Source organism: Triticum urartu, chromosome 6 (assembly GCF_003073215.2).
Source record: "Triticum urartu cultivar G1812 chromosome 6, Tu2.1, whole genome shotgun sequence".
In the NCBI taxonomy this organism is placed as follows: Eukaryota; Viridiplantae; Streptophyta; class Magnoliopsida; order Poales; family Poaceae; genus Triticum; species Triticum urartu.
Genome location: NC_053027.1, coordinates 556,394,164 through 556,466,252, shown reverse-complemented (window position 1 = coordinate 556,466,252; position 72,089 = coordinate 556,394,164). Strand labels below are relative to the sequence as shown.

At 45.2% G+C, this 72,089-nt stretch overlaps 2 protein-coding genes and 2 pseudogenes across 2 annotated transcripts; 3 read left to right on the top strand and 1 right to left on the bottom strand.

Annotated features, from left to right (window-relative positions):
• The first annotated feature begins 20,993 nt into the window (after positions 1-20,993).
• LOC125517010 lies at positions 20,994-23,930 on the top strand (annotated as a pseudogene).
• A 12,885-nt stretch (positions 23,931-36,815) lies between these two features.
• On the top strand, positions 36,816-41,964 carry LOC125515330 (phosphate transporter PHO1-2-like). The gene is made up of 15 exons (XM_048680784.1): positions 36,816-37,254; positions 37,339-37,392; positions 37,480-37,759; positions 37,978-38,347; positions 38,496-38,544; positions 39,376-39,450; positions 39,547-39,676; positions 39,767-39,887; positions 40,027-40,270; positions 40,375-40,479; positions 40,571-40,615; positions 40,702-40,854; positions 40,943-41,221; positions 41,309-41,445; positions 41,533-41,964. Exons 1-15 carry the CDS (start codon positions 36,985-36,987, stop codon positions 41,618-41,620), a joined length of 2,400 nt encoding a protein of 799 aa, XP_048536741.1. The 5' UTR covers positions 36,816-36,984; the 3' UTR covers positions 41,621-41,964.
• A 128-nt stretch (positions 41,965-42,092) lies between these two features.
• On the bottom strand, positions 42,093-45,894 carry LOC125515329 (KIN14B-interacting protein At4g14310). Its single transcript, XM_048680783.1, has 3 exons — positions 43,795-45,894; positions 43,070-43,692; positions 42,093-42,795 (listed from the first exon to the last, which is right to left on the bottom strand). Exons 1-3 carry the CDS (start codon positions 45,814-45,816, stop codon positions 42,261-42,263), a joined length of 3,180 nt encoding a protein of 1,059 aa, XP_048536740.1. The 5' UTR covers positions 45,817-45,894; the 3' UTR covers positions 42,093-42,260.
• Positions 45,895-50,146: 4,252 nt separating this feature from the next.
• LOC125516038 lies at positions 50,147-60,864 on the top strand (annotated as a pseudogene).
• Positions 60,865-72,089: the final 11,225 nt, after the last annotated feature.

The following is a 72,089-nucleotide window of genomic DNA, read 5'->3' as shown; positions in this document are numbered from 1 at the left end:
GCGGCGCCCCCTTCCTTCCTTCTCCTCCACTCCTTCCCCCTCAAGTCCTAATCCAACTAGGAAAGGGGGGGAGTCCTACTCCCAGTGGGAGTAGGACTCCTCCTGGCATGCCCTCTCCCTTGGCCGGCCACACCCCCCTTGCTCCTTTATATACGGGGGGCAGGGGGCACCCTAGAAACACAACAATTGATCATTGATCTCTTAGCCGTGTGCGGTGCCCCCCTCCACCATAGTCCACCTCGATAATACTGTAGCAGTGATTAGGCGAAGCCCTGCGTCGGTAGAACGTCAACATTGTTACCACGCCGTCGTGCTGACGAAACTCTCCCTCAACACTCGGCTGGATCAGAGTTCGAGGGACATCATCGGGCTGAACGTGTGCTGAACTCGGAGGTGCCGTACGTTCGGTACTTGATCGGTCGGATCGTGAAGACGTACGACTACATCAACCGCGTTGTGCTAACGCTTCCGCTTTCGGTCTATGAGGGTATGTGGACAACACTCTCCCCTCTCGTTGCTATGCATCACCATGATCTTGCGTGTGCGTAGGAAATTTTTGAAATTACTACGTTCCCCAACAGTATCTCGGTGACATTAGGGTTTTGGTTGATTTGTGTCTTAAGGTGTTATTCTAGTACGAACTCTAGGGCTGTTTGTGACACTTATAGGAATAGCCCAACGGATTGATTGGAAAGAATAACTTTGAGGTGGTTTCGTACCCTACCATAATCTCTTCGTTCGTTCTCCGCTATTAGTGACTTTGGAGTGACTCTTTGTTGCATGTTGAGGGATAGTTATGTGATCCAACTATGATATTATTGTTGAGGGAACTTACACTAGCGAAAGTATGAACCCTAGGCCTTGTTTCAACGCATTGCAATACCGTTTACGCTCTCTTTTATCATTCGTTACCTTGCTGTTTTTATATTTTCAGATTACAAAAACCTTTATCTACCATCCATATACCACTTGTATCACCATCTCTTCGCCAAACTAGTGCACCTATACAATTTACCATTGTATTGGGTGTGTTGGGGACACAAGAGACTCTTTGTTATTTGGTTGCAGGGTTGCTTGAGAGAGACTATCTTCATCCTACGCCTCCTACGGATTGATAAACCTTAGGTCATCCACTCTAGGGAAATTTTCCACTATCTTACAAACCTCTGCACTTGGAGGCCCAACAACGTCTACAATAAGAAGGTTGTGTAGTAGACATCAAGCTCTTTTCTGGCGCCATTGCCGGGGAGGTTAGCGCTTGAAGGTATATCTTTAGATCTTGCAATCGAGTCTTTTAGTTTCTTGTTTTATCACCAGTTTAGTTTATAAAAGAAAATTACAAAAAAATGGAATTGAGTCTGTCTCATACGCTTCATCTTTTTAATATCTTTCGTGAGTATGATGGAAAGGAAAATTGTGCTCAAGTGCTAGAAGAAGAAATCTATAAAATGTTCGGCACTAAATATTTGAATGATGAGCATGATTGCAATGTTGTTAGTATGAATTCCTTGAATATCCATGATGCTAATGATATGCAAAGCCACAAGCTTGGGAAAGCTATGTTTGATGAAGATGATATTTTTGTCCCCCAAGTTTTGATGAGCAAATTTATTATGATGAAAGCATGCCTCCTATCTATGATGATTATTGTGATGACACGTATGCTTTAAAGAACTAGATGATACCCCGCACGTTGCTGCGGGATCTCTTTGTTGGCATTAAAATAACTTAAACTTTTTATATAACTGCAAATCAGCATTATAAATTCCAAGGTGAACAATGTGACAAAAGAGAACAGTTTCTCCACGGATAGTAGACTGGGTCTTGTCGATGTACGGCCAAATGATTAGATATCAATGTCTAATCATTGTATGACCAATGCTTCAGTGTGAATAGGATTTCTATGAATTGCACTATAGTGCATCAGAATATCAAAGTGTGGAACACTGCCTTGATACTAAGAAAGGCTTATTCTATTTTTTTCCTTTGTATTATGGGAGTAGATCTTCAATTCCCATTGATTAAGAATAACAACCTGTTTGGCATCACTACTTCTCACAGTATAAATTCAAGCAAAAGTGGAATGTGTCTGAATCAATTAGCAAAACATGGACCAATAAGTAGCGAGCTAATAAATAGAAGACTGGGATTAAACGTGCTCACAAACATAACCTCTATGGAGACGAAAAGATTAATAAGGTGAGTGACTTATACAATTATGAAGATATTTGACAAAAGCAAACAGGAAATCACATCTATTGGATGCCTCCTGTGTCCTGTAGTTTCGAATTCTTGCAAAAATAAATAAATCAATTGAAATTGTAGACAATTAGGTGTACAGGGAAAACTGGCCACTTCTTCCGATGGCTAAGAGTGATGTATACACATCCCTAGCCTTGATAGCTCCTCCTTCTCACAATTTAGAGAGATGAATGAACCTGAAGCTGAAATGATGGACCTGTAGAGCAGTTTCAGCAGTGTTTTAATAGTGGTGGAGAACTGTTTTCAAGCAAGGTAGGACCGTAGGAGGGAGACGAAGGGGAAAGATATGTAACCTGTTAAGTATATCTGAACGCCCTTTTCACTGTACTGCGTGACACCGTAAGCACCTGGTTCTCAAATTCTGAATTGAACCTGAACATGCAAAGGTTTAGAACATTAGGAACCTGAACATGGCACACCTAAGGAAAAACAGAGAAGAACTGTCATGCAGCACGCCACCATCTAGGATCCCATCTTTATGAGTGATTGTAAGCACCAAAAATCATAGACATCACAAATGACAACACCAAATGAAGGCAATCGCGTTAAGGGGAAGAGAAGCTAACCGTCTTCTTGAAGCTGGGCTTGCGGGCATTGATATCCACGGAAAGGAGGCAGGGGGAGGCCGGCGAGCTTCTCCTCTGCGGCAGGGAGGGTCTCATCCGGTGCGTGCGTCCCAGGCCGTCGGCGTGAGGAGAAACCGCAGAGGAGACATGGCATGCACAGAGAATAAATCGGCTGCGAGGTGATGGCTTGCCGGCCATGGCGGTGGTGAGGAGTGGCCGGCAACGAGGCGTGGGGATACTGGTGACCTGCTCCTTCCCGAGGCCACCTTGATGGATCCCACACAAACCAGGGCCGCAAGTCGCGTCCGCCGCGTCTGGTGCGTCCGATGCCGTCGCCGCGAGGAGGACCCGGAGCGGAGGAACAACCGGAGGGACGGGTCTGAACATCGGCGTGGGGAGGCCGGCAGTAGAAGGAGGACCCGAAGTGGGTGGAAAAGATTGGTAAAGGTTGTTTAGGGTTTCACGGACACCGTCTTGACCACGCAGTCGCCACATCCACAAGGGCAACGTATTTGTAGCCCCGGTGAGGATGGAAGCGCAAGAGTGAGGAAAGTGGAGGGCAGAGGAAGCGGAGAATGAGAAGCGGCCAGGGAGGAGAAGCGGAAAAGGCCAACCTCCTCGGTTCGTGGCTCATTGAATCGGATAGGTAATGCATGGCTTGAATTTGGGGGGGGGGGGGAAGGTCGGTTCACACCCGAGGATGTGGGCTTGCGCCTTGCGGTGGGAATGCATGGTTGTGACGTGGCTACTTTGCTGATGTGTACATGTTGCATGTCAAGATAAATCACTTAGTGGGGATGAACTTGTTAAGTATATAGGATAATGATAACCATGAAACTTGTCATCTTTATCTTAATTTTCAATCACATAATAGTTATTTTGTTGAGTTTGCTCCCACTATTATTCATGAGAAGAATTTTGCTTATGTGGAGAGTAGTAAATTTTCTATGCTTGTAGATCATGAAAAGAATGCTTTAGGTGCTGATTATATTGTTGAATTCATTCATGATGCTACTGAAAATTATTATGAGGGAGGAATATATGCTTGTAGGAGTTGCAGTAATATCAAGTTTCCTCTCTATGTGCTTAAAGTTTTGAAGTTATGCTTGTTTTGCCCTCCTATGCTAGTTGATTATTGTTCCCACAAGTTGTTTGATCACAAAATCCCTATGCATACGAAGTGGGTTAGACTTAAAGGTGCTAGTAATATTCTTCATGATGCTTTCTTTATGTTACAATTCTTATCTTTTATGTGAGCATCGTTGAAATCATCATGCCTAGCTAGGGGCGTTAAACGATAGCGCTTGTTGGGAGGCAACCCAATTTTATTTTAGTTCCTTGCTTTTTGTTCCTGTTTAGTAATAAATAATTCATCTAACCTCTGTTTAGAGGTGGTTTTATGCTTTTAATTAGTGTTTGTGCCAAGTAAAACCTTTGGGAAGACTTGGGAAAAGTCTTGTTGATCATGCTGTAAAAAACAGAAACTTTGGCGCTCACGAGAATTGCTGCCATTTTTATTTGGGAAGTGATATTTAGTTAATTGTTTTTGCAGATGATTAATAGATAAATTCCTCAGGTCCATAAATTTATTTGAGAATTTTACAAGTTCCATAAGTATACGTTTGATCCAGATTACTACAGACTGCTCTGTTTTCGACAGATTCTGTTTTTCATGTGTTGTTTACTTATTTTGATGAATCTATGGCTAGTAAAATAGTTTATAAACCATAGAGAAGTTGGAATACATTAGGTTTAACACCAATATAAATAAATAATGAATTCATTACAGTACCTTGAAGTGGTGATTTATTTTCTTATACTAACGGAGCTTACGAGTTTTTTGTTAAGTTTTGTGTTGTGAAGTTTCCAAGTTTTGGGTAAGGGTTCGATGGACTATGGAATAAGGAGTGGCAAGAGCCTAAGCTTGGGGATTCTCAAGTCACCCCAAGGTAATATTCAAGGATAGCCAAGAGCCTAAGCTTGGGGATGCCCCGGAAGGCATCCCCTCTTTTGTCTTCGTTCATCGGTAACTTTACTTGGAGCTATATTTTTATTTACCACATGATATGTGTTTTTGCTTGGAGCGTCATTTTATTTTCTTTAATTTTGCTTGTTGTTTGAATAAAATACAAAGATCTGAAATTCTTAAATGTTAGAGAGTCTTCACATAGTTGCATAATTATTCAACTACTCATTGATCCTCACTTATATCTTTCGGAGTAGTTTGTCGATGCTCTAGTGCTTCACTTAGATTATTAATGAGAGTCTTAAATAGCATGGTAATTTTCTTAAAATCCTAATATGCTAGGTATTCGAGATTAGTAAAATTTTCTTATGAGTGTTTTGAATACTAAGAGAAGTTTGATGCTTGATGATTGTTTCGAGATATGGAGGTAATAATATCAAAGTCGTGCTAGTTGAGTAGTTGTGAAATTGAAAAATACTTGTGTTGGAGTTTGCAAGTCCCGTAGCATGCACATATGGTAAACGTTATGCAACAAATTTGAAACATGAGATGTTATTTGATTGTCTTCCTTATGAGTGGCGGCTGGGGACAAGCGATGGTCTTTTCCTACCAATCTATCCCCCTAGGAGCATGTGCGTAGTGCCGAGGTTTTTGATGACTTGTAGATTTTTTCAATAAGTATGTGAGTTCTTTATGAATAATGTTGAGTCCATGGATTATACGCACTCTCACCCTTCCATCCTTGCTAGCCTCTTCGGTACCGTGCATTGCCCTTTCTCACATTGAGAGTTGGTGCAAACTTCGCCGGTGCATCCAAACCCCGTGATATGATACGCTCTTTCACACATAAACTTCCTTATATCTTCCTCAAAACAGCCACCATACCTACCTATTATGGCATTTCCATAGCCATTCCGAGATATATTGCCATGCAACTTTCCATCATTCCGTTCATCATGACACATTCATCATTGTCATATTGCTTAGCATGATCATGTAGTTGACATAGTATTTGTGGCAAAGCCACCGTTCATAATTCTTTCATACATGTCACTCTTGGTTCATTGCATATCCCGGTACACCGCCGGAGGCATTCATATAGAGTCATCTTTGTTCTAGTATCGAGCTGTAATCATTGAGTTGTAAATAAATAGAAGTATGATGATCATCATTTTCTAGAGCATTGTCCCAAGTGAGGAATAAAAAAATAAAAAAGAGAAGGCCCAAAAAAAGAGAAGGCCCAAAAAATGAAAAAGAGAGAAAAAGAGAGAAGGGACAATGTTACTATCCTTTTACCACACTTGTGCTTCAAAGTCGCACCATGATCTTCATAGTAGAGAGTCTCTTGTTTTGTCACTTTCGTATACTAGTGGGAATTTTTCATTATAGAACTTGGCTTGTATATTCCAACAATGGGCCTCCTCAAGTGCCCTAGGTCTTCGTGAGCAAGCAAGTTGGATGCACACCCACTTAGTTTCTTTTGTTGAGCTTTCATACATTTATAGCTCTAGTGCATCCGTTGCATGGCAATCCCTACTCCTTGCATTAACATCAATCGGTGGGCATCTCCATAGCCCATTGATTAGCCTCGTTGATGTGAGACTTTCTCCTTTTTTGTCTTCTCCATATAACCCCCCTCATTATATTCTATTCCACCCATAGTGCTATATCCATGGCTCGCGCTCATGTATTGCGTGAAAGTTTATGAGTTTGAGATTACTAAAGTATGAAACAATTGCTTGGCTTGTCATCGGGGTTGTGCATGATGAGAGCATTCTTGTGTGATGAAAATGAAACATGACTAAACTATATGATTTTGTAGGGATGAACTTTCTTTGGCCATGTTATTTTGAGAAGACATAATTGCTTAGTTAGTATGCTTGAAGTATTATCATTTTTATGTCAATATGAACTTTTGTCTTGAATCTTTCGGATCTGAATATTCATACCACAATTAAGAAGAAACATTGAAATTATGCCAAGTAGCACTCCGCATCAAAAAAATCTGTTTTTATCATTTACCTACTCGAGGACAAGCAGGAATTAAGCTTGGGTATGCTTGATACGTCTCCAACGTATCTATAATTTTTTATTGCTCCATGCTATGTTATCTACTGTTTTGGGAAATATTGGGCTTTATTATCCACTTTTATATTATTTTTGGGACTAATCTATTAACCGGAGGCCCAGCCCAGAATTGCTGTTTTTTGCCTATTTCAGTGTTTCGAAGAAAAGGAATATCAAACGGAGTCGAAACGGAACGAAATCAACTAGAGAAGTTATTTTTGGAAGGAAAGCTACCGGATGGACTTGGACCCCACGTCAAGAGCCAAGGGAGGTGCTCACGAGGGTGGGGGGTGCCCCCCCAAGGGCGCGCCCCCTGCCTCGTGGGGCCCCCGGAGCTCCACCGACGTACTTCCTACACCCATATATACCTACGTATCCTAAAACTTCCAGAACATACAATAGACCGGGAGTTCCGCCGCCAGAAGCCTCCGTAGCCACCGAAAACCAATCTAGATCCGTTCCGGCACCCTGCCGGAGGGGGAATCCTTCTCCGGGGGTCATCTTCATCATCCCGGTGCTCTCCATGATGAGGAGGGAGTAGTTCTCCCTCGGGGCTGAGGGTATGTACCAGTAGCTATGTGTTTGATCTGATGTATCGCGAGCTTTGCTATTATATTTGGATCCTATGATGTTTTCTCCCCCTCTACTCTCTTGTAATGAATTGAGTTTCCCCTTTGAAGTTATCTTATCGGATTGAGTCTTTAAAGATTTGAGAACACTTGATGTATGTCTTGCCGTGGATATCTGTGGTGACAATGGGATATCACGTGATTCACTTGATGTATGTTTTGGTGATCAACTTGCGGGTTCTGCCCATGAACCTATGCATAGGGGTTGGCACACGTTTTCATCGTGATTCTCCGGTAGAACTTTGGGGCACTCTTTGAGGTCCTTTGTGTTGGTTGAATAGATGAATCTGAGATTGTGTGATGCATATCGTATAATCATACCCACGGATACTTGAGGTGACATTGGAGTATCTAGGTGACATTAGGGTTTTGGTTGATTTGTGTATTAAGGTGTTATTCTAGTATGAACTCTAAGGCTGTTTGTGACACTTATAGGAATAGCCCAACGGATTGATTGGAAAGAATAATTTTGAGGTGGTTTCATACCCTACCATAATCTCTTCATTCGTTCTCCGCTATTAGTGACTTTGGAGTGACTCTTTGTTGCATGTTGAGGGATAGTTATGTGATCCAACTATGATATTATTGTTGAGAGAACTTACACTAGCGAAAGTATGAACCCTAGGCCTTGTTTCAACGCATTGCAATACCGTTTACGCTCTCTTTTATCATTCGTTACCTTGCTGTTTTTATATTTTCAGATTACAAAAACCTTTATCTACCATCCATATACCACTTGTATCACCATCTCTTCGCCGAACTAGTGCACCTATACAATTTACCATTGTATTGGGTGTGTTGGGGACACAAGAGACTCTTTGTTATTGTTGGAAATATGCCCTAGAGGCAATAATAAATTGATTATTATTATATTTCCTTGTTCATGATAATCGTTTATTATCCATGCTAGAATTGTATTGATAGGAAACTCGGATACATGTGTGGATACATAGACAACATCATGTCCCTAGTAAGCCTCTAGTTGACTAGCTCGTTGATCAACATATGGTTACGGTTTCCTGACCATGGACATTGGATGTCGTTGATAACGGGATCACATCATTAGGAGAATGATGTGATGGACAAGACCCAATCCTAAGCATAGCACTAGATCGTGTAGTTCGTATGCTAAAGCTTTTCTAATGTCAAGTATCATTTCCTTAGACCATGAGATTGTGCAACTCCCAGATACCGTAGGAGTGCTTTGGGTGTGCCAAACGTCACAACGTAAGTGGGTGGCTATAAAGGTACACTACAGGTATCTCCGAAAGTGTCTGTTGGGTTGGCACGAATCGAGACTGGGATTTGTCACTTCGTGTGAACGAAGAGGTATCTCTGGGCCCACTCGGTAGGACATCATCATAATGTGCACAATGTGATCAAGGAGTTGATCACGGGATGATGTGTTACGAAACGAGTAAAGAGACTTGCCGGTAACGAGATTGAACAAGGTATCGGGATACCGACGATCGAATCTCGGGCAAGTATCGTACCGCTAGACAAAGGGAATTGTATACGGGATTGATTAAGTCCTTGACATCGTGGTTCATCCGATGAGATCATCGTGGAACATGTGGGAGCCAACATGGGTATCCAGATCCCGCTGTTGGATATTGACCGGAGAACGTCTCGGTCATGTCTGCATGTCTCCCGAACCCGTAGGGTCTACACACTTAAGGTTCGATGACGCTAGGGTTATAAAGGAAGTTTGTATGTGGTTACCGAATGTTGTTCGGAGTCCCGGATGAGATCCCGGACGTCACGAGGAGTTCCGGAATGGTCCGGAGGTAAAGATTTATATATAGGAAGTCCTATTTCGGCCATCGGGACAAGTTTCGGGGTCATCGGTATTGTACCGGGACCACCGGAAGGGTCACGGGGGTCCACCGGGTGGGGCCACCTATCCCGGAGGGTCCCATGGGCTGAAGTGGGAAGGGATCCAGCCCAAAGTGGGCTGGGGCGCCACTTTCCCCAAGGGCCCATGCGCCTAGTGTGGGGAAACCCTAAAGGAAGAGTCCTAGGAGGGGAAGGCACCTCCTAGGTGCCTTGGGGGGGAGGGAATCCTCCCTTGGCCGCCACCCCAAGACCCATCTAGGGCTGCCGCCCCTCTAGGGGTGGGAACCCTAGAGGGGGCGCACCCTCCTCCCTCTCCCCTATATATAGTGAGGCCTGGGGCTGCCCATAACACGCGATCTGATCTCTGCCTGTTGGTGCAGCCCTCCCTCTCTTTCTCCTCATATCCTGTGGTGCTTGGCGAAGCCCTGCAGGATTTCCACGCTCCTCCATCACCACCACGCCGTTGTGCTGCTGCTGGATGGAGTCTTCCTCAACCTCTCCCTCTCTCCTTGCTGGATCAAGGCATGGGAGACGTCACCGGGCTGTACGTGTGTTGAACACGGAGGTGCCGTCCGTTCGGCACTAGGATCATCGGTGATTTGGATCACGACGAGTACGACTCCATCAACCCCGTTCTCTTGAACGCTTCCGCGCGCGATCTACAAGGGTATGTAGATCCACTCCTCCCTCGTTGCTAGATGACTCCATAGATTGATCTTGGTGACACGTAGGAAAATTTTGAATTTATGCTACGTTCCCCATCAGTTATTTGGTTGCGGGGTTGCTTGAGAGAGACCATCTTCATCCTACGCCTCCTATGAATTGATAAACCTTAGGTCATCCACTCGAGGAAAATTTGCTACTGTCCTACAAACCTCTGCACTTGGAGGCCCAACAACGTCTACAAGAAGAAGGTTGTGTAGTAGACATCAGGTTCCGCTATTGGTTATTGACCGGAGACGTGTCTCGGTCATGTCTACATAGTTCTCGAACCCGTATGGTCCGCACGCTTAACGTTTCGATGACAATTACATTATGAGTTTATATGTTTTGATGTACCGAAGGTTGTTCGGAGTCCCGGATGTGATCACAGACATGACGAGGAGTCTCGAAATGTTCGATACATGAAGATTGATATATTGGAAGCCTATGTTTGGATATCGAAAGTGTTCCGGGTGAAATCGCGATTTTACCAGAGTACCGGGAGGTTACCGGAACCTCCCAGGAGGTTAATGGGCCTTAGTGGGCCTTTACGGAGAAGAGGAGAGGCGGCCAGGGCTGGGCCGCGCGCCCCTCCCCCCTAGTCCGAATAGGACAAGGAGAGGGGTGCGGTGAAGGAAATATGCCCTAGAGGCAATAATAAAGTTATTATTTATTTCCTTATATCATGATAAATGCTTATTATTCATGCTAGAATTGTATTAACCGAAAACATAATACATGTGTGAATACATAGACAAACAGAGTGTCACTAGTATGCCTCTACTTGACTAGCTCGTTAATCAAAGATGGTTATGTTTCCTAACCATGGACAAAGAGTTGTCATTTGATTAACGGGATCACATCATTAGTTGAATGATCTGATTAACATGACCCATTCCATTAGCTTAGCACCCGATCGTTTAGTATGTTGCTATTGCTTTCTTCGTGACTTATACATGTTCCTATGACTATGAGATTATGCAACTCCCGTTTGCCGGAGGAACACTTTGTGTGCTACCAAACGTCACAACGTAACTGGGTGATTATAAAGGAGCTCTACAGGTGTCTCCAAAGGTACATGTTGGGTTGGCGTATTTCGAGATTAGGGTTTGTCCCTCCGATTGTCGGAGAGGTATCTCTGGGCCCTCTCGGTAATGCACATCACTGAAGCCTTGCAAGCATTGCAACTAATGAGTTAGTTGCGGGATGATGTATTACGGAACGAGTAAAGAGACTTGCCGGTAACGAGATTGAACTAGGCATGGGATACCGACGATCAAATTTCGGGCAAGTAACATACCGATGACAAAGGGAACAACGTATGTTATGCGGTCTAACCGATAAAAGATCTTCGTAGAATATGTAGGAGCCAATATGAGCATCCAGGTTCCGCTATTAGTTATTGACCGGAGACGTGTCTCGGTCATGTCTGCATTGTTCTCGAACCCGTAGGGTCCGCACGCTTAAGGTTTCGATGACAGTTATATTATGAGTTTATGCGTTTTGATGTACTGAAGGTTGTTCGGAGTCCCAGATGTGATCACGGACATGACGAGGAGTCTCGAAATGGTCGAGACATAAAGATTGATATATTGGAAGCCTATGTTTGGATATCGGGAGTGCTCCGGGTGAAATCGGGATTTTACCGGATTACTGGGAGGTTACCGGAACCCCCCGGGAGGTATATGGGCCTTAGTGGGCCTTAGTGGAATAGAGGAGAGGTGGCCATAGATGGGCCGCGCGCCCCTCCCCCCCCTTTTGTCCGAATAGGACAAGGACAAGGAGAGGGGGCCGGCCCCCCTTCCTCCTCTCTCTCCTCTTTCCCCCCTCCGCGAATCCTATTCCAACTAGGAAAGGGGGGAGTCCTACTCCCGGAGGGAGTAGGACTCCTCCTGGCGCGCCTCTCCTGGCGCGCCGCCCCCCCTTGAGCCTTTATATACGGAGGCAGGGGCACCCCTAGAGACGAGACACAAGTTGATCCACGTGATCATATTCTTAGCCGTGTGCGGTGCCCCCTTCCACCATAGTCCTTGATAATATTGTAGCGGTGCTTAGGCGAAGCCCTGCGACAGTAGTACATCAAGATCGTCACCAGACCGTCGTGCTGACAGAACTCTTCCCCGACACTTTGCTGGATCGGAGTCCGGGGATCGTCATCGAGTTGAACGTGTGCTAGAACTCGGAGGTGCCGTAGTTTCGGTGCTTGATCGGTCGGGCCGTGAAGACGTACGACTACATCAACCAAGTTAACGCTTCCGTTGTCGATCTACAAGGGTACGTAGATCACACTCTCCCCCTCTCATTGCTATGCATCACCATGATCTTGCGTGTGCGTAGGAATTTTTTTGAAATTACTACGAAACCCAACAGTGGCATCCGAGCCAGGTTTTATATGTTGATGTTATATGCACGAGTAGAACACAAGTGAGTTGTGGGCGATATAAGTCATACTGCTTACCAGCATGTCATACTTTGGTTTGGCGGTATTGTTGGACGAAGCGGCCCGGACCGACATTACGCGTACGCTTACGCGAGACCGGTTCTCCCGACGTGCTTTGCACATAGGTGGCTTGCGGGTGACAGTTTCTCCAACTTTAGTGTAACCGAGTGTGGCTACGCCCGGTCCTTGCGAAGGTTAAAACAGCACCAACTTGACAAACTATCGTTGTGGTTTTGATGCGTAGGTAAGATTGGTTCTTGCTTAAGCCCGTAGCAGCCACGTAAAACATGCAACAACAAAGTAGAGGACTTCTAACTTGTTTTTGCAGGGCATGTTGTGATGTGATATGGTCAAGACATGATACTAAATTTTATTGTATGACATGATCATGTTTTGTAACCAAGTTATCGGCAACTGGCAGGAGCCATATGGTTGTCGCTTTATTGTATGCAATGTAATCGCGCTGTAAGGCTTTACTTTATCACTAAGCGGTAGCGATAGTCGTGGAAGCATAAGATTGGCGAGACGACAACGATACTACGATGGAGATCAAGGTGTCGCGTTAGTGACGATGGTGATCATGACGGTGCTTCGGAGATGGAGATCACAAGCACAAGATGATGATGGCCATATCATATCACTTATATTGATTGCATGTGATGTTTATATTTTATGCATCTTATCTTGCTTTGATTGACGGTAGCATTATAAGATGATCTCTCACTAATTATCAAGAAGTGTTCTCCCTGAGTATGGACCGTTGCGAAAGTTCTTCATGCTGAGACACCACGTGATGATCGGGTGTGATAGGCTCTACATTCAAATACAACGGGTGCAAAACAGTTGCACACGCGGAATGCTCAGGTTATACTTGACGAGCCAAGCACATACAGATATGGCCTCGGAACATGGAGACCGAAAGGTCGAGCGTGAATCATATAGTAGATATGATCAACATAGTGATGTTCACCAATGAAACTACTCCATCTCACGTGATGATCGGACATGGTTTAGTTGATTTGGATCACGTAATCACTTAAGAGGATTAGAGGGATGTCTATCTAAGTGGGAGTTCTTTAAGTAATATGATTAATTGAACCTAAAATTTATCATGAACTTAGTACCTCATAGTATCTTGCTTTTTTATGTATGATTGTAGATAAATGGCCCGTGTTGTTGTTCCGTTGAATTTTAATGCGTTCCTTGAGAAAGCAAAGTTGAAAGATGATGGTAGCAATTACACGGACTGGGTCCGTAACTTGAGGATTATCCTCATTGCTGCACAGAAGAATTACGTCCTGGAAGCACCGCTGGGTGCCAGGCCTGCTGCTGGAGCAACACCAGATGTTGTGAACGTCAGGCAGAGCAAAGCTGATGACTACTCGATAGTTCAATGTGCCATGCTTTACGGCTTAGAACCGGGACTTCAACAACGTTTTGAACGTCATGGGGCATATGAGATGTTCCAGGAGTTGAAGTTAATATTTCAAGCAAATGCCCGGATTGAGAGATATGAAGTCTCCAATAAGTTCTATAGCTACAAGATGGAGGAGAACAGTTCTGTCAGTGAGCATATACTCAAAATGTCTGGGTATAATAATCACTTGATTCAAATGGGAGTTAATCTTCCAGATGATTGCGTCATTAACAGAATTCTCCAATCACTGCCACCAAGCTACAAGAGCTTCGTGATGAACTATAATATGCAAGGGATGAATAAGACTATTCCCGAGCTCTTCGCAATGCTGAAAGCTGCGGAGGTAGAAATCAAAAAAGAGCATCAAGTGTTGATGGTCAACAAGACCACTAGTTTCAAGAAAAAAGGGTAAAGGGAAGAAGAAGGGGAACTTCAAGAAGAACAGCAAGCAAGTTGCTGCTCAAGAGAAGAAACCCAAGTCTGGACCTAAGCCTGAAACTGAGTGCTTCTACTGCAAGCAGACTGGTCACTGGAAGCGGAACTGCCCCAAGTATTTGGCGGATAAGAAGGATGGCAAGGTGAACAAAGGTATATGTGATATACATGTTATTGATGTGTACCTTACTAATGCTCGCAGTAGCACCTGGGTATTTGATACTGGTTCTTTTGCTAATATTTGCAACTCAAAACAGGGACTACGGATTAAGCGGAGATTGGCTAAGGACGAGGTGACGATGCGCGTGGGAAACGGTTCCAAAGTCGATGTGATCGCAGTCGGCGCGCTACCTCTACATCTACCTTCGGGATTAATATTAGACCTAAATAATTGTTATTTGGTGCCAGCATTAAGCATGAACATTATATCTGGATCTTGTTTGATGCGAGACGGTTATTCATTTAAATCAGAGAATAATGGTTGTTCTATTTATATGAGTAATATCTTTTATGGTCATGCACCCTTGAAGAATGGTCTATTCTTATTGAATCTCGATTGTAGTGACACACATATTCATAATGTTGAAGCCAAAAGATGCAGAGTTGATAATGATAGTGCAACTTATTTGTGGCACTGCCATTTAGGTCATATCGGTGTAAAGCGCATGAAGAAACTCCATACTGATGGACTTTTGGAACCACTTGATTATGAATCACTTGGTACTTGCGAACCGTGCCTCATGGGCAAGATGACTAAAACGCCGTTCTCCGGTACTATGGAGAGAGCAACAGATTTGTTGGAAATCATACATACAGATGTATGTGGTCTGATGAATATTGAGGCTCGTGGCGGATATCATTATTTTCTCACCTTCACAGATGACTTAAGCAGATATGGGTATATCTACTTAATGAAACATAAGTCTAATGTTTGAAAAGTTCAAAGAATTTCAGAGTGAAGTTGAAAATCATCGTAACAAGAAAATAAAGTTTCTATGATCTGATTATGGAGGAGAATATTTGAGTTACGAGTTTGGTGTACATTTGAAACAATGCGGAATAGTTTCACAACTCACGCCACCCGGAACACCACGGCGTAATGGTGTGTCCGAACGTCGTAATCGCACTTTACTAGATATGGTGCGATCTATGATGTCTCTTACTGATTTACCGCTATCGTTTTGGGGTTATGCTTTGGAGACAGCCGCATTCACGTTAAATAGGGCACCATCAAAATCCGTTGAGACGACGCCTTATGAACTATGGTTTGGCAAGAAACCAAAGTTGTCGTTTCTGAAAGTTTCGGGCTGCGATGCTTATGTGAAAAAGCTTCAACCTAATAAGCTCGAACCCAAATCGGAGAAATGTGTCTTCATAGGATATCCAAAGGAGACTATTGGATACACCTTCTATCACAGATCCGAAGGCAAGACTTTTGTTGCTAAGTTCGGAAACTTTCTGGAGAAGGAGTTTCTCTCGAAAGAAGTGAGTGGGAGGAAAGTAGAACTTGACGAGGTAACTGTACCTGCTCCCTTATTGGAAAGTAGTGCATCACAGAAAACTGTTTCTGTGACACCGACACCAATTAGTGAGGAAGCTAATGATAATGATCATAAAACTTCAGAACAAGATACTACTGAACCTTGTAGATCAACCAGAGTGAGATCCGCGCCAGAGTGGTACGGTAATCCAGTTCTGGAAATCATGCTACTAGATCATGATGAACCTACGAACTATGAAGAAGCGATGGTGAGCCCAGATTCCGCAAAATGGCTTGAAGCCATGAAATCTGAGATGGGATCCATGTATGAGAACAAAGTGTGGACTTTGGTTGACTTGCCCAATGATCGGCAAGCAATTGAGAATAAATGGATCTTCAAGAAGAAGACTGACGCCGACGGTAATATTACTGTCTACAAAGCTCGACTTGCGCAAAAGGGTTTCGGCAAGTTCAAGGGGTTGACTACGATGAGACCTTCTCACCCATAGCGATGCTTAAGTCTGTCCGAATCATGTTAGCAATTGCCGCATTTTATGATTATGAAATTTGGCAGATGGATGTCAAAACTGCATTCCTAAATGGATTTCTGGAAGAAGAATTGTATATGATGCAACCGGAAGGTTTTGTCGATCCAAAGGGAGCTAACAAAGTGTGCAAGCTCCAGCGATCCATTTATGGACTGGTGCAAGCCTCTCGGAGTTGGAATAAACGCTTTGATAGTGTGATCAAAGCATTTGGTTTTATACAGACTTTTGGAGAAGCCTGTATTTACAAAAAGGTGAGTGGGAGCTCTGTAGCATTTCTGATATTATATGTGGATGACATATTACTGATTGGAAATGATATAGAATTTCTGGATAGCATAAAGGGATACTTGAATAAGAGTTTTTCAATGAAAGACCTCGGTGAAGCTGCTTACATATTAGGCATAAAGATCTATAGAGATAGATCAAGACGTTTAATTGGACTTTCACAAAGCGCATACCTTGACAAGATTTTGAAGAAATTCAAAATGGATCAATCAAAGAAAGGGTTCTTGCCTGTGTTACAAGGTGTGAATTTGAGTCAGACTCAATGCCCGACCACTGCAGAAGATAGAGAGAAAATGAAAGATGTTCCTTATGCTTCAGCCATAGGCTCTATCATGTATGCAATGCTGTGTACCAGACCTGATGTGTGCCTTGCTATAAGTCTAGCAGGGAGGTACCAAAGTAATCCAGGAGTGGATCACTGGACAGCGGTCAAGAACATCCTGAAGTACCTGAAAAGGACTAAGGATATGTTTCTCGTATATGGAGGTGACAAAGAGCTCATCGTAAACGGTTACGTTGATGCAAGCTTTGACACTGATCCGAACGATTCTAAATCGCAAACCGGATACGTGTTTACATTAAACAGTGGAGCTGTCAGCTGGTGCAGTTCTAAACAGAGCGTCGTGGCGGGATCTACGTGTGAAGCGGAATACATAGCTGCTTCGGAAGCAGCGAATGAAGGAGTCTGGATGAAGGAGTTCATATCCGATCTAGGTGTCATACCTAGTGCATCGGGTCCAATGAAATTTTTTTTGTGATAATACTGGTGCAATTGCCTTGGCGAAGGAATCCAGATTTCACAAGAGAACCAAGCACATCAAGAGACGCTTCAATTCCATCCGGGATCTAGTCCAGCTGGGAGACATAAAGATTTGCAAGATACATACGGATTTGAATGTAGCAGACCCGTTGACTAAGCCTCTTCCACGAGCAAAACATGATCAACACCAAGGCTCCATGGGTGTTAGAATCATTACTGTGTAATCTAGATTATTGACTCTAGTGCAAGTGGGAGACTGAAGGAAATATGCCCTAGAGGCAATAATAAAGTTATTATTTATTTCCTTATATCATGATAAATGTTTATTATTCATGCCAAAATTGTATTAACCGGAAACATAATACATGTGTGAATACATAGACAAACAATATGTCACTAGTATGCCTCTACTTGACTAGCTCGTTAATCAAAGATGGTTATGTTTCCTAACCATGGACAAAGAGTTGTCATTTGATTAACGGGATCACATCATTAGTTGAATGATCTGATTGACATGAACCATTCCATTAGCTTAGCACCCGATCGTTTAGTATGTTGCTATTGCTTTCTTCATGACTTATACATGTTCCTATGGCTATGAGATTATGCAACTCCCGTTTGCCGGAGGAACACTTTGTGTGCTACCAAACGTCACAATGTAACTGGGTGATTATAAAGGAGCTCTACAGGTGTCTCCAAAGGTACATGTTGGGTTGGCGTATTTCGAGATTAGGATTTGTCACTCCGATTGTCGGAGAGGTATCTCTGGGCCCTCTCGGTAATGCACATCATTGAAGCCTTGCAAGCATTGCAACTAATGAGTTAGTTGCGGGATGATGTATTACGGAACGAGTAAAGAGACTTGCCGGTAACGAGATTGAACTAGGTATGGGATACCGACGATCGAATTTCGGGCAAGTAACATACCGATGACAAAGGGAACAACGTATGTTGTTATGCGGTCTGGCCGATAAAAGATCTTCGTAGAATATGTAGGAGCCAATATGAGCATCCAGGTTCCGCTATTAGTTATTGACCGGAGACGTGTCTCGGTCATGTCTGCATTGTTCTCGAACCCGTAGGGTCCGCACGCTTAAGGTTTCGATGACAGTTATATTATGAGTTTATGCGTTTTGATGTACCGAAGGTTGTTCGGAGTCCCGGATGTGATCACGGACATGACGAGGAGTCTCGAAATGGTCGAGACATAAATATTGATATATTGGAAGCCTATGTTTGGATATCGGAAGTGTTCCGGGTGAAATCGGGATTTTACCGGATTACCGGGAGGTTACCGGAACCCCCCGGGAGGTATATGGGCCTTAGTGGGCCTTAGTGAAAGAGAGGAGAGGTGGCCATAGATGGGCCGCGTGCCCCTCCCCCCTTTTGTCCGAATAGGACAAGGAGAGGGGGCCGGCCCCCCCTTCCCCTTCTCTCTCCTCTTTTCCCCCCTCCACGAATCCTATTCCAACTAGGAAAGGGGGGGAGTCCTACTCGGACTCCTCCTGGCGCGCCTCTCCTGGCCGGCCGCACTCCCCCCCTTGAGCCTTTATATACGGAGGCAGGGGCACCCCCTAGAGACACAAGTTGATCCACGTGATCATATTCTTAGCCGTGTGCGGTGCCCCCTTCCACCATAGTCCTCGATAATATTGTAGCGGTGCTTAGGCGAAGCCCTGCGACAGTAGTACATCAAGATCGTCACCACGCCGTCGTGCTGACGGAACTCTTCCCCGACACTTTGCTGGATCGGAGTCCGGAGATCGTCATCGAGCTGAACGTGTGCTAGAACTCGGAGGTGTCGTAGTTTCGGTGCTTGATCGGTCGGGCCGTGAAGACGTACGACTACATCAACCAAGTTAACGCTTCCGTTGTCGATCTACAAGGGTACGTAGATCACACTCTCCCCCTCTCGTTGCTATGCATCACCATGATCTTGCGTGTGCGTAGGAATTTTTTTGAAATTACTACGAAACCCAACATGCGGCGCCCCCCTTCCTTCCTCTCTCCCTCCTCTTTCCCCCTCCCAAGTCCTAATCCAACTAGGAAAGGGGGGTCCTACTCCCAGTGGGAGTAGGACTCCTCCTGGCGCGCCCTCTCTCCTGGCTGGCCGCACCCTCCCCCTTGCTCCTTTATATACGGGGGCAAGGGGGCACCCTAGAGACACAACAATTGATCGTTTGATGTTTTAGCCGTGTGCAGTGTCCCCCTCCACCATAGTCCACCTCGATAATACTGTAGCGGTGCTTAGGCGAAGCCCTGCGTCGGTAGAACATCATCATCGTCACCACGCCGTCGTGCTGACGAAACTCTCCCTCAACACTCGGCTGGATCGGAGTTCGAGGGACGTCATCGGGCTGAACGTGTGCTGAACTCGGAGGTGTCGTGCGTTCGGTACTTGAACGGTCGGATCGTGAAGACGTACGACTACATCAACCGCGTTGTGCTAACGCTTCCGCTTTCGGTCTACCAGGGTATGTGGACAACACTCTCCCCTCTCGTTGATGTGCATCACCATGATCTTGCGTGTGCGTAGGATTTTTTTTTGAAATTACTACGTTCCCCAACACTAGCAGGGAAACTACACATCATGAGGTACGAGAGAAAGTTGCAAATCATGGTTAGACAGTTGGCCGTGGCAGTATACGAAGTTGCACATCCACTGTTAGTTTTGTTGGCCGATGTAGCAAACAGTGAAGCACATCCACGGGCAGGGAAAAGTTGCAGATCAACTACTATGTTGTTGGCCTGGGCAACAGACGAAGTTGCACATTTCATTGGAAGGAGGTATTTTGGCACCATCATTAAAAACTACGCGTTTACGGTATAGGAGAAAAGTTGCACATCCCTTTCAGGTAGTTGCACACCGACGGCTAGGCAGTTGCACAAACACAAAGAGAAAATTGCACAAAAATAAATTCGTTAAAACATAGCCATGCGGGATCTAGTTTCGAAGAGCACGCCACAAAGGTTTCAAAAGTGAAAACGGATCTTAATTTCGATACGCGGTTTGGAAGTTATGGTTTTTAAAAAAAATTAAAACGCGAAGTGTGTTCACATTTTACGTGGGTGCTTTGCAATTAATTTTTATTTATATCATGTTCACACCTGTTTACTTTTCCTAATATGAATTAGGAGAACAAAATATTTCCTTTTTCGACCGGCCACTACGGAGCGCTAGCGGGCCAACGGCCACCCGCTAGACGCATCCTAAAAAGAAAACATCGACTGCTTGGATAATTATGTTTTTTTATATAACGAAAAACATCAATAATGTAGAGGGGAATGAGATGCCAACGATAGGTATATGCTCTTTTTCTAGATTATTATTTTCATTTTAAAAAAACGGATCCGTGTGGAGAAATGTTTTTTTAGAAGAACGTGTGGAGAAATTAATAAGAGATTATTTTATTGGGCCTTGGGCTACTTCGTGGGCTGGATCATAGTGGACCAGAATAGGGTGGCATAAAAGAAACACACCGCTGCCTCTTCGTTCCCGTCAAAGAGAGAGAGAGAAAAATACACCCAACACTTCCTCCGTCACCGCTGCCACCAGTTCTTTCTTATCCATCGCCTTTGCGAGCTCCTTTCTATCCATCCATGACCTCTTGGAGGATGCCTGCGCCACCGCCGAGCAGAATAGGTGGCCGGCCGGAGACGGGGGAGGGCTCGCCGGAGACCGGAGAGGGCGAGGGAGATGGAGGCGATGCGCGGGAATTAGACATCCTAGATCCACGCGGCGGAGACGAACGTGGGGCGGAGCATCGGAAGACGCCGCCGGCCGTGCACTCCGAGATTGGCCGCTGTACTGCAATCGGGGCGTATTGCCTGTAAGATGCTACTGTACACTGCAATGATAAGGATCGTTCTTGAAAATAGGATAGTTCATACTGTATGTGTTATCTGGCTGGTTGCATACAGGATTTCTGTCACACACATACGCTTCTGTAATTACCATCAATAGTTGTGAATGACGAGATTTCTTATTCAGTACAGGAGGATGTATTTGTTTTTTTTTTATGATAGCGTAGTAACCGTGGTGATGATTACCTTCTGCAAGGCGAACCAAGGTCTTGTTTCGGGTAATGGATTCCATCAGCAACTGTGATTTGTCTTCCATTTTTTGGTGCTTGCAATGCATTTGTTTCGTTCCTCTTAAATTATCCAGATTACGCCCTTTGCAACGTTGAGACATGCGTTGCAAGTTGCTGATGCAAGAGTTACCCTCTGCCTGCTGTTCCACAGAAATGCCATGTTAAGAACAAGGATGCCAGATAGTTACTGGATGAGCTCTGTTTTATTGGATGGGCTCTGTTTTCTTGCATACCTAGTAGCAAAAAAACTGCCATGGGGGTGCTGTCCAGAAGCGATGTTTTTGTCTGCGGTGTCTTCAGGTTGGAACTTTGAGTTTTCTAAGACAGAATTTCGTACCAGGTCAATTAGAATGTGTAACGGAAATGGAGTTTATGCCATCTTATCCTCATAGCATTGTTACCGTGAGAGTATCTTCCCCTGAAAAAAGGTGGCCGCATGTAGTTTTGGTTGACTCTAACAAATCTACCGGTAGTTTATTATTCTGGTAATTTGCTATGCCTGCCTGCCAGCTGCCCAAATTTGGGATTGCTTCAGGAGTTATATCGAGCGACATATGTGTAGATGGCGCTTTTGCAAAGTAACGTGTCATGCAGTAGTCCCCTGTGTAACACCAACTAGTTCTTACTAAGGGGTTCCTCCCTTATTCGGATTTGCCTTTCCATTTTGAAGTCTACTTGGTACGAAATTCATAGAACCAATTAGTTTGGACAACAGTGTTCTGCTTCCCTATGTTTATGTTGTGCCTTGTGGTCCCATGTGATCTAATTTGCAGCTGCACTGGTTTGATCCAAGCTGTGCTCCCTCTATGTATGCCTTGCTATTCCAAACAGCATTGGTTATTTTCTTTAGTTCTATATTTACATGATCGGCTATCACTGTTTATGATGTTTACTACGGTAGCACCAAAAAATGATGTTCCGGATATATGTGCAGACTACTGAATGTGTCCAGGCTTTCTGCATTTGGTTTGCAGGTGGCAAAGTTGGTTCTTGAAAATGTTTAGAACGATCTTGATCCACTGGAGGTTCTGCGGCCAAAGCTGCCATCTAATTTAATTGTTCTGAGTTCTGCCTTTTCAGATTAGGTAACCAGAAGAGTCACAGTTGCAGGACAATATTGTCAGAAGGACGGAATCTGACATCGAACGTCTTGTGTGGTCAGAGCATGAACCATATGCACCCAAACCTCTTCTCAGTATGCATGTAAGGATGGGGGACAAGGCATGTGAAATGGCAGTGGCTGTGTGCCTCTGCCGACGGAGTCTCACCAACATCTGTCTCTCTACTCAAATGCAGGCAAGTTTAGCTCCCAATTCCTCCATTTGGTGCTATTGCAATATATCCTGCTTTTTATTGCATTTCTGCAGTTAGTCTGAACTCTGAAGTCTGAACCTCAGCTCTCATAATGTTTGAAACGCAGGAAGTTATTGGCAGAGCTGAATGAACTCTATCCCAATTGGAATTTCTACTTCACAAACATGACGGCAACTTGACCACGGAGATGTACGAAACCAGTCTTGGCTGCAAGACCGGCACAAACAACCCCCTCATCAACTTCATGGTGAGCAGATTCCTTCATCCGAGTGCTGGGATCGATGGGGTGCTACCTTGTCGATGGAATGATGAACGCCAGAGGAAAGGTCGTGTCCGAATATCTACCGGTGAACAGGGATAGATTCTGGTAAGTAAGCAACCTGAAAGCAGCAATGCCTTGTCGACCGTCTCGTCGCGCCCACAAATATAAGATATTATGTCATAGTTTGCTTGCTTGTCTGTAGAGCAATATAGGTGCTAGCCTTTAGCCCATGACGAAACTTATGAACCAAGTAGGAGAGCATGCTGTACTTGTGGTATCAAATCAGGCCCATGTCTTTTGATCTGGTATCCACTGAAGGCCATACACATATATTATCTTGGAGGACCAACATATTGTGGAAAAGAGGATGCACTTACTCGATTTTCAGTGGCACGCATAATGCGGATGAGTGGTACACGAGAGATCCAATTACACAACTTCTCTATAGTAGTATGACAGTAACGGCTGCCCCATGGAAAAGAGATTGACAGGCACACGTTTCCTGCATCCTGGAATAACCTGAACCTTTTTCCTCTTTAATTGTCAACCATTTGATTTCCTCAAGATCTTACCAGAAAATCTCTACCCACCAACTTTAGGTAGTGAATAATAACTAATGGGTCATCTCTAGGTTGAGAAAGTACTCACTCATCTTTACTTAAATTAACTTTGAGTGGTCATTTGCGCCAACATTCAGTTGGTATGAAACCTATGTATAGCATGTCAAATGTGCTATATTTCCGAATGTGAAACCTATGTCGCAAGTGATACGAAAAGAATGTCAAATGTGCTATTTCTGAATAGAGAAAGGAATGGTATAGCATGCATGTATGCACTCAGATTTTTATCCAAACTTTTCCATGTCAATATGCAGATCCTTGCCAAGGGTGACGCACCTGGTCCCTGCTCAACCATCCATTCACCCACTGCTTCGGGAGATAGATGGATGGACCCTGAAATAGACACTGTAACAGCGCCCTCAAGGAAAAGATGGCACAACGTAGTACCGGGTGAGTGCAACACATCACTGGATCTGAATCAGGGTGCTAGTGGCCATGAGCTCACTGCGTTTCGGTTTGTTCCCCACTTGAGGTGGGATGGTGAGGCTCCTTTCGGGTCCAAGTCGGCAATGGGTCGATCGGTCGACTGTGTGCGAGGCGCAAGCGCGTCATTGGCGCCTCGGTGGATCCATTGGCCTGGTGATTCAGCTTGGATGAGGGGCAATGCAGCAGTGGGTTCAGTCAGCAAATGGTTTCTGTTTGTGGGTGAAACTGTGTGAAATGGATTGGCATGAAATGAAATTCAGAAAGCAGTAGAAGTGCACTGCATTTTTCTCTTTCTGAAGAAAGTGTGTGCACTGCTGCATGGTTAATTATTGGGATGGCCTCAATGGCAATGTTAGGTATCAGATAGTGGTATATTCTCATGAGAGTACCAGATGGATGCCATCCTTATCTGACAGGTGGAGATTCTACATAGCAGCCTATCAGTGCATGGAAAAACTGGTATGTTGATGGAACTCAAGGTTGCTCTGAAGAAACTAAAGCAAACAACAGAGATCAAGAGAGTGCAATCTTCTCCTTTTCTTTTGCTGAGTGGAATGCATCTTTTCATCTGGACTGTAGGCTACAATCAACTCAATTTTGTTTTCTCCAAATGAAAAGATGGAAAAGAAAGGGTCTACCGCTACAAAGCAGGTGATCCTTTTTTTCCTCCTTGGAAAACAAATACCCAAATGCTGCCAAAATATGAGATATGGATATGTGATATGTCACTCATGGTGATAAGAGGTTGCATTACATGCTGGTGACAAAGCATGCAGACCACCAACAGTTTCAGTCGCCTAGGACAAGACCCCAAGGTCAGCTCGCTGCAACTGGCCAAAGCATTTCCGGCAAAATTTTGGCCTCTATCTCGAGGCCATAAACTGACTGAACAACTTCGCTGGACAGATACGTCGCAAATCCGGTCGAGTCGGTCGGCGTCGCATTCACGATTAATTTTCCACAAAAATAGAAATAAAAAGGGAAAAAATGCAGAAAAGGAGAACAGGAAAAAGATGAGCCGTTTCTCTTTACAGCTGAAAACCGCTATATCGGGCGCCTTTTGCCGTGTATCATCAGATCAGCCGGAATTGTGAGGAGCAGAGGCGAGCGGCACTTGGGTTGGGAGACGTCAGCCTCCACCCAACCAACACCTGCACCGGGTAGGCTCATCCTGCCCACTGGTTTAAGGTAGCTATTTAAGTGCAGTCCCTGTCTGAAGCTCACCACAGCAGCTGCAAGTTTCTCGGCAGTGCAGATCAGAATCAGCAGATTATTTTGTTTGAACAAACAATCAAAAGTAAGTTTGGAAATTCAGAGATCTATGTGACAGAGACCTGCTTCTGTCCACTGATTGCAACCACTTATTGGTAACCTCTTAGCACACCTACCTGTGCACAGCCCACTTAATGGGCTTTGGGTGTGTACACATTTATGCATCACCATCTACTATTATTTTCTGAAAAATAAAATCATGATCTACTCTTGAAAGTGGCAATTCACTCCGCCTATATCATATATATTTGCAGTGGTTTTAATTTTTCAATGTCTCTTTTTGGGACATATGGCTATGTTTGTGATATTCTTTTCGTGTGCGATATGAACAGGCAGAGCTTTCGCCATCCATTTTTAAAATACTTTAGAAGAATAGGTGATCTTAAAGCAAATATAAAAGGAATGTGACTGAAAGTAGTGAACTGTGCCGATGATAATAGCTTTGGATTACCGAAAACGCCGCCCACACGCACACTATCTTCTTTTCTAGGATGTAAAGCTAAATTCAGTGACCATTTCAGTTGCATTATACGTCTTTTTGCAGAAAAAGAGTACAGGAAAATTTAGTACCATTGCTAAAAAAAAGCTGAATTATCAGTTTGGCCCCAGCTCAAATTTCTTTCTCGCACACGATACAGCACCATTCGCTTCGAGCTTTTCCTAATAAAGACAGATAGATAGAAATGGCGTCCCTCACTCATAAATGATAAAATCCTTCATGTTAAGTACAGCAAAACAGTTTGGTACATCACCTCTGAATTTCGTGCGGTGGTTTGACAAAGCTGGCAAAAAGATGAACTTCTGTTGTCATCTTCAGATCGGTTTTTATTGCCTGAACCTACTTATAGAAACGTATGACACTCTCCCAGCTCAATGCGCATTTACCCGGAGAAAATGCTGAAAGCCACACATTCCATTTCCTTTTCGCGCAATCTTTCGGCGGTAACCTGTGATGCAAAATTCTCCAGATCGACCCATCGCCGCATATTGTGTTGAGGTAGCGCATTCTATAACATGTGAGCAAAAGACAGGCAGGAGTCAAATGAATGTACTATCCTGACAACTGCTGGTACCATTTACTTGTTGTCTTTTGTTAAAATACATGTATTCCTAATTTTGGAGTCTTCTTTTGCTTTTCTCATGTTATAACTTGCCTTCGCTTCACTTGGATTTATTTATTTTCTAAGAAACTTAGACGTGTCTCGGTTTTTGGACTTAAGATCTGCTCTCTAGAATACTCTCTCTGTGTCCTGAGCAATATTTTGTCGAATCTCTCTATACGTGTGAGGGAATCTTTCTACATAGAGGGGATCTTTTCATACGCAAAGAGAATCTTACTTAAAGGAAGCACATTGTCAACAAATCAAATTAAACCAAATTTGGTTGTCATCAAACAAAGTACCCAGTAACAAGACAAAACAGATTGTGTCATCCGAAGGAACACCGCTTTGACATTTTCTTTAGTTGAGTATTGTCATTTTGAGTAGCCTTTGATTACGGAAAATCCCACACAAAACATCTTCATTTCTCAAGCAAAAAGTTAAATTTCAGTGACCACTTCAGCCACTATTGCAGAAAAAAAGAGCAAACGGAAATTTAGTACGTTGCTAAAAAAAAGGGCTGAATCATTAGCCTGGCCCCGGACCAAATTTCTTTATCGTCCCCGACACAGCGCCTATCACTTCAAGCTTTTCCTAATTAAAAGAAGAGGTAGACAGCAATGCCATCGATTACTCACTCGTAAATCCTCCATGCTAAGCAAGTTCTTTTGTAGTAGCAAATCTGCAGAATTCCAAGTCGTACGCCACCTAATTAGTATCAAATCAGCGGAATTCGAAGTAGAGTTCATCACTTGATTAGTAGCAAATCTGCAGAGTTCGAAGACGTGTGTTTCTCTTGAAAATTTAAACATGCTATCTCAGTTTGGTTGTACCGACAACTGATGGTGTGAACAAACCGGTGGACTGACAAAGCCGGGCAACATGATGAACTTCCGTTATCATCTTCACGTCAGTCCTTGTTGCTCGTAGATATGGCTACTTACTGAAACGTATTAAACTCTCCCAGATCGATGTGTACGCATTTATCCGGATAAAATGTCAAAAAGCTGCACGTTCATTTTTCGTTTCGCGCGCACATTCTTTTGGTGGTATCCTTTGATGCAAACTTATCGAGGTCAATCCACGCCACTTACTGAGTTTAGGTGGCGCACACGTTCTATAACATGCGAGTAAGGCAACCCCAACAAGCATTAGCCTGGTTCAAATACAACACATCGGGTACAGAACTTAGCGCCAAAGGGTAATGTTCCACCGAGATGACCACTGCACCTCTTGGTTGTGACCATTGATACTATCCACTCATCTTTTCTTACAAGACATAAATTATTAGTTTTGTAATTTCCTTTGCCATCTCATGTTACACCGTTGCTCCTCACTTGAGCAATCTTTGATGGAATCTTTTCATACGTACAAGGAATCTTTTTATACGTAAAAAGGATCTTTCCATAGGCAAAGGGAATCTTACTAAAAGGATAGCACATTGTCAACAAATCAAATTAAACCAAATTTTGGTTGTCAGTAGACAAACTTTCCAGTAACAAGACAAAAAAGATTGCATCATTTGAAAGCAACTTCTTTTGTCTCACTAACAAACGTTCTACACCGTACAGCTTGGCAGCCTCGCATTTGACATTGTCTTCCAAGTTTATACATATTTTCCCATGTTACTAGTGAAGAACAAACCAGCTATGTAGAAGAAGCTTGTACGTGTGCAAATCGGGCTGAGAGTGCATCGAAAGTAGCTACGGACGGGGCAAAATTAAGCAGCGGTTCCCCCAAACATGCAACGTACACTGACACATCGAGTAAGAGTTAAACCCCAATTGGACTTTCTTAATTGTGTAGGTAGGCATGGACCAGTAAGTGGATGCCACTTCAGTTTGACTTTCGTGTTATTTGTGTAGGCATGAACCAATAGGAGATGCTTTCAAATTGACCTTTTCATATTGTTATTTTAGCTCTCTTGTCCTTTTCAATTTTTTGTAGGCATGAGTCAGTGAGAGGGTGGAATTTAGGAGTTGACTTTATTTTTATTTTATTCTTACTTCGGAAGATTGAACAAATAAGAGCACAACTCACAGGAGAAGATACAATGTAGGATTGTCATGATCTTCCTATTCTAGTGATTCGGCCGCATGGGGTTCGTCCTCAGTTCCTCCTCTATAATGCGTTGGCCTAGCTTTATCTATAAAACGGCACAAAAGCCTGTTTTATATGATCTTTTAATTCTAGAAGCCGAAATGTAAAACAAATGTTGTTTGATAATGCTGGAGTGAGGATAGAAGTTCATTAGGGAGGATGGGTAGATAAGGCCATTCCTAAACGCGGCTTTCGGACTGTTCAAAACCCTCCAGTATTTGCTTATTCATTTTTTATCTAGCTAATCGGGCCATATTGGCATAGCACGAATAATTGCACTACTATCTCAGGTTATCGGGCGGTTCAGACCCATTTTTTTAAACAATACTAGCTAGATGATGTGATTGCACGTAACATCATCCCCAGAGACACGAATAGAGGCAGAAACATACACCGCTAGGAGATCAAAGCCCCATGCTACCACACGATGGCTCCATCCCCTTGTGTTCAACCAAGAAGACGAAACACACAATGCAACCCTCCGACAAGTGTATCGACGACCTATTACTCTGGGTGCACCGACGTAACAAAGCCTCCAACATGCTATTAAGTACACTGACGAGAAGTCTCGCGGACTAACTAGTAGTAAATCGTAGGTAGTTTGCTAAAAACATATGCATCTCCGTTATAGAAAAAGGAGCTAAGATATTTCTGTGGTTTGTCTCACGTAACCTCATACTCAAGTGCGTGTAACCAAACGTGCCTTTAGTTTCCAAAAGTAAACTACAGTTCTCTATGCTACACTAACCCTATCCATGGTACCAAATTAACAAACTAAAGCATAAGCAAGGTAAAGCTGCATCCATAACTGGCCATGGGTTTCTTGGTGCTATGTGAATACTTCCCCGCTAACACATATGGACACAAAACAAGCCGTGCACGGGTTGGAATCAGCACAACCCAACCCACACACTGCTAATGATGCACAAGTTAGCCGGCCATTGCCCTAAGCATGCATGCATGAACCGTGCCAACTCATCAAGTATCCATTTTTATACAATTATAAGCGTAGTGCGATGGAGCTTTCATGTTGTCCTTTCTTGGATTTGTGTAAGCACGGCCCAATAAGGGGATGCCCTTAATTATCAGAAGAAAGCATGCACCTCACAACGATCTTCCCTTTCTGGAGAAAGCTCTCTCCCTCTCTCTCCTTCTCATCTTAGGCGTTGGCATTTTCGTCTACAGGGAGCATTAATCCAGATAAAGTAGACGTTGGCCAGTGTCTTGCGTGCTAGGTGGAATATGTTCAAGTTTAATTAACATATCCCTACAAGCCTCATCTTGAGGCTTTATGGTTTGTGCTCAATGACATGGTATCCTCATGAAACGGATCAAGAAGAGAATATTCTGCCAAAATACCACAATCATGTGTTGTACCCGTGCACACTTTGGTTCAGATTGCAAACTGATTTTTATCTTGGCAGGACTCAAAAAGAGAGGGAAAAAGATCCAGAATGCTCCAATAGCCCGACACTTGACGAGGAAGAAGTTCCAATAGCCCGACACTTGTTCTTACGTTTTTTATCATCGTGCTCAAACAGCCAAAACATGATTCCGCACTTTCAGTTATATTTCTACACGGTTCATGTGGTTGTGCGCATTCCTGTATGCAGAGGCGGACGGTATCTGATTTCCTTGTGAAACACATCAACAAGAGAATATCCCAGAAAAATGCCGCAATCATATGTATTGCTCATGCACATTGGGTTGATTGCCAACTAATTTTGATCTTGGCAGGACTCAAGAGGAGAAGGGAAAAGATTGCTTGACGCATATTTGACGTGACGGAAGAGAAGTTTCCATCGCATGACACTTGTTCTTACAGTTTTTATCATGGTGCTCAATCAACAAAACACGACTCCATACTTTCAGTTCTATTTTTACATGACTCATGTGGTTGTGTGATTTTTTTTATGCAGATGCGGACGATACCTGATTTCCTCATGAAACATATAAAAAAGCGAATCTTCTACCAAAAACACCACAATCATGTGTTCCGCCCATGAAAACTTTGGCTCGATTACCAATGGATTTTGATCTTGGCGGGAGTCAAAAAGAAGGGGGGGAGGGGGGAGGGGCTTTCTGTGGCATGACACATGCTCTTACATTTTCAATCATGCTCCCGAAGTACAGTTACAAAATTTAGTTATGTTTTTACACGGTTCATGTGGTTGTGTGCATCTTCGTAATGCTGGGGCGGACGGTGAAATCATGTACCCATAATCTTTGATTCTCAACGGTGCGTAGGTGTTCTGTCATACACTGGAGTTAGCATTGTGCAGAGAAGCCCTACAACGAAAATGTATTAGTAGTTAGTTTTTCTTATAAACAATGGTGGTATTTATCAACTATGATATAATATAATTGATTACTAGATTTTGATTAGAAGGGTGCAGATATGTATATGTATGAGAATTGAGTACCTCTATAGAGTTTCCATTTGACCATGGTACATTTATTATTGGGTTCTTATTTCACGCTTTTAGTTGGTGCCCGTCCAACGATTTTACCCTTAGTTTTCACCTCCCCTCGGTTTTAACCCTAAACTACAGGGTGGTGTTATGATTTTGCCGTTCCACCCCATTTTCGTCTGGTCAAAGACCTTTGACCATGACGGTGCCATTTCAGGACGCTATTGCTCCTCCTTGTAGGTGGACCCTTTGACTAAAAAAAATTGTTTCTTCCCTTACATGTGAGACCAACTTTGGGGGGGGGGGGGGGGGATAAAAGAACATGTCACTTACATGTGGGACCCATCCAACAGAAAAGAAAAAGAAAAATCTAAAGTTTTTGTTTGATCATGTTACATTTATTATCGTGAATGCTAAAAATTTGACGTCACATTTTTAAGCATCGCAAATCAAATACTCAAGAAGGCAAATTATATTGTCGCGAGGATGGCAATTTTTTTAGCAAGCATGGCAAAGATTTTTTTTTCCTTTTCATTTTGGGTGTTTGATTTGTCTGATGTTTGATGTGTAACCAAACCCTTTATTATTTGAACCATCGCAAGAACTTGGGGGCAGTAGTCATGAGCATTGGCCCTAGATGCCAAAACCTGAAGCAATGCCATTTCCGGTGTGTGTACGTGGCCTGGGTAGGCGTACCATTTTCGGCCGGAGAGGTCAATGCCGCCGCCCGGCAACAGAGAGACCCAAAGCGCAGGCAACAACTCGCCGTTTTTCATTGCGATACGAGATGTGTACTCAATAAAATACAGTACATGTACGTACGCGACATGAACACGTGACGTCACGAATCATGTGACACGCACACGCGACACTAGTCTGTTGTGGCTACGGTTGCGGCCAGATCATCACTAGTGCAGCTATAGCTGGAGTAGTTTATACAGTAAAAACAAGGAATGTTTCAAACGACATATGTTTACTAGCTGTTAAAGCAAAGATTCTGAATGTATTTTCCACAAGAAAGAGCCTGCGGTTTCGTTGAAAAAAAAAAAGCTTCTGAATGTTCGGCATAACACATTTTACAAAAGAAAATTACGCTCAGCCTTGTTTGACAAATTACTAACGGTGGTTAAAAAAATGATTCTAAATGTTTTTTTTTCCACGGGGAAGAACCTGAAGCGTTCGTCGAGAGCAAGCTTCCGAACGTTTGACAAACGATCATAACAAAAAAAAATGTATAGATGTCGTCTGACAAAATCCGTTGCTAACATTGTCATAACAAGAGATTCAAAGAAGCATTATAAAATGTGTATCTTTAGGACTGATCCGAACGCCGTGGTAATTTTGGAACCGGGGGGAATATATGCAAGATCTCGTGGCCAGCCCAGCGCGCGGCAGGCAGCAACCAGCTGCATGCGCCGGTGACAACGACGCACACCCGTACCCGCGACGAGAACAAACTGCCATAGTAGTGAACCAGCGCGCGTGGCACGCAGGCACGACGCCGTTTGCGTCGCGTGGCGTACGTGCGCATGCTTTTCCGTGACCGTGCCGTCGCGGACCGGGCTAGACCGGACAAGCTTTCCGTTGCGAGCCCACCGGCCGGGTGCACGCCACGACCGCTCATTGTGTGCGTGGTAGAGAGGATTTGACGCTTTTTTTTCACCCTCGCCGGCGTCATGTCGCACCGAACGAGCGGACGAACTCGCCGTGGGTGACCGGCCGTCGGTCGCCCGATCGAGTCAAGCAGATTCGAAGCTCTGTACTTTTTATTCACCGTGCAGATTCTTTGTTTTTTTTTTCTTTGACGGTGCAGATTCGGAGCTTCATTCGCAAAAAAAGAGAACCCCATGGGACATGTGGTTAGCAAAATCAAAATTCATACAAAATTCATATAATGAGAAGAAAAGATTCGGAGCTTGGAAAGAGACTGTTCATGGAAAATCGATGGCATGCATGCATGCGCACACGTGCTTTTTTTTAATATAGTACAGACGCAAGCGCTCATATATACTCATTCTTATGAACGCACACACGCACACCCCACCCCTATAAGCATAACCGAGAGACTAAGCCGGCATGTCATCCTAAGATTTTACGAAGTCATTGTATGCATCTCGTAGTCGATGAGAACGTCTCCTCCTACTAAACGCGCATCGCCGGAAATCTTGAACTAAATTCAGAATACCAGAACTTAAACCCTGATGAGCTGGAGATACCACTATCCTCCTAATCATTCAATCACAGTTTGGTTCGCACATGCACATGCGTGCTGAGCAGCGGGTTGGCCGTCTCGTTGTGAGTCTGCGTGTGCATATGTCACAGAGAGACCGGGACGGGGCATGTACATCACATGATCTGGTTTTGAGGTTGCTTAGCTTAGGGCACGAACAATGTGCTGATTCCTGTGTCTTTTCGACACGTACGGTGCGGTCTGGTTGCATACGTCACAGAGGAACGTACGCAGGAATGCACGTGGTACTCAAGTTTCGAGCATAGGTTGACATATGAACATGCGCCGAGTCTGCACTGTGCCCGCATGCAGGCAGTGGCAGCGCATGCATGCATGAGGATTTTACTTTTAGAACAACCAGGGGTCAAAACGAAAAGAGTATCGAATAGTCCGAAATGTTGCGTCGTAGTACTATTTGGCGTAGTAAGTTTGTGTTACGTACGCACACACGAACAGTTTGTTGTGCCGGTGAACAGCGGGTCGTCTCCTGTTTTTTGACACGCTACGGTCTAGGACGTTTGGAGGTTACTTAATTAGGGAATGAACGACCGACGTCGTCGTACGTGCCGAGTCTCGAAACGTGGCACACACTACTGGTCACTGCATGCCCGCTGTCGTTGTGGCGGAGCTCGACCGTGCACCTGGATTTTGGAACGAGTCCAAGGAGTCCGAAAGATCGAGTGAAATATTTCAACGATCTAGGTGCATAGGGCCTACCCTGCCGCTGAAAACGCTCCTCCTTCCCAGCCACTGCACTCTACACGCGCACGCAGGGTCAACAAAATAAAACAAAAAATGTTGGCTCGTGCAATGCACATTCTTCTTTGCATCCACTGTGGGCCCGCCGGCCAGAATATTTTTTAAAATTTTTATAGAGGTTTTTTTACCGGTGTGCCGTCCCTACCGAACTCCCCTTCGCATCCCGCGATATATCGATCGATGTGGCTCAAATCCGAGCGTGCCGAGTCTCAAGGCATGGCACATATACACTGCGCGGTGTAGCGAGCTTGACCATGCAGCATTTTAGAAGGGGTCAAAAGAGCCTACATTTTTCAAAGATCTACTAGGTGGACACGACCGACTCTGGCCCTAATAAAGCTCTGTCACCGCACATGTGCAGAGCTTAGAAAGCAAGGGCCGCAAGAAGAGAACTTTTTTTTTTGCCAAAAGAGAACATTTTTTTGTGTAGCTTGACCATGCAGGAGTTTAGAAGGAGTCAAAAGCACTACTCAAAGGAGTCAAAAGTAGTACTCGAAAGAGCCTGCAAAACACCCTGGCCCCAACAAATCTTTAACATTTTGCACAAAAAAAAGTCCTTAAAAACTACTCAAGGCCAGATGAGTTAAATTCATGTCCAGATTTCAAATTTCGTGAAAATCACAATTCATCATTGGAGTGTCGCCAAAAAAAAAAAACAAGTGTAAACAAGAAAACTGTGCCAGACTCCTCACTTTCGTTATTTTAGCCTACACCGCAAATCAAATGTTTTCCCACAAAGCAGCGCGGCAGTCAGGTCGGTGACGTTCATGTCAGTGCCAATAGCAAATTTAAACAAATTTACAGATAGTTATTCTCGGTCAATGTCGATGGCTGTCCGATGAAGATTTCCCTCAACTTTTTTGCACAGAGCACACATGCCATTCCTTGGATCAGACAAATGTGCCGTTAACATTAACTTTAAGATAACTCTTTCTCTATGGCTTAGGACGGTTTTTTTTATTTAATTTTATTTATTCATGGTCGTTTTGCATCTTGTTGTCTTTCTGTTATATATGGACTAGTACCATTTTCCTTTGTAATTATCGAATAAGACAAGCTCTTTTGCCGCCTTAAGAAAAAAGAACTGGCCAATGCCTTGACTTGAGCCGTGTCCATCACATGTAGTTTCTCCTCTCTCTCTTTTGAGACCGTGTAGTTTTTCCTTACCTTCAGGTGCTTCAAGTGGCTAGACAGGGTCTACATTTTTACCATATATAGGTATAGTAATATATACACCAGTTTTGACCGATACGCCCTTGTCAGCACGTGTGCCACGTGGGCGTGCACCCGGTGCAGGGCGAAAAGCTAGGCACGTCCCACTTGTGCATGCATGCAGAGCCAGGTGCGGAGGCTGTCGCCGGCGCGTCACGGCCGCGTCGGATTCCCGCCGCGCGCAGCCGCTCGCCACCACCCGCTGCCGCGCCGGCACCACCACCATGCATATGCAGCTAGCGTGCGTGCGTGCGTGCGTGCGTGAGTGCGTGCTTGCTTGGTCGCTCGCTCGCACACGTACGTACAACTAATGGGATCTCCCTCCAACTTGCGATTAGCCGATCCCCCTTTCTCTGCCGCCCAATCCACCCACGAAATGTGTAAAGCACACCACACTCATCGACACATCCACACATCCACACATAACGTGCGCCATTGCACCAAATTAGGCCTCTCTGATTAGTTAAAAGCGTGTTCAGTTACGCACCGCATTAAGTAATTGCGTTCATCTAGAAGTAGAAGAAACCAGGTTACCCTCATAATTTGGGTGCTCCGGCCATTGAACCCCTAGGCCCTAGCTAGCTAGTAATGACGAGGTCAAGCCGGTTCCGGTAGAGGAGCGAATGCAACAACGTGTTGGTACTCGTTCCGATGGCGGTAGTGATCCTTCGGTAATGCAGCTATGCAGGGTCCTTGTATTTTTGCTATGTTTAGGATGCTTTAAGCTCTATAATAGACCTTGGTCTTATTCGCAAAAAAAATAATTAATCCAGGTTTTCAAGAACGAATTTGCTAGCTACGTACCAATTGATGAACCGCGATGATAATCTTGACAATAACGATGCATGTTACATGGAAGTGACACGACTCTGTATCATTGCGATGCACACAACCATATCGACACGACACGGGGCTGGCGCCGATCATATACACCGTATGGGTGTAATAAACGTGTGATCTAGCTTGCTAGCTGTAATCAGTTTGTTCCCATTTTCAGGCAGGCCGGATAAGTGGCAGGGTACGTGAGCGGGTAGCTCAAGCAAGCGTGTTGCTTAGCTCCCCTGTCTTTTCGCCCAAAAGATGGGGGCAGGGCACCAAGCTAAGCTAAGCTCGAGAAGAAAATTAACAGAAGGAACAAACTAAAGCGGGCAACGTAGGTGCGTGCCCCCTTTAATTCTCCCATCTTCTTCCTCTTCTTCCACCCCTGGCCACCCTTTCCTTCCTCCCTTTGCTTTTCTTCCTGAGTGACGCATGCAAATTGCAACCAGTTACAGATCGAGCAGCGGCAACACATACTCAAAACATATATGATATATCTTGCACTGCATTGTGTCTGTCCACTACGGATTCCGTCGACTTTCTCGGCGCTGCTTTACGATTAGTTCCGCCTTTTAATTCGTCCGGCCTAATGCTTTTTCAGCATCTTCCTTCCTTTTCCGCGGCACTAGCGGTGGATCGCAGCCCTCATCGCGAGCACTAGTGCCTCCCAATTTGGTGCTTAATTGTGTGCACTGTCCACACATTCGTTAGTGGGAAGAGAGACGGAGAAAGAGTATCCATCCCTCCATCGTAGCTTCTCCGATCGTGTGTGTCCCTCGGTCTATATAAGCACGGTCGCTTCTGCCATCACTCCTGCCTGTCCCTGTCCCCCTCCGGCCTCCCTCCTCCTCTTGTCCTCCGCATGTAAGCTCGATCGGCTCGGACAAGAAGCAACCCGCTTCAACCCCCGACCATCGATCGGCCTCATCATAGTGGAGTGCTGGAGTACGTGGTATATAGGAGGCGGAGGACATGGTGAAGTTCTCGCGGGAGTACGATGCCAGCATCATCCCGGAGTGGAAGCCCGCCTTCGTCGACTACAGGGGCCTCAAGAAGCTCATCAAGAGGATCAAGGTCGAACGGCGCGACGCCGACGACAGCAGCAGCGCAGGAGACTCCTCGCCGGATACTGCCGCCCTCGCCGCCGGCGTCGAGAGCGCCGGCTATGGCGCTGGCTTCTCCGTGCTCGACCCCGTCCGCGCCCTCGCCGCCCGGTTCGCGCCCAGGGTGCAGGCCTCCATGGTGCGTGCTTGCGCGCGTCAGGCGATACGAGTTGATCTGGCTACGTGCGTGCAGGGTACTGATGATGTGCATTTTGGCATGCAGGATGACGAGGAGAGCGGGGATTCCGGCGAGCTCGTGCGATCCACGGACAAGCATGTAAGCTGATGCATGCATGCATGCATTTCGTGGATGCATCTGCAACTGAATCATTCATGTACTAACTGACGTGTTTGACGTGTGCAGGAGCGGGAGTTTCTGGAGAAGGCGGACGAGGAGCTGGAGAAGGTGAGCACCTTCTACGCGGCGCAGGAGGCGGAGCTGCTCGGCCGCGGCGAGGCGCTCATCGACCAGCTCCGCATCCTCGCCGACGTCAAGCGCATCCTGGCCGACCACCCGGCCACCCGCCGCGCCCGGGGCTCTGGCCGCGGCCGCTCCGTACCGGCGGTGGCGCCGCCCTCGCCGGCGCTCAGCAACTCCGGCCGCTACCTCCTCTCGGGCCTCGCCACGCCGCAGTCCATGTCAGGTAGGTGTCCATAGTCCAGACCGGTGCGCGCACACGCACGTCCGTTGGTGTCGACGTACGACACCCAACCAACCTGCGTCACGTCCCAGCACATGAACTCCACTACCGGCCTCTCGATCATCTTTACGCGTGTGCATGGCAATATGGCACGTGAGCACCATCTCCATCGATCGATCGGAGGAGGAGTCTCTGACACTGACACGCATGGCACGGTGCAGATGGGAGCGTGGAGCTGCAGCAGGCGCAGATGACGGAGGGCGCGGCGGTGGCGGACGAGGTGATGGCGGCGCTGGAGCGCAACGGCGTCAGCTTCGTGGGATTCCCCGGCAAAAAGGACGCCAAGAAGGAGGGCAGCGGCAGGGGCGGGAGGCTGCAGCTGCCGTCGACGGTGCGCATCGACATACCGGCGAGCAACCCGGGGCGGGCGGCGCTCAAGGTGTGGGAGGAGCTGGTGAACGTGCTGCGCAAGGACGGCGCCGACCCCGCCGCCGCCTTCGTCCACCGCAAGAAGGTGCAGCACGCCGAGAAGAACATCCGCGACGCCTTCATGGCGCTCTACCGCGGCCTCGAGCTGCTCAAGAAGTTCAGGTGCACACTCCGGCCGCCATCGCCATGCGCCATGCACGACTCATTCAGTTGATTAAAATTGCCTTTGCTTTCGCCGTGAGAATTGTGACATCTCTGACGGATTTGTTGTGCTTTTTCTGTTGCATGGATGATGGATGGATGGGTGCAGTTCTCTGAATGTAAAGGCCTTCACCAAGATTCTCAAGAAATTCGTCAAGGTACGTGCGTCATAATTAACATACTCTGCCCACTAGCAGCATATATAAATGCACACGTACTTTGCAAAATGGATGGACGGGAACAGTGTAGAGTGTTTTAAACAACATGATTAAGGAGGTTCTAGTACTTGATTAACACTTCTTTTAGGGGAGAATATACTCTTCATCAGCTATAATCAAGACATGGCTAGTGAGTGACCACTTTGTAGTATCTTTTAGGGTCGTCCTAGTGACTTACTGAATTGACATACTACTGCGATTTGCACTAGCCTAGCTCTGAAAAAAACAATGCTAGCAATAGAACTGGCATGCATAGCTGAACTGATGCTAGCAATAGTGATTTACAGAATATGCATACTTTGGAAAATGGATGGCCAGGAACAGTCCAGAGTCCTAAACAATAGACAGAATAAAGAGAAGAGAGTATATTCTCCACTAGTAGCACCAGCTCTTTATCCAGAAAAAAGAGAGGAGAGTATTCTCAATACTTCTTTTATGGGAGTATATACTTGCTATCATATAGTAGCATCAGCTCTTTATCCAGAAAAAGAATACTGTCAACTACTCCCTCCGTCTCAAAATATAAGAACGTTTCTAACACCAGCATAGTGTCAAAAACGTTGGACAGAGGAAGTATTATCAAATAGCACGGCTCAGCTAGTGATCTGTGTGGTTGTAATGAATGGGCAGCCGCAGATGTAGACTAGAGTGATGTGCAACGATGGTACTACAGTAGTAGCAACAGAGACTAGCCCAGCTCTGAAAAATAAAACTTGTAACAAAACTGATCTGTAGTTTGCAGTCGGCAACTGACACAAAATGCTCTCTCAGGTGTCGGAGCAGCAGCAAGCAACGGACCTTTTCTCGCAGAAGGTGAAGAGGTCATCGTTCAGCACGTCCGACAAGGTATCATCATCTTACAAGATTCTTAGAAGAGTTTCAGACCTATAAGACACGAACAGAATGAATTGATGTGTTTACATGCCATGAAATTTCGAGCAGGTGCTTCAGCTGTCGGACGAGGTGGAGGCACTCTTCCTGAAGCACTTCGCGGGCAACGACAGGATGGTGGCGATGAAGTACCTCAACCCGCAGCAGCCCAAGAACACCCACATGATCACCTTCCTCGTAGGTAGGCACCTAGATTCAGATACCGCAATTCTACCATGTACCTACGGTGAAGAAATTCAGAATTCTAACTCTGCGGTTCTAAAATTTTCAGGGTTGTTCACGGGCACATTTGTGAGTTTGTTCATCATATACGCCATCCTGGCACATGTTTCCGGCATTTTCGCCTCAACTGGAAACACGGCCTACATGGAGGTAGTCTACCATGTCTTCAGGTAACCTCTCAGGCCAAGGTTCTGATCATAGATAAGAGCTCTGTTCTTGGCATGATTTCATTTTAGTCGATATCTTAGATTGTTAGGGATGCAGTTTTACCTTGGCCTGACAGTAGATTGTGCCTTTGCTCTTGTGCAGCATGTTCGCACTCATCAGCCTGCACTGCTTCCTCTACGGGTGCAACCTCTTCATGTGGAAGAGCACCCGGATAAACCAGAATTTCATCTTCGACTTCGCCCCCAACACCGCCCTCACGCACCGGGACGCCTTCCTCATGTCCGCCTCCATCATGTGCACCGTCGTCGCCGCCTTGGTCATCAACCTCTTCCTCAGGAATGCCGGCGCATCCTATGCCAACGCCGTGCCCGGGGGGCTCATAGTGGTAAGAAACACAAACTACATATGTTGAACCAGAAGATGACTTTCGAACTTGGGCTATGTTGCAACTGAAGTCAATTCTCAAAATTCTGAATTTACCTGTTTCAGCTGTCAGCCGGACTTTTACTCTGCCCGTTCAATGTGTTCTACCGCTCGACACGTTACTGCTTCATGCGCATCATGCGCAACATCATGTTCTCACCATTCTACAAGGTAAGGGGAGACATCTAAATATTGTTTCCAATCCGCCAAACAGCTATGAACATATAGTTGATGATAAGCCTATCTTGCCTTTGTGATCCAGGTTCTGATGGCCGATTTCTTCATGGCTGACCAATTAACTAGTCAGGTAATAATTAATAATTGCACGATTATACTACAACCGAGGAGCCTCAAAATGCAAGTTCTTACAAGCTAAACTTGTACATGTTCCAGATCCCGTTGTTAAGGCACATGGAGTTTGCAGCGTGCTACTTCATGGCAGGAAGCTTTAGGGCTAACCCATATGAGACTTGTACTACCAGCCAGCAGTACAAACACCTGGCCTATGTCATCTCTTTTCTCCCTTACTATTGGAGAGCTATGCAGGTATGAATCGACATACCAACAACAGTAAGATCTCAAGTTGTCAAAATCAGTTTCAAACTGAACTTTGTGGCCATTTTTTTCCTTGAAGTGTTTAAGAAGGTACATAGAAGAACATGACATTAATCAGCTGGCCAATGCTGGGAAGTACGTGTCGGCGATGGTGGCGGCTGCCGTCAGATTCAAGTACAATGTCACACCGACACCATTCTGGATGTGGATGGTCCTCATCTCGTCCTCAGGCGCCACCGTTTACCAGCTCTACTGGGACTTTGTCAAGGATTGGGGCTTTTTCACTCCCAAATCTAAGAACCTATGGCTCAGGGATGATCTCATCCTGAAGAACAAGTTCACCTACTACATTTCCATGGTATTTTACTTTGTCCAACTGATTTATAGTACAGCATCAATGCAGAAAATGACCAGATTTATTATCACTAATTCTTTCACTATGCAGATGCTAAATCTAGTGCTTCGGCTAGCATGGGCTCAAAGTGTGATGAAGATCCGTATTAATAAGAACGAGACTCGCCTGCTGGATTTCTCCCTTGCTTCCTTGGAGATAATCCGACGAGGACACTGGAATTTCTACAGGTATTTGAAACTAGTGTACAGCTAGAATCAATATCTTCGGTTTAATGTTTTGGTTATAACTCGGGTATATGGTTGACTGGATTGCAGGCTGGAGAACGAACACTTGAACAATGTTGGCAAGTTCAGAGCAGTGAAGACTGTCCCATTACCATTTCGTGAACTCGAAACGGATTGATGATAAGACGAGAGAAGAGTGTAACAGCGTTCTCCCAATACCAAGGGAATTTAGGTTCAGAGTTCCAGGAATGGTTGAGCTGACCCTAGTAATGCTTGCTGCTAGATTTGGTGTCGAGGTGGTAATAAAGCCTTCAGAGAGCATATCCACAAGATCACAATGTTGCTGATCTTAAGATGGAATAAGCTCAGATGGTGCATTGTATCAAGTTCGCCAGGGCACTGCTAGCTGAGGCATTCTGGTCAAGAAAGAGGGGGTAGGATCCTCATTGCCCATTGAAGATTGATGTGCATAGATCAGCAAAGATTTTAGCTTTGCTGATGATTAAGCTGTATGTTTGTGTGTGTGTGTGTGTCTAGGGATTGATGCCAAGATAATATTGCACGTGTTAATATGAACAACGCAACAACTGATTTTGAACAATGGTTTGGTACACACATGTAACAATCCAGTGTTGGGGAAGAACACAAAATAACAAATGAAACAAGATACAATAGGCATAAATTAACTCAGTAAAAGCCCAGTATTATCCGATAATACAGCGAAAGCAAGATGCTTATCACGACAAATGACTACACAATCAAAGCATACGGACAGTACATATTTTACATGTCACATGATGCACACAATAAACAGACAACTATGGCAAGTACCTCCAATGGGCTGGACGGTCTTTCGAGACCAGAAGAACCCTTGATGATGAGTAATCAAATGTAGGGCAGTACAAATCATCAGAGCCAATAACCTCTCTTGCTCCAATGGTGTTTCCACGGTCAAAGCTGTAGGTTTGTTGGACGCCTTCTTCATTGAAGGCATCAAAAGCAAACAAGCCCATACCGCATGAAGCCAAGACAACATTGGAATTGCCCCACACTTGGGTTATTGAAGAGTGATGGAAGTGGGCATTGAACTCTGGTAATTCATAGGTTGCAACAAGCCTCCCCTTTTTCAGTGAATACTGCTGGATTCGTGATTTCGGCCCCCCTTTTATTTGCAGCCTGCCTTCTGTGCTACCAATAAATACTGAGTCTCCACGTGAGAACACTGAGTTTGCCGTTCCACCGTTTCTTGCCATTTTAAGACCGATGCCAGAAGGTACACGGAAGTCAAATACATTAACACTTTCTTGCGTAGTGAAAACACCATCATTTCCCTCAACCTCGGATGAACTAACTCTGCAAAAGACAGCCACATACAGGTTAATGATGAGGCTGAGCCAGATCACATAGAGCAGAATTGCCTACATCTGTTTTCAGATACTTATACCCTTTCTAAGCTTCAGCTTTATCAGTGAACAGGACAAGTATCAAATGCATATATCATACGCCCATAGTAACCAAAAAAACATCTAGCTTCACCAGAACAAGTCAACTTAATCTAGGCAGGATCTCAAATGGCAGTAATAACAGAACAGTGAAATGCAGTTAAGGCAAGATTGTTTTAAGTTACCTTTGACGAACTCCTCCGCCCACCTCAGCATCCGTGTTGTTCACATGAAGGCAGTAAACTCTTTTACCAGCAGAAGCAACAGATAATAAGGGTTGTGGGTTAAGCGAATTCACATCCCACAACCCAATTGATTCGGTCCCAGCAATAACGACCTTCCCCCTGCTACGCCATTGTAGTGGGCTGGAGTACTCCATTCCAAGTACTGGGCTGCTTGCTTCCCATTTCATCACTACATCGCCATCACGGATGTCATAAGCTGTGACCATCTTTTGCTTGCTAGCAGTAGAAAGGAGGAGAGGTCCGCATGGTCTGTACCACCATTGTGGACGTTCTATGGTTGAAATAGCAGAGCTAGATCTTGATGAACCTATATTAGGAAGAGGCCCAAGAACTGTCCTGGCTGATGGTACAGGAGCATGAGATGCCTCCTCCTCGACATGAAATGCTTGTACTTCTCTGTTGTAGTAATCCCAGCTGCAAAACCCAGGTTCCAATGCATTACCAGCTGATGCTGCGACCACATATCTACCGGAGCATCCATCTACACCTGGGGCACGAATCAACCAGCAATCACCCCAAGTATTATGTGACACCAGACTGGGAGGTTTATATTCAGACTTGAACTGTATCAGAAAAGTTCAATTGAATCAGCACTTGAAAGAAAATATTATCTGTGCACAAAACTATGGAAATAAAAAGAATATTTTAAGTAAATAATCAAGTACCTCATGGTTTGCAATATCATAATAAGAGCAGGTGCCATCTCCATGAGCAAGAAGAACAGCTTCCCCCTCTGAAACAAACCATCCACCTGTTGCAGACTTATTTCCTATCCCTGATAATTGATCAATGGAAGACTCCTCGGTTTCCTCCTGTATCGCCATTGATGACTTGTTTTCCTGCTCATCAAACTCTTCTAGGTTCTCACCACACAATTCCATTTCGACTTCATTAGTTGAACCATCTGGAATCTTTGAGCTACCTTGGCTAGACGTCTTGCCACTAGCATCTGCTGCTTCACAAATCATGTGCTTTTCCAAGTTCTTAGCTCTGCGATCCTTGAAGAAGTCACTCTCTTCGCCATCTAAAGAAGCCAGAAATTCCATGGCTATACTGTTCTCGTCATCACGGGGCTCAAGGGTACCAGGTTCCATTTTTCCATTACAGCCTTTTATCAGAGCCACGCACGACTCCTGTTGGGTAGCAGAAGTCTTACGATCCCTCGATAGTTTATGATGTGGGAAAAACCTTGCCTCCAGTTCATCAGTATTCATTCCTTTTCCAGCATTCTTCAGGTCACGTGGCTTCACAGCAGCAGATTTCTCACCTGCACCCTTCTTAGCGTGAGAGATCTCACAGTCACTGTTATCTTCAGTACCTAACTGACTCTTATTATCGACTTTGACATGAGAAATTGCCTGCTCAATTGCATTGATTTCTTTCTGGATATTTGACAATATCTGTTTTGGCTCATCCGGGTTGTTATCGTCCAGCATCTCCTTGGTCTTCTTGATATCTGTGGCAATCTTCTGAACCCTCCCTTCCAGCGCAGCCAGCTTCTCATGCAGCTTGCTTGGGTACTTGTTCACACTGCACAAAGCTTTCACCGATTTTCCCTCGCCACTTGTTGCTGCTTTCTCAAAAACTCTAATCTTGTCAGCCAATTTCCCCTTCTCTCCCTGCTTATTACACTCCTCGGGCTTCTTTTGATGCTCTCTCACTCCCGAACAAACATCATCCGAGTCTACCATGTGCACGGTAAACACAGGAATAACAGCACTGCTACCTCCATCACAATCGCTCTGGGTAGCGGAAAATGCTTTGGCAGAAACCTCCCCTGAACCAGCAAGACCAGCAACAACATTCCTGGAACTGATCTCATCCACCACTTTCAGGTCATGCCCCTCCTCTTGCTTCCTACTAATTTCATCGCCTAGCTTTGCCCTCGCATCGAAGATGCCCTGTCTTTTCCCATTCCCCTCATCACTCTGCTTCTTCACATTGGAGTCAAATGCTCCGCTGCTCTCTCTGAACACATCACATTGCTTCACCGCATTCACATCCAAGCTCACTTTTTTCCCACTGACCTGCTTTGGCTTTGCATCAAGGCTCTCTCTGCTCCTGCCAACGCCATCGGCCTGCTTGGCCTTGGCATCCAAGATCTCTCTTTTCCTGCTGATCTCTTCCGCCGCCTTCGCCCTCCGCCCCCTCGAATCGAACCCTAGGCTCCTGGAGCCGATCTCATGAGCGGCAGCATCTGAAGCCCGGGCAGCGACGCTGCCTGTGCCTCCCCTGGCGGCATCTGAGGTCCTGGCGGCCGCGCTCACGGACCTCCTCCCCCTCTCGGTGGAGACGGACCTGATCCCGCCGCTGACGCTCCGCCGCAGGCCCGGCTCCGCGTCCTTCCCGAGGGAGGCCCTCCCCGCCGGCAGCGCGGCGGAGGCGCGGAGCGTGGAGACGAGCCTGGAGGAGGGCTCGACGGAGCCCCCCGGGATCCTGCTGGCCCGCGGGATCGAGGAGGTGGACCACCGCACCGCGGAGGTGGGCTGCTGCTTGGAGAGCTTCGACGCGGAGTTCTCCTTGCCCGCGGCGGCCGCGGCGGCGGCGGTGCCGGGGGTGCGGCGCGGGGCGGCGGAGGAGGAGGAGAGTGGGAACGGCCTGGGCGTGAGCGCGCGCGGGGCGGCGGTGGAGCCCGCCTTCACGCCGCTGCCGCCGCCGCCGCCGCGGTCCTTGAGGCGGGCGGCCATGCTCGGGAGGGGCTAGGGTTTGTGGATCTCTGGGGGAAGAGGGGAGGGACGGGGGTTTGATTTGGGAATGGCGGATTTGGTTTGGGATTTTAGGAGAGGGGAGGCGCGTTTCAAATTTCGAAATGCTGTGGGCGCGCCGTGTGGCTGTGGGGTGGGGCCCACGCCAGCGGGCTCGGCCGCGGGGTGGGCCCACCGTGGAAGAGGCACGCCGGGAGCTCCTCAATCGGCGTGGCCCCTGGCAATATGTTTTGTTATTTTCTTAAGAAATTTTGAAGAGAGTATACATGTGTCTTCATTTTTTTAAATGTTAGAAATCATTTAAGTAACAATATATGCAAATAAATCTTAATAGGCCAGAAAATGTTTAATCTACTTTTGGATTTTGTTCAAATACTTTCAGAGGGTTTTTTCATCTATATCTATATATATTAAATAATATGTTTACGCGATTGGTGAAATGTGATTTGCAGAGTTGCAAATGGAAGTTGTATCATATGTAAACATTTTTTTTATTGATTTGGAAATACCAATTTATTTTCGATAAAAATATTCATGGCTACCAAAAGAAATGTCCACGTGTTTCAAAATAGATGTTTGTGTATTTCAAAAAAAAAACTTGACTCAAAGAAGTATTCGTGTACATCAGAAGAATGGTATGGTGCTTAATCTGAAAACGAGTGTAAACAACAAATCACTAAATTCAGAAATTGAAAAACCATAAAACAAAGAAATATGAAAAACAAAACAATAATGAAGAAGGGTGGAAGAATAAGCTTTCTTAAAAAACACTCCCTCCGTCTGAAATTCGGGATAGAGGAGTAATTGCAAACTCTCGCTTGTGTTGCTGCTCGCCGCAACACCCGGGCGCCCCCGGCCTCCTCTGACCTAGTCCACCCCTACCATTCACCCACTCATCGTCTATGACTGCTTGCTTCAAAAGGAGATCGATGTCCATCCCTTGACAGATGTATACCCATTTTTTCTGTTTAAAAATAGTATATATGTACATCTATTCAACCTGTACAGATGCACACCCATTTTTTCTATTTAAAAAGAGTATATAGATACATTTGTTAAACCATATTGTTTAGCAAATAGTATATGATTAAATTTGTATATATGTATGCTAAAAAAATAAGTATATCTAAAGCAATCTCTCACATATGGTTAAATTTGTACTCTAGAATTTTCTACAAATATGATTTTCTAATCATATATTACAACCACTGCTACGATATTTGTTAAATCATATATTTCACAAATATCTAACATATATATGTATAAAATATATAATCTACACAAGTATCAAAAACTAATTAAAAATAATTTTAGTTAGAAAAAATGAATTCAACGCAATGTGTAATTATTCTTTTCAATGATATACATTATAAATATATAATAAATAATACAACTAATACTTAACTTTGTTATGTTGTTAAGTAATCCAAATAAGTAATAAAAAATTATAATCCTTCACACGGTAGTATGGCAAGTATAAATTTTTAGTATATAATATGTCTATATAAAGAGGAGCTGTCAAGCCTAAAATGCATGTACTGTTGAAAAAAAAAGTCAGAAAAAATGCTTAATGAAATCAGAATCCTCCGAAGAGGACTTCTCCCGTTGGATTAACCGTTAAACAAGTGTCGTATTATTTGTCGGAGTTTGTCTAATTTATAGTAAAATAAAAAGAATATGTTTTAATTTGCACTTCTTAATAATAAGACGCAAATCAGGTTAACACTTTAGAGTAAGATGATCTGCCCGACATCTCAATTGACAGGTGATGAGCAGCACATGATACTAAGCATAAACTGACCTTGTCAAGAAGAAGAAGAATAAAAAGAAGAAGAAGAAGAAGAAGAAAAAGAAGAAGAAGAAGAAGAAAACCCTGTACAAGAGCTCTTAGCTTTAGATTCTTCTTCTTCTTACAAATTCTTAGCTCCTTCTTCTTTTTACTCCTTGTAATGACCCTGTACACCATTAATGAAGATATTATTTCTCCAAGTGGAGTTTTGTCTTTACATCTTATCATAAGATTTTTATTGTCAAATGAATTCAAATAAATCTAGCTAATTCAAATAAATCCAATTAATCCAAATTAATTCAAATAAGAAGAAGAAGATAGCAGTCAATGCAAGATTGTTCACTTAAATTTGCTTCTGTAATTAACTACTCAAGCTCAATTTGTAATTACTTAATTTAAATAAATCCAACTTAATTCAACTAAATCCAATTTAATTCAAATAATTCCAACTTTTCCTTTTCCTTTTTGTTTCAAATAAATCCAACAAGACATACACATATACACAAGACATACACATGACACATGACATACACATCACATACGCTTATCCTTTCTTTTCTCTTTCCTTGTCCCTTTCTTTTTCCTTTCCCTATCTACTCATTTCCTTGTTCTACAATGGCCTTGGTGTCAGTAATTAGCTCAGGATTGCAGTATACACCGATTATTTTCTCTCCAGCATTCTGTAGACGTTCCTTGTGCAGATGTGGCATATTGTAGTTGTTTCCTCCTTGATTTTTGACTACTAGGGAAAACCTTATACACATCATCTTAGCAGTAGCGCTGGACAAAACATGTCGCTACTGCTACTTAGTAGTAGCGTTTTTACATAAACCGCGCTACTGCTACTACTTTAGCAGCAGCGCGTTCCGTCAAACCGCGCTGCTGCTATATTTGTACTGGGCGCAGATGGCTAGCCCCACTTAGCAGTAGCGCGTACCACTGACCAGCGCTACTGCTACGGCCCGTAGTAGTAGCGCGTTTCTCTGAAACGCGCTACTACTTACTTACCTTATTCTGAAGCGGTTCACCCTGGACAGTCACTCCCTAGCTCACTCGCTCTCGCCCGCGCCGAACCCGTACGTGGTCCGCCGCCGCCGCGTTGCTCCTCGCCGAGGTACTCCCTCCTCCCCCTCCTTCTTCGGCCGCCCTCCTCCCACCGCCCCTCTCCCTCCTCCTCCGGCCGCCCCCTCCCCCTCCACCCCCACCCCCTCCACTAGTAGAAAAAGGGTCAAATGTGAAGCACATTAGTGACGGTTTGAATTTGAGCTGGCACTAATGTGTGCATTAGTGCCGGTTCCAACGGCTAGCCGGCCGCTCTCATTAGTACTGGTTCGTGGCGAACCTTTAGCACCGGTTCGTACCACGAACCGGTACTAAAGTGAGTGGCGGCAGGATGTTGTCAGTCCGGGGCCCCTCCAGCACCTTTAGTACCGGGTCGTATCACGAACCGGTACTAAAGGTCGTCCTACATAGACCCTTCATCCACCCGAGCTCGCTCTGTTCTTCCCCTTTCCCCTCTCCTCTTTGTTCTTTTCCCTCTTCCTCTCAAGCTCATCACACATTTTGCCCAAAATTTGTCAATATTTGAAGGCCCCCATCCATTCAAATGATCACAAAGGTTAGCAACTTTGTCCTTTCATCTCTCATTGCTAGATTAGCTCGTGCAATGCTTTATATAGTGATTGATTTTTGAGTTTAGTAATTTGGGAGGAATTATATATATGTGCTAGTATTTGGTTTATATGCAATTTGAGGTCAAAAATAACACTTAGTTTGCATATGTAGGTGTGGTTTACTTAGTACCTTCTAAATCTCCATCGTAACCACCGTCGATCGCTCGCAACGTCCCGTCGCCGGCACCACCTTGTGGTGAGCCTCTTGTTCATGAAGTTTTATATAAAAAATTGATGTTTGTGTGATTTGGATATATAGTTACTCATATAATTATCATACCCATACGTTGTTTGTTATACATAGTGCCATGGTTTTGATATCCGTCCCCGTCGGCCCTCGTCCGGGTTATGATTTGGATGTGGTGTATTCTCTTTTAAAACTATTCATTGCATTTCGTGTTTATGACAAATTATGCCCATCAAGTTGACATAGATATTTGTATGTAGGAGGTAGTTGAATCGGAAATTCCAACCGACCATATTGTCGAGATGTTAAATTTAGTTGAAAGAGAAAACGAGGATTTGAAGGAAAAATTGAAAAGAATTGAGGGGGAGAAGATGGAATTGGAGTTGCATGTTGCCGATGTCGTCGATGACCACAAGATTAAGATGGAGAAAATGCGCTTGAAGATTAGAAAGATTAGAAAATATGACATTCATAGTGAGGCTTGGTATCATTATGCTGTTGGATCAATTGTTACCTTAGTTGCGATCTTGATCGCATTTGTTGTTGCATTTAAATTCTTTAGCTAGAGAGTTATTTGTTTGTTGCATTTAAGTGTTGTATGATCTTTATGTATGAACTTTATGTATTGTATTAATTTGGTGTTTTCGGTGCTGTGTATTGAAGATGAGCCGGCAATGGATGTACGATGACCGATGCTCTCCCGAGTTCATTAATGGCGTGCATACTTTTCTGCTTGCGGCTGAGGCAAACAAGCGGGCGGATGGTTTTATGCCTTGTCCATGTGCTGGCTGTAAGAATGGTCACAATTACTCTACGTCAAGAACCATTCACGTCCACCTGTTTGAGTCCGGTTTCATGCCCCACTATAATGTTTGGACCAAGCATGGAGAAAGAGGGGTTATGATGGAAGACAATGAAGAAGAAGAGGACGACGACAACTATCCTGGCCATGGGTTCCCTGAATACGATGATACAACAATGAGGGAAGAAGCTGAGCCGGTAATGCGGGAAGAAGCTGAGCGGCAATGCGGGAAGAAGCTGAGCGGCAATGCGGGAAGAAGCTGAAGAAGAGGCATCAGATGAGCCCGTTGATGATCTAGGTCGGGCCATTGCCGATGCAAAGAGAAACCGCGCAAGTGATTTGGAGAAGAAGAAGTTGCAGCGCATGTTAGAGGATCACAAAAAATTGTTGTACCCGAATTGCGTAGGTGACAAGAAAAAGCTGGGCACCACACTGGAATTGCTACAATGGAAGGCAGAGAATGTTGTATCTGACAAGGGATTTGGAAAGTTGCTGGTAATGATAAAGAATATGCTTCCAAAGGACAACGAATTGCCCGAGAGTACGTACGAAGCAAAGAAGGTTGTCTGCCCTCTAGGGTTAGAGGTGCAGAAGATACATGCATGCCCTAATGATTGCATCCTCTACCGCGGTGAGTACGAGGATTTGAACGCTTGCCCAGTATGCGGTGCATTGCGCTATAAGATCAGCCGCGATGACCCTGGTGATGTCGAGGGCGAGCGCCCCAGGAAGAAGATTCCTGCCAAGGTGATGTGGTATGCTCCTATAATACCACGGTTGAAATGTTTGTTCCAAAACAAAGAGCATGCCAAGGCGATGCGATGGCACAGAGAAGACCGTAAGAAAGACGGAAAGTTTAGAGTACCCGCTGACGGGTCGCAGTGGAGAAAAATCGAAAGAAAGTACGGGAAGGAGTTTGCAGATGACGCAAGGAACGTATGGTTTGGTCTAAGCGCAGATGGCATTAATCCTTTTGGGGAGCAGAGCAGCAACCATAGCACCTGGCCTGTGACTCTATATTTGTATAACCTTCCTCCTTGGTTGTGCATGAAGCGGAAGTTCATTATGATGCCAGTGCTCATCCAAGGCCCTAAGCAACCCGGCAACGACATTGATGTGTACCTAAGGCCATTAGTTGAAGAACTCTTACAACTGTGGAATGGAACAGGTGTACGTGCGTGGGATGAGCACATGGGGGAAGAATTTGACCTAAAGGCGTTGCTGTTCGTGGTCATCAATGATTGGCCTGCTCTCAGTAACCTTTCAGGACAGACAAACAAGGGATATCGCGCATGCACGCACTGTTTGGACGATATCGACAGTATATATTTGGCTAATTGTAAGAAGAATGTGTACCTGGGACATCGTCGATTTCTTCCGAGCAGGCATCCCGTAAGAAAGAAAGGCAAGCATTTCAAAGGTGAGGCGGATCACCGGACGAAGCCTCGCCACCGTACTGGTGCTGATGTACATGATATGGTCAAGGATTTGAAGGTGGTCTTTGGAAAGGGTCCTGGTGGACAACCTGTTCCGAATGACGCTGACGGACGCGCACCCATGTGGAAGAAGAAATCTATATTTTGGGACCTGCCCTATTGGAAAGACCTAGAGGTCCGCTCCGCAATCGACGTGATGCACGTGACGAAGAATCTTTGTGTGACCCTGCTTGGCTTCTTGGGCGTGTATGGGAAGACAAAAGATACACCTGAGGCACGGGAGGACCAGCAACGTATGCACGGAAAAGACGGCATACATCAGGGTCATGCAAGCTACGCTCTTACCAAAGAAGAGAAGGAAATCTTCTTTGAATGCCTGCTCAGTATTAAGGTACCGTCTGGCTTCTCGTCGAATATAAAGGGAATAATAAACATGACAGAGAGAAAGTTCCAGAACCTAAAGTCTCATGACTGCCACGTGATTATGACGCAACTGCTTTCGGTTGCATTGAGGGGGCTTCTCCTGGAAAACATTCGATTAGCCATTGTGAAGCTATGTGCATTCCTCAATGCAATCTCTCAGAAGGTAATCGATCCAGAAATCATACCAAGGTTAAAGAATGATTTGGTGCAATGTCTTGTCAGTTTCGAGTTGGTGTTCCCACCATCCTTCTTCAACATCATGACGCACGTCCTAGTTCACCTATGTGAAGAGATTAACGTTTTGGGTCCTGTATTTCTACACAATATGTTCCCCTTTGAGAGGTTCATGGGAGTCTTAAAGAAATATGTTCATAACCATGCTAGGCCAGAAGGAAGCATCTCCAAGGGCCATGAAAATGAGGAGGTCATTGAGTTTTGTATTGACTTTATTCCTGACCTTAAGCCGATTGGTGTTCCTGAATCGCGGCATAAGGGCGGACTGGATGGAAAAGGCACGCTAGGAGGGGAACAAATAATATGTATGGACGGACATTCTCTCACTGAAGCACACTACACAGTTCTACAGAATTCCGCCTTGGTGGCTCCGTATATGGATGAACACAATAATTTGCTACGCTCCAAACACCCGGAGCGGTCTGATGACTGGATTACACGTGAACAAACCAGGAGTTTTGCCAGCTGGTTGCAAACACGTACCATGCATGACGCCTCTATTGAAGATGACCTGTACTTGCTGTCCCAGTTACCATCTTCGAATATAATGACTTTCAAATGGTACGAGATAAATGGTAATACATTTTACACGATCGCCCAAGATAAGAAGAGCACCAACCAAAACAGTGGTGTCCGCTTTGATGCAGAAACCAAGACGGGAAAGGAAACATATTATGGTTATATACAGGACATATGGGAACTTGACTATCGACGTGGTTTGAAGGTCCCTTTGTTTCGGTGCAAATGGGTCAATATGACACGAGGCGGGGTAATAGAAGACCCGCAGTACGGAATGACAACAGTGGATCTCAACAATCTTGCGCATGCAGACGAACCATTCGTCCTAGCCAATGATGTGGCACAGGTTTTCTATGTGAAGAACATGTCTACCAAGCCGAGAAAAAGAAAAGATAAGGAAGCGAATGCTGGGTTTCGTAGTAATTTCAAAAAATTTCCTACGCACACGCAAGATCATGTGATGCATAGCAACGAGAGGGGAGAGTGTTGTCTACGTACCCACGCAGACCGACTGCGGAAGCGATGACGCAACGTAGAGGAAGTAGTCGTATGTCTTCACGATCCAACCGATCAAGCACCGAAACTACGGCACCTCCGAGTTCGAGCACACGTTCAGCTCGATGACGATCCCCGGACTCCGATCCAGCAAAGTGTCGGGGAAGAGTTCCGTCAGCACGACAGCGTGGTGACGATCTTGATGCAGTACAGCAGCAGGGCTTCGCCTAAACTCCGCTATAGTATTATCGAGGATTATGGTGGCTGGGGGCACCGCACACGGCTAAGGAATAGATCACGTGGATCAACTTGTGTGTTTCTGGGGTGCCTCTGCCTCAGTATATAAAGGAGCCAAGGGGGAGGGGGCGCCGGCCAGGAGGAGGGCGCAGGAGGAGTCCTACTCCTTTCGGGAGTAGGACTCCCCCCCAATCCTAGGTGGACTAGGATTCCCCGAGGGGGAAAGAGGGAGAGGGGGGCCGGCCACCTTCTCCTAGTCCTAATAGGACTAGGGGAGGGGGGAGGTGCGCAGCCACCTTGGGCTGCCCCTTTCTCCTTTCCACTAAAGCCTATTAAGGCCCATATGGCTCCCGGGGGGGTTCCGGTAACCTCCCGGTACTCCGGTAAAATCCCGATTTCACCCGGAACACTTCCGATATCCAAACATAGGCTTCCAATATATCAATCTTTACGTCTCGACCATTTTGAGACTCCTCGTCATGTCCGTGATCACATCCGGGACTCCGAACAACCTTCGGTACATCAAAATGCATAAACTCATATTATAACTGTCATCGTAACCTTAAGCGTGCGGACCCTACGGGTTCGAGAACAATGTAGACCATGACCGAGACACGTCTCCGGTCAATAACCAATAGCGGGACCTGGATGCCCATATTGGCCATACATATTCTACGAAGATCTTTATCGGTCAGACCGCATAACAACATACGTTGTTCCCTTTGTCATCGGTATGTTACTTGCCCGAGATTCGATCGTCGGTATCCAATACCTAGTTCAATCTCGTTACCGGCAAGTCTCTTTACTCATTCCGTAATACATCATCTCACAACTAACATCTTAGTTACAATGCTTGCAAGGCTTATGTGATGTGTATTACCGAGAGGGCCCCAGAGATACCTCTCCGACAATCGGAGTGACAAAACCTAATCTCGAAATACGCCAACCCAACATGTACCTTTGGAGACACCTGTAGTACTCCTTTATAATCACCCAGTTACGTTGTGACGTTTGGTAGTACCCAAAGTGTTCCTCCGGTAAACGGGAGTTGCATAATCTCATAGTTATAGGAACATGTATAAGTCATGAAGAAAGCAATAGCAACATACTAAACGATCGGGTGCTAAGCTAATGGAATGGGTCATGTCAATCAGATCATTCAACTATGATGTGACCTCGTTAATCAAATAACAACTCTTTGTCTATGGTTAGGAAACATAACCATCTTTGATCAACGAGCTAGTCAAGTAGAGGCATACTAGTGACACTCTGTTTGTCTATGTATTCACACATGTATTATGTTTCCGGTTAATACAATTCTAGCATGAATAATAAACATTTATCATGATATAAGGAAATAAATAATAACTTTATTATTGCCTCTAGGGCATATTTCCTTCAGTCTCCCACTTGCACTAGAGTCAATAATCTAGATTACACAGTAATGATTCTAACACCCATGGAGCCTTGGTGTTGATCATGTTTTGCTGTGGAAGAGGCTAGTCAACGGGTCTGCAACATTCAGATCCGTATGTATCTTGCAAATCTCTATGTCTCCCACCTGGACTAAGATCCCGGATGGAATTGAAGCGTCTCTTGATGTGCTTGGTTCTCTTGTGAAATGTGGATTCACTTGCCAATGCAATTGCACCAGTATTGTCCCGAAAGATTTTCATTGGACCCGATGCACTAGGTATGACACCTAGATCGGATATGAACTCCTTCATCCAGACTCCTTCGTTTGCTGCTTCTGAAGCAGCTATGTACTCCGCTTCACATGTAGATCCCGCCACAACGCTTTGTTTAGAACTGCACCAACTGACAGCTCTACCGTTTAATGTAAACACGTATCCGGTTTGCGATTTAGAATCGACCGGATCAGTGTCAAAGCTTGCATAACTAACTTTACGATGAGCTCTTGTCACCTCCATATACGAGAAACATATCCTTAGTCCTTTTCAGGTATTAAGGATGTTCTTGACCGCTGTCCAGTGATCCACTCCTGGATTACTTTGGTACCTCCCTGCTAGACTTATAGCAAGGCACACATCAGGTCTGGTACACAGCATTGCATACATGATAGAGCCTATGGCTGAAGCATAGGGAACATCTTTCATTTTCTCTCTATCTTCTGCAGTGGTCGGGCATTGAGTTACTCAACTTCACACCTTGTAACATCAGGCGACCTTTCTTCCTTGATCCATTTTGAACTTCTTCAAAAAATTTGTCAAGGTATGTGCTTTGTGAAAGTCCAATTAAGCGTCTTGATCTATCTCTATAGATCTTAATGCCCAATATGTAAGCAGCTTCACCGAGGTCTTTCATTGAAAAACTCTTATTCAAGTATCCTTTATGCTATCCCGAAATTCTATATCATTTCCGATTAGCAATATGTCATCCACATATAATATCAGAAATGCTACAGAGCTCCCACTCACTTTCTTGTAATACAGGCTTCTCCGAAGTCTGTATAAAACCAAATGCTTTGATCACACTATCAAAGCGTTTATTCCAACTCCGAGAGGCTTGCACCAGTCCATAAATGGATCGCTGGAGCTTGCACACTTTGTTAGCTCCCTTTGGATCGACAAAACCTTCCGGTTGCATCATATACAACTCTTCTTCCAGAAAATTCATTCAGGAATGCAGTTTTGACATCCATCTTGCCAAATTTCATAATCATAAAATGCGGCAATTGCTAACATGATTCGGACAGACTTAAGCATCGCTACGAGTGAGAAGGTCTCATCGTAGTCAATCCCTTGAACTTGTCGAAAACCTTTTGCGACAAGTCGAGCTTTGTAGACAGTAACATTACCCATGCGATCAGTCTTCTCCTTGAAGATCCATTTATTCTCAATTGGCTTGCCGATTATTGGGCAAGTCAACCAAAGTCACACTTTGTTCTCATACATGGATCCCATCTAGATTTCATGGCTTCAAGCCATTTTGCGGAATCTGGGCTCACCATCGCTTCTTCATAGTTCGTAGGTTCAATCATGATTCTAGTAGCATGACTTCCAGAACAGGATTATCGTACCACTCTGGTGCGGATTTCCTCTGGTGATCTAGCGAGGTTCAGTATTATCTTGACCTGAAGTTTCATGATCAATATCATTAGCTTCCTCACTAATTGGTATAGGTGTCACAGAAACCGGTTTCTGTGATGTACTACTTTCCAATAAGGGAGCAGGTACAGTTACCTCATCAAGTTCTACTTTCCTTCCACTCACTTCTTTCGAGAGAAACTCCTTCCCTAGAAAGGATCCATTCTTAGCAACGAATGTCTTGCCTTCGGATCTGTGATAGAAGGTGTACCCAACAGTCTCCTTTGGGTATCCTATGAAGACACATTTCTCCGATTTGGGTTCGAGCTTATCAGGTTGAAGCTTTTTCACATAAGCATAGCAGCCCCCAACTTTCAGAAACGACAACTTTGGTTTCTTGCCAAACCGCAGTTCATCAGGCGTCGTCTCAACGGATTTCGATGGTGCCCTATTTAACGTGAATGCGGCCGTCTCTAAAGCATAACCCCAAAACGATAGCGGTAAATCAGTAAGAGACATCATAGATCGCACCATATCTAGTAAAGTACGATTACGATGTTCGGACACACCATTACGCTGTGGTGTTCCGGGTGGCGTGAGTTGCGAAACTATTCACGCATTGTTTCAAATGTAGACCAAACTCGTAACTCAAATATTCTCCTCCACGATCAGATCGTAGAAACTTTATTTTCTTATTACGATGATTTTCAACTTCACTCTGAAATTTTTGAACTTTTCAAATGTTTCAGACTTATGTTTCATTAAGTAGATATACCCATATCTGCTTAAGTCATCTGTGAAGGTGAGAAAATAACGATATCCGCCACGAGCCTCAATATTCATCGGACCACATACATCGTATGTATGATTTCCAACAAATCTGTTGCTCTCTCCATAGTACCGGAGAACGGTGTTTTAGTCATCTTGCCCATGAGGCACGGTTCGCAAGTACCAAGTGATTCATAATCAAGTGGTTCCAAAAGTCCATCAGTATGGAGTTTCTTCATGCGCTTTTACCGATATGACCTAAACGACAGTGCCACAAATAAGTTGCACTTTCATTATCAACTCTGCATCTTTTGGCTTCAACATTATGAATATGTGTGATCACTACTATCGAGATTCATCAAAAATAGACCACTCTTCAAAGGTGCATGACCATAAAAGATATTACTCATATAAATAGAACAACCATTATTCTCTGATTTAAATGAATAACCGTCTCGCATTAAACAAGATCCAGATATAATGTTCATGCTCAACGCTGGCACCAAATAACAATTATTTAGGTCTAATATTAATACCGAAGGTAGATGTAGAGGTAGCGTGCCAACCGCGATCACATCGACTTTGGAACCGTTTCCCACGCGCATCGTCACCTCGTCCTTTGCCAGTGCCCGCTTATTCCGTAGTCCCTGTTTCGAGTTGCAAATATTAGCAACAGAACCAGTATCAAATACCCAGGTGCTACTGCGAGCTCTAGTAAGGTACACATCAATAATATGTATATCACATATACCTTTGATCACCTTGCCATCCTTCTTATCCGCCAAATACTTGGGGCAGTTCCGCTTCCAGTGACCAGTCTGCTTGTAGTAGAAGCACTCAGTTTCAGGCTTAGGTCCAGACTTGGGTTTCTTCTCCTGAGCAGCAACTTGTTTACCGTTCTTCTTGAAGTTCCCCTTCTTCTTCCCTTTGCCCTTTTTCTTGAAACTAGTGGTTTTGTTAACCATCAACACTTGATGCTCCTTCTTGATTTCTACCTCCGCAGCTTTCAGCATCGCGAAGAGCTCGGGAATAGTCTTGTTCATCCCTTGCATATTATAGTTCATCACGAAGCTCTTGTAGCTTGGTGGCAGTGATTGGAGAATTCTGTCAATGACGCAATCATCTGGAAGATTAACTCCCATCTGAATCAAGTGATTATTATACCCAGACATTTTGAGTATATGCTCACTGACAGAACTGTTCTCCTCCATCTTGCAGCTATAGAACTTATTGGAGACTTCATATCTCTCAATCCGGGCATTTGCTTGAAATATTAACTTCAACTCCTGGAACATCTCATATGCTCCATGACATTCAAAACATCGTTGAAGTCCCGATTCTAAGCCGTAAAGCATGGCACACTGAACTATCGAGTAGTCATCAGCTTTGCTCTGCCAGACGTTCATAACATCTGGTGTTGCTCCAGCAGCAGGCCTGGCACCCAGCGGTGCTTCCAGGACGTAATTCTTCTATACAACAATGAGGATAATCCTCAAGTTACGGACCCAGTCCGTGTAATTGCTACCATCATCTTTCAACTTTGCTTTCTCAAGGAACGCATTAAAATTCAACGGAACAACAACACGAGCCATCTATCTACAATCAACATAAACAAGCAAGATACTATCAGGTACTAAGTTCATGATAAGTTTAAGTTCAATTAATCAAATTACTTAAGAACTCCCACTTAGATAGACATCCCTCTAATCTTCTAAGTGATTACGTGATCCAAATCAACTAAACCATAACCGATCATCACGTGAGATGGAGTAGTTTTCAATGGTGAACATCGTTATGTTGATCATATCTACTATATGATTCACGCTCGACCTTTCGGTCTCCGTGTTCCGAGGCCATATCTGCATATGCTAGGCTCGTCAAGTTTAACCTGAGTATTCTGCGTGTGCAAAACTGGCTTGCACCCGTTGTAGATGGACGTAGAGCTTATCACACCCGATCATCACGTGGTGTCTGGGCACGACGAACTTTGGCAACGGTGCATACTCCGGGAGAACACATCTTGATAATTTAGGGAAAGAGGGAGAGGGGGGCCGGCCACCTTCTCCTAGTCCTAATAGGACTAGGGGAGGGGGGAGGTGCGCAGCCACCTAGGGCTGCCCCTTTCTCCTTTCCACTAAAGCCCATTAAGGCCCATATGGCTCCCGGGGGGGTTCCGGTAACCTCCCGGTACTCCGGTAAAATCCCGATTTCACCCGGAACACTTCCGATATCCAAACATAGGCTTCCAATATATCAATCTTTACGTCTCGACCATTTTGAGACTCCTCGTCATGTCCGTGATCACATCCGGGACTCCGAACAACCTTCGGTACATCAAAATGCATAAACTCATATTATAACTGTCATCGTAACCTTAAGCGTGCGGACCCTACGGGTTCGAGAACAATGTAGACATGACCGAGACACGTCTCCGGTCAATAACCAATAGCGGGACCTGGATGCCCATATTGGCTCCTACATATTCTACGAAGATCTTTATCGGTCAGACCGCATAACAACATACGTTGTTCCCTTTGTCATCGGTATGTTACTTGCCCGAGATTCGATCGTCGGTATCCAATACCTAGTTCAATCTCGTTACCGGCAAGTCTCTTTACTCATTCCGTAATACATCATCTCACAACTAACATCTTAGTTACAATGCTTGCAAGGCTTATGTGATGTGTATTACCGAGAGGGCCCCAGGATACCTCTCCGACAATCGGAGTGACAAAACCTAATCTCGAAATACGCCAACCCAACATGTACCTTTGGAGACACCTGTAGTACTCCTTTATAATCACCCAGTTACGTTGTGACGTTTGGTAGTACCCAAAGTGTTCCTCCGGTAAACGGGAGTTGCATAATCTCATAGTTATAGGAACATGTATAAGTCATGAAGAAAGCAATAGCAACATACTAAACGATCGGGTGCTAAGCTAATGGAATGGGTCATGTCAATCAGATCATTCAACTAATGATGTGACCTCGTTAATCAAATAACAACTCTTTGTTCATGGTTAGGAAACATAACCATCTTTGATTAACGAGCTAGTCAAGTAGAGGCATACTAGTGACACTCTTTTTGTCTATGTATTCACACATGTATTATGTTTCCGGTTAATACAATTCTAGCATGAATAATAAACATTTATCATGATATAAGGAAATAAATAATAACTTTATTATTGCCTCTAGGGCATATTTCCTTCAGCGAATGCATCGTACGATGAGCCAAAGCGACACATAGTTCTTTCTGGGAAGAGAAACATCGTGGGAGTGGATGACAAGACAGACATGTCAGAAGATTATGAAAAGTTTGATGAAATCGCTCCATTCACAGTGAATATTGACCCGAGCATCCAGTTAAATGATGAAGATTTTCCATGGCTACGGCGCAAAGGGACACACGCGAAGAAAAAGTTTCACACCCAAAGATCTGGGATGTGATCGGCTTCACTATCATCACTTTCTTCTGTGTTTCACACCCAGGAGGGAATCTCTGTAATAGTTAGGGTAGCTAGTTATGTGTTTTGGCATTTGAAACGCGAAGAAATTTTATGTGCAAGCAAATTCTTTCATGCATTTATTGATTTTTTCAGCTAAATGACCCTGAAATTGAAAGGCATTTCAAATGAACTCAGAAAAGGTTGATAGTTGGAATGGTATCATAATTTCACCCACATAGCATGTGCAAAAAAGTAGAGAGGGTTACCGCAAAAACTGGATGCACTTCATGTACAAAATGAACAATCTCTTTCGAAGTATTAGGGTTTCGGACGAAAACTCATCCGTTACAAAGGCATTTCATTTTTTAAATAACCTAAGCAGTACCAAATTGAATATAATGATAAAACACACTAATATTAAACATAAGAAAAAAGAATCACTAAAAAATATTTTCAAAGTTAAGTTATTCACAAACTAATGATTCACACAAATTTCAAATAATTCAAAATTTAAACTATTCAAATTTGTAAACTACCGGTACTAACAGAAAGTTTGTATTTTTTTGTACCTAAAGCAAAAATATTCACAAACAAACTCTAAATACAGAAAAAACAACTCTAAAATAAATAAAACAAAAATAAATAAAGAAAAAAAGCCCACCTACTGGGCCACAGCGGCCTGCATATGACTAGAAACCCAAATTCTAGTTGGGCCAGGATGCAGGCCCGCTAGCCCAGTAGGCCCAACAGGGCATCGCAGAAGAGGTAGGCCCAGAAGGCCTGCTTAAGAGAGGAGCTCGAGATAGCAGCGACGGCGGGGCTTATAAGCAGGTGCGAGTGCCCCTCGGCTAGCGAGGTGGGACTAAACTTTTGCGCCCCTCGCCTGGCAGCGCACACCCTTTAGTACCGGGTCGTGGTTCCAACCGGTACTAAAGGGGGGGGTCTTTAGTACCGGTTGGAGCCACCACCCGGTACTAAAGAGGTGCCGTTCCCGCCGCTTGGCCTGGCCAAAACAGATCTTTAGTACTGGTTGGTGGCTCCAACCGGTACTAAAGGTTGTTCTATATAAGAAAACACTTCAAAAAAATTGTCAGTTTCTCATCTCCCCCTGCTTCTTTCTCCTCTGCCCCATCGCCGCCGCCCCTCGTCGCCGCCCGTCGCGTCCCCATCCCGTCGCCGCGCCGCGCGCCCGTCGCGCGCCCGCCCCGTCCTCCTCGTCCGCCCATCCCCGTCCTCCCATCGTCCCCGTCCCCGTCGTCGCCGCCCGTCTCCCATCTCCGTCCCCGTCCGCCGTCGCCGCCGTACGTTCGCGCCTCGCCGGTGAGCTCCTGCCCCGGCCGCCAACCACACACACACACACATCCATTGTTATAGAATTGTTAGCAATCTTTCTGTTTTTTAGTTATAGAATTATTAGAAATGTTAGTTTTAGTTATAGAAATGTTAGTTATATAGAAATGTTAGTTATATAGAAATATTAGAAATGTTAGTTATATAGAAATGTTTTTTAGTTATAGAAATATTAGAAATGTTAGTTTTAGTTATAGAAATATTAGAAATGTTAGTTTTAGTTATAAAATTTAGAATTTGCATATATGAAATCACAATCCATCATTTAAAAAATGTTACTTTACTTTTGCGGCATATAGTATTTGTTGTCGACGATGCCCGGCCCGCATCCTCGCCGTCGACCCGTTCGCGACGACGTCCTGCTTCAGAGGACCCATGTCCGGGACTGGGCTCCGCCGGGCTGGCACTGGGAGGTGCTACCTTCAGGGGCGCGACGCTTGGTGAGGAACCCGGCCCCGGGTCCCGTCGTCGACCCTCATCTCCTTTGGTGGCGTTCGCGTGGGCCACTTTCGGTGCGGAGGGAGCCGGCCCCGCCGGAGGTGGTACGTCGCCGTGTCAGGGAGGAGGACGAGCACGTCCATCGCTACATGGCTGCTATGGACGTCAGGTTCTCCAATACCTGGCAGGTTCTTTGGGGAGATCACCCGAGCTATGATCCAGTGATGGTTCCTTCTCTTTGGGTGTCCACCGCCCGCACCTCAGGAACCGCGAGTGGCCTAGATTACTCTGTAGTATTCGATCTTTATTAGCTTGCTAGCTAGCTAGCTAGTGATGTATTCGATATTATATCTATTATTCGAGACGATGTATTCGAGATTATATCTATTATTCGAGACGATGTATTCGAGATTATATCTATTATTCGAGACGACGTATTCGAGATTATATTCGATGATGCTTATTATGTACTATGATTGATTCAGTTTTTCCTTATTAATTGATTGCATCCATGCATTGTAATTTGAATATATTTCTTTTGGATTAGTTAAACAAAACCTATGGCGACAATACCGGCAGAGAGGGAGAAGAGGCCCTGTTCAATATCATACGCAATCCTCGCGGCCAGATGATGATCATAATGAAGAAGATTATGACGGCTCCGAATATCTAAACAACAACGGGGAGGGTGATATGATATTCGATCGCGAACCGAATTGATGAAGTCATGAACTGTTGGGGAACGTAGCAGAAATTCAAAATTTTCTACGCATCACCAAGATCAATCTATGGAGTAATCTAGCAACGAGGGGAAGGAAGTGCATCTACATACCCTTGTAGATCGCTAAGCGGAAGCGTTCAAGTGAACGGGGTTGATGGAGTCGTACTCGTCGTGATCCAAATCACCGATGATCCTAGTGCCGAACGGACGGCACCTCCGTGTTCAACACACGTACAGCCCGGTGACGTCTCCTACGCCTTGATCCAGCAAGGGGAGAAGGAGAGGTTGGGGAAGACTCCATCCAGCAGCAGCACGACGGCGTGGTGGTGGTGGAGGAGCGTGGTACTCCAGCAGGGCTTCGCCAAGCACCGCAAGAGACAAGGAGGGAGAGGGGTAGGGCTGCGCCAAGAAGGAGATGTCGTGTCTGTTGGCAGCCCAAAGTCCTCAAGTATATATAGGGGAGGGGAGGGGCTGCGCCCCACCTAGGGTTCCACCCCTAGGGGTGGCGGCCAGCCCCCCCAATACCCATCTAGGGTGGCGGCCAAGTGGAGGGGGAGAGGGAGGCGCACCAGGCATGGGCCTTAAGGCCCATCTGCCCTTAGGGTTTGCCCCCTCTTCCCCTTAGGCGCATGGGCCTTGGTGGGGAGGCGCCCCAGCCCACTTAGGGGCTGGTCCCTTCCCACTATTGGCCCATGTAGGCCTCCGGGGCTGGTGGCCCCACCTGGTGGACCCCCGGACCCCTCCGGTGGTCCCGGTACACTACCGGTGATGCCCGGAACACTTCCGGTGGCCAAAACCATACTTCCTATATATTTAATCTTTACCTCCGGACCATTCCGGAACTCCTCGTGACTGTCCGGGATCTCATCCGGGACTCCGAACAACATTCGGTAACCACGTATATCTATTCCCTATAACCCTAGCGTCATCGAACCTTAAGTGTGTAGACCCTACGGGTTCGGGAGTCATGCAGACATGGCCGAGACAACTCTCCGGTCAATAACCAACAGCGGGATCTGGATACCCATGTTGGCTCCCACATGCTCCACGATGATCTCATCGGATGAACCACGATGTCAAGGATAATCAATCCCGTATACAATTCCCTTTGTCTAGCGGTACGATACTTGCCCGAGATTCGATCGTCGGTATCCCGATACCTTGTTCAATCTCGTTACCGGCAAGTCTCTTTACTCGTTCCGTAACACATCATCCCGTGATCAACTCCTTGATCACATTGTGCACATTATGATGATGTCCTACCGAGTGGGCCCAGAGATACCTCTCCGTTTACACGGAGTGACAAATCCCAGTCTCGATTCGTGCCAACCCAACAGACACTTTCGGAGATACCTGTAGTGTACCTTTATAGCCACCCAGTTACGTTGTGACGTTTGGCACACCCAAAGTATTCCTACGGTATCCGGGAAGTTGCACAATCTCATGGTCTAAGGAAATGATACTTGACATTAGAAAAGCTTTAGCATACGAACTACACGATCTTTGTGCTTAGGCTTAGGATTGGGTCTTGTCCATCACATCATTCTCCTAATAATGTGATCCCGTTATCAACGACATCCAATGTCCATGGTCAGGAAACCGTAACCATCTATTGATCAACGAGCTAGTCAACTAGAGGCTTACTAGGGACATGGTGTTGTCTATGTATCCACACATGTATCTGAGTTTCCTATCAATACAATTCTAGCATGGATAATAAACGATTATCATGAACAAGGAAATATAATAATAATCAATTTATTATCGCCTCTAGGGCATATTTCCAACATGAACTATGAACATGACGAAGAAAATGTTGATCTTGAAACAACAAAGACCGGCGAGGTATATATATTTATATAAGAAGGCATCTGGTGATCATCACATGTTTTAAATGACTTGAAGATATATTAACGAATCGATCTTTCTTCTTTCAGCCATCCGGATCGAGCAAATCTTCAGGCAACAGGAAACGTGGCCCGAACAAAAAGTTGAAGGAGGGCGTAAAGTACAATATCGAGGCCATCAGACCTAATGGCGAACCATTAGCGCCTAAGAAGATTGCGGACAAGTTCATTCGTCAGTGCGGAGTTCTTGTGAAGGACCAACTCCCGATCTCCCTTCAAGAATGGAGAGAGCTAGCAAAGCCATGTCCAGGAGTTACTTTTGTCGACGACAGACAAAAACTTCTGCTTTGGGAAACGCTCATGGAAGATTTCACCCTACCAGATCATTTCACAGATGCAGATGTGGAGAAAGTCAAGGACGCTGCTCTTAGGAAGATGGCGGTTGCATTCAAGAACCACAAGATTCGTGAATGGGCCAAGTACGTCAACGGAGGAAGGAAGACTCCAGTATTCGAGGGAACACTAGAGAATCAAAGTGCTCATTGGGACGATTTCGTGAAATTCAAGGATTCGGAATTATCTAAGGAACGGTCGAGAATAAACAAGGCCAATGCCGCAAAAAAGGATAAGTTCCATAAGCTAGGGCCAGGTGGCTATGCGGTGGGAATGCCTAAGTGGGATAAGTCTGAGAAAGAGATGCTGCATGCAGGTGTCACTCCAGAAACATTGAGATGGCCCCCCAGGTGCAGGACTTGGTTCTATGCGCATGGGAGGGAGTTGGACCCGAAGACAGGCAAAGTTTCGAAGAAGGCATGTCTGGACGGAGCCGAAGATAAGCTACTTGTTGCAATAGAAGAGGCTCGATCGGGGTTGTTCGAGCCCAACAGAGAGAACGACAAGCTTACGTGTGCCCTGGGAAATCCTGAACACCCGGGAAGAACACGAGGTATGGGTGCTATTCCGTGGTATGAGGGGTTTTCGGACTGGAACGCCGACTACAGAACCCGTGTGAGAAAAAAGATTGCGGAGGAGAAGAAGAGGAAGATGGAGGAGGAGCAGAGGAAGCTAGACTATGAACACCTTCAAGGCCTAGAATCAGCGCACGCGGACTTGGCAGTCAAATTCCAGCGGCAGCAGGAGCAGATCGACTCACTTAGCCAGCAAAGGGGGTCTCAGCAGCTAGCGGATGATCCACCATTGGATAGCACCGTCCCATCCATGCCGAGAAGCAGCGTGGGTTCCGCCCCGGGTGACGCATTGCTGGATAGCTACCCAGTGGATGACATCATGGAGAGCACTAACTGCGAGCTACACTTTAAAATGAAGAACATATCCATGAAGGTGGCGGACGCCCTTGCTTTTACAAATCCCCCCGAGGCAACCTTCCATTGCAACCCGATTTCCAGCGGGCTATGCTCGTGTCTTGGTTGATGAGGTGGTGGACCAATATTCGGGGCTAGAGCTTGACATTCCTGGAGGTGATGATGAGCACACACTAGGAGAGGCCAACCATCGTATCATCCTATGAAGACAGGATTGCATCATCTTTCGAAGGCCACCGACACCGCATCATCTGACTCCTCGTCGCAGTCCGCCACCGAGTCAGCAGATTCCCGCTCCTCCAAGTCCACCAACGCGTCAGGCCACTCCTCCTCCAAGTCCGGCACAACTTCAGGCCACTCCTCCTCCTCCAAGTCCGGCAAAGCGTCAGGCCACTCCTCCTCCAAGTCCGGCACAACTTCAGGCCACTCCTCCTCCAAGTCTGGCACAATTTCAGGCCACTCCTCCTCCTCCAACTCAGCCACGTCAGCCGTCTTCGCCGCCTCAGCAATCACGGAAGAGAGCCGCCTCAGCTATGGTGCGTAGCGGTACAAGTCGAGGTAGTACTGGAGGTACAGGCGGAGGCAAGCGATTTCAATATGGTCCAAGCCTCGCGCCTCTTCTGCAGAGGCCTTACGACAAGTCTGAGGAGGAAAACATAGCCATATCGAAGGCCGAGGTGGAAGCCCATTTTGCACCGAAAACGCCACCGCCGCCAAGGGAGAAAGTGCCTGCGGAAAAGATTGACCACTTCATTCGTATGGCTAGAGCATCAGCTCCCAAGCCTGTTGACACAGACTATGAGCGCCACATCAAGAAGTTAAATCGAGCACGTCTACAGAAAGAGGCGAGCTCGAGCTCGAGCAAATCAGCTAGCAAAAGGAGCGGTAAAACCGTTCCCCAGCTGGGAGAACAGGCGGCGCAATCAATCCCCCCGCTTGTTGTGCCAACAACACATGAGAGTAGGCGCGCCCAATATTATTGTGGGCAAACCGTTAACGTTCCCGGGGTGGGCGATGTGGTAATAACCAAGGAGCATATTGCGCAGGCTGAATCGATCGGGATCACTGTTGGACAACTCCTCGATATCGAGCCCATGTCTCTGACTAGAGAGGAGGAAATAAAACGGAAATATGCCCGGGGCCAACCTTTGGTCGAGCCAGAGGAGGTCAATAAGCTCCCAACGAGAATGTATGAATTGCATCAATGGTACATGGACATTACCAAGATTTCCAATCGAGAGTCCCTCATGCTGAATGTCAACAAGGATCATTACTACCATGAGAAAGCTGTGACCGTTGAGTATTCAGAACTATTTCAGCTATACAATAAAGATGCACTCGACAAATCTATCGTCAGTTGCTATTGTTTGTAAGTGATTTCTTTCTGTAATTTAAGTCTCAAGCTAGCTGTAGTGATCATTTTGATCAATCATTACCTGTAATTATCCTCACTATATTCTTTTCTGTGGTATTATGCAGGATGAAGATTTATGAAATGAAAAAAGGTGGACGCTATGGCATTGGGTTCGTTGACCCAAATACCATTAATGAATACACATGGAAAATAGATCCATATCACGAAAAAAGTGTAGAGGAAAGCATGCTACAGTTCTTCAAGGAACTCAAATACAATGAAGATATACTACTTCCTTACAACTTCCAGTGAGTCACACTGTCTTGTACTACAAATTATGTTTTCCCTACTAGCTAGCTACATGTTTTTGCTTACATATGCCCGCTTAATTAAGACATGCAAACGTGTGTGCATGCAGATTTCACTGGATCTTGTTAATCATTAAAGTTGATGAAGGAACAGTTGAAGTACTAGACTCACTACTTAAGAAAGCAAGTGACTACACCATCGTGAAGGGGATAGTCAACAGGTAATTTCAATCATTATTAACTATATCTCGGCCTATTTAATTAGTTCGTCATTTCCTGATAACAACTATTTAATAACCCATTTATTTATTTTCTTTGTCGGCGGGCAGGGCTTGGGCAAAGTTCATCAGGGCCACTCCAGGCCCATGGAAACAAAATCTGAAATGGTATCGACCCAAGGTAAGTAATTAAGTAGTACTAGCTAGCTGCCATCTCTTTAATTATCATGCTTGATTAATTATTATCTAATCAAATTCCATTCTCGTAAAGGCCCTGAAGCAGGCGCCGGGGAATGATCTATCTGCATACTACGTTTGCGAGAACATTCGCATGATGACATCCGAAAGGAGCAAATCTCAAAGACAGGAGTGGGTACGATATCAATTGTCAGAACACTATTCACAATTTTTACACCATTATCGATATCTAGTCACACAACTAATACACATGCATATTGATCTCCTTCTTAACAGTTCAAAGAGGTGCGGGACAAGCTCCTAGCACAGGACCGCATAGAAGCAATTCAAGAGGAAATAGCGGGATTTTTGCTTGACCAGGTCATAGATCCCAAAGGAGAATACTATTACCCGCTACCGCCCCCATGAACCACTTCCAATTGTTATCGTGCTCCGAAGGCACCAATTAGCTAGGCTAATGCCACTGGCTCCGAAGGCACCAATTAGGAGAAATTGTGTATATATATACACATGTGTGTATATATGTGTGAATTAATTAATGATGGTTGTGAGACATTCGAAGGTCCACAAGGACGCGTTCTACACCAGAGTGGTACGGCAACCTTGTCCTGGAAATCATTTTGTTGGACAATGGTGAACCTTCGAACTATGAAGAAGCGATGGCGGGCCCAGATTCTGACAAATGACTGGAAGCCATGAAATCCGAGATAGGATCCATGTATGAAAACGAAGTATGGACTTTGACTGACTTGCCCGTTGATCGGCGAGCCATAGAAAATAAATGGATCTTTAAGAAGAAGACAAACGCGGATGGTAATGTGACCATCTATAAAGCTTGGCTTGTCGCTAAGGGTTATCGACAAGTTCAAGGGACTACGATGAGACTTTCTCACCCGTAGTGAAGCTGAAGTCCGTCCGAATCATGTTAGCAATTGCCGCATTCTATGATTATGAGATATGGAAAATGGACGTCAAAACGGCATTCCTTAATGGTTTCCTTAAGGAAGAATTGTATATGATGCAGCCGGAAGGTTTTGTCGATCCTAAGAATGCTGACAAGGTGTGCAAGCTCCAACGCTCAATCTATGGGCTGGTGCAAGCATCTCGGAGTTGGAACATTCGTTTTGATGAGCTGATCAAAGCGTTTGGGTTTATGCAAACTTATGGAGAAGCCTGCGTTTACAAGAAAGTGAGTGGGAGCTCCGTAGCATTTCTCATATTGTATGTGGATGTCATACTATTGATGGGAAATGATATAGAATTCTTGGAAAGCATAAAGGCCTACTTGAACAAGTGTTTTTCAAGGAAGGACCTTGGAGAAGCTGCTTATATATTAGGCATCAAGATCTATAGAGATAGATCGAGACGCCTCATTGGTCTTTCACAAAGTACATACCTTGACAAGATATTGAAGAAATTCAATATGGATCAGTCCAAGAAGGGGTTCTTGCCTGTATTGCAAGGTGTGAGATTGAGCACAACTCAATGCCCGACCACGGCAGAAGATAGAGAAAAGATGAGTGTCGTCCCCTATGCCTTGGCCATAGGGTCTATCATGTATGCCATGCTGAAAGATCGCGGATGTCGCCTAGAGGGGGGGGTGAATAGGCGCTTTAAAATAATTACGGTTTAGGCTTGAACAAATGCAGAATAAACCTAGCGGTTAATTTGCCAAGCATAAAACCTAAAACAACTAGGCTCACCTATGTGCACCAACAACTTATGCTAAGCAAGATAAGCAACTATGTGATAGCAAGATATATGACAAAGAACAGTATGGCTATCACAAAGTAAAGTGCATAAGTAAAGGGCTCGGGTAAGAGATAACCGAGGCACGCGAAGACGACGATGTATCCCAAAGTTCACACCCTTGTGGATGCTAATCTCCGTTTGGAGCAGTGTGGAGGCACAATGCTCCCCAAGAAGCCACTAGGGCCACCATAATCTCCTCACGCCCTCGCACAATGCAAGATGCCGTGATTCCACTAAGGGACCCTTGAGGGCGGTCACCGAACCCGTACAAATGGCAACCCTTGGGGGCGGTCACCGAACCCGTACACTTTGGCAACCCTTGGGAGAGGTCACCAGTACCCGTCAAATTGCTCGGGGCGATCTCCACAACCTAATTGGAGACCCCGACGCTTGCTCGGAGCTTTACATCACAATGATTGAGCTCCGAACACCACCAACCGTCTAGGGCGCCCAAGCACCCAAGAGGAACAAGCTCAAGGGTACCAAGCACCCAAGAGTAATAAGCTTCTCAACTTGTAACTTCCACGTATCACCGTGGAGAACTCAAACCGATGCACCAAATGCAATGGCAAGGGCACACGGAGGGCCCAAGTCCTTCTCTCTCAAATCCCACCGAAGCAACTAATGCTAGGGAGGAAAATGAGAGGAAGAACAAGAAAGAGAACACAAAGAACCCCAAGATCTAGATCCAAGGGGTTCCCCTCACATAGAGGAGAAAGTGATTGGTGGAAATGTGGATCTAGATCTCCTCTCTCTTTTCCCTCAAAAACTAGCAAGAATCCATTGAGGGATTGAGAGTTAGCAAGCTCGAAGAAGGTCAATAATGGGGGAAGAACACGAGCTCAACGGATAAGGTTGAATGGGGAAGAAGACCCCCTTTTATAGAAGCACCCGAATCCAACCGTTATGTGCTCAGTCCGCGCACGAGCGGTACTACCGCCCGGGAGGTAGAACACGGAGAGCGGAGTGAAACAGAGTGCGTGGCGGAGCTGTATGAGCGGCACTACCGCTGGAGCCAGCGGTACTACCGTTGGCCGCAACGGTACTGCCGCTTGGGACAACGGTACTACCGCTTGTGGCGATAAGCGGTACTGCCGCTCCGGCCCGGCGGTACTACCGCTGGGACCGCGCACAACGCCTACCACGAGCACAAGGAGAAGGAACAGAGAGGAGGGTCATTGAGCGGCACTAGGGGTGGTGGTAGCCGCGGTACTACTGCACATGAGCGGTACTACCGCTCCTACTGCCGTTGAACCCGACACGAGAAAACCACGTCTCGAATCGAGGCGGTACTAGCGTGGAACCGGAGCCATACTACCGCTTATGCCCATGGGCGGTACTACCGCTGTGGGACAGCGGTACTACCGCTTGTGGCGATAATCGGTACTGCCGCTCCGGCCTAGCGGTACTACCGCTGGCGCCATCCTTAAGCCACTTCCACGAAAGCAAGTAAACTCCATGGAAAACCAGAACTGCCATAACTTCTGCATATGAGCTCCGAATTGAGCAAACTCAAGCTTGTTAGATACAAGACGACGAGTAGCATCAGAACAACGACCGAGAAGGTATGCCAACAAATAGAGGAGTGAAACCTCCAACCGATAAGAACCGGCAAAACCTCCAACATCGAAAACATCATAGAAGATGCATGTGAACTCCGTTTTCGATGAACTCGAGCTTGTCACCAA

Bases quoted from the DNA above. Each gene is read 5' to 3' on its own strand.
- LOC125515329 (XM_048680783.1), bottom strand. From the start codon at position 45,816: ATGGCCGCCCGCCTCAAGGACCGCGGCGGCGGCGGCGGCAGCGGCGTG. The intron at 43,693-43,794 runs GTACTTGATTAT...TTTCTGATACAG, and splicing joins ATGATATTGCAAACCATGAG to TTCAAGTCTGAATATAAACC. The intron at 42,796-43,069 runs GTAACTTAAAAC...TGTCTTTTGCAG, and splicing joins GGCGGAGGAGTTCGTCAAAG to AGTTAGTTCATCCGAGGTTG.
- LOC125515330 (XM_048680784.1), top strand. From the start codon at position 36,985: ATGGTGAAGTTCTCGCGGGAGTACGATGCCAGCATCATCCCGGAGTGG. The intron at 38,545-39,375 runs GTACGTGCGTCA...ATGCTCTCTCAG, and splicing joins TTCTCAAGAAATTCGTCAAG to GTGTCGGAGCAGCAGCAAGC. The intron at 39,451-39,546 runs GTATCATCATCT...AATTTCGAGCAG, and splicing joins CGTTCAGCACGTCCGACAAG to GTGCTTCAGCTGTCGGACGA.